Source organism: Pinus tabuliformis, chromosome 5_2 (assembly GCF_031772625.1).
Source record: "Pinus tabuliformis cultivar Carrire ecotype Pingquan chromosome 5_2, CPIR1, whole genome shotgun sequence".
Lineage (NCBI taxonomy): Eukaryota > Viridiplantae > Streptophyta > Pinopsida > Pinales > Pinaceae > Pinus > Pinus tabuliformis.
The window spans coordinates 461,688,203-461,760,291 of NC_142306.1; the positions used below are offsets into that span (position 1 = coordinate 461,688,203).

General features: G+C 34.3%; 1 long non-coding RNA gene across 1 annotated transcript; it reads right to left on the reverse strand.

The window, feature by feature from the left end:
- Positions 1-22,778: 22,778 nt before the first annotated feature.
- Positions 22,779-23,628, reverse strand: LOC149159669 (uncharacterized). The gene is made up of 3 exons (XR_016261148.1): positions 23,534-23,628; positions 23,232-23,411; positions 22,779-23,137 (listed from the first exon to the last, which is right to left on the reverse strand). It is a non-coding gene; the product is annotated as an uncharacterized LOC149159669 (long non-coding RNA).
- Positions 23,629-72,089: the final 48,461 nt, after the last annotated feature.

A 72,089-nucleotide genomic window follows, 5' to 3' on the forward strand; every position in this document is an offset into this window, starting at 1 on the left:
GGCTCAACAACCCCCTATCAACAAAACAAATAGGTGAGTGCAACTCTCCAACTCATACATGGTTAAATTATTGACATAATGATCTACAAGGAAAGGAATCCAAAATCCTTTCCTTCAATCATAAAAACACATATTAACATGTGAGAACTTGCCAATTCTTATATAGTATTAAAATATGCATGCAAACACAGGATTTCAAATATTTGCACACTATCCTCTTAACACTGTTGGGGATTCATTTCTACCAGTTCAACGAAGAACCATCATAATGGATTAGCCCATGCATTGAATATGTTAGTATGAATGCATGCAACTCATGCATTTCATGTATTAACATCATCATATACCCTCCCATTTATATACAAAAACATGCACAATGTTGTAATCAAAACAAATTTCATTTCCTGCAACAACAAAGATTGCATGTTGGTTATTGCATGAACATAACCACTATATCCTCCAACTATTCCAACATCTTTTACACAAGCACAACACAATATTGGTCAATCACCATTATAGTGAAATAATGAACAATACTATCAACACCCATCATTTTAGACCAGAAATGTAAATAGGCACACACACACACACACCTATATATATATATATATATATATATATATATATATATATATATATATATATATATATATATAGGTGTGTGTGTGTGTGTGTGTGTGTGTGTGTGTGTGTGTGTGTGTGTAAATAGTATATGTATATGTATATGATAGCTGACATAGTAAATATTCAATGTGCGCCAATAATAAAATGATAGTTGGAAGATAGGTGGTGATGACATAGAAAACATGAAGAGGCGGTGCCTCAATAAGATGACACATGGCAGGGGTATTTGGATATTTTTAGTGGACAACTAAGCTGAAAATTAGTGACATGTGGCACATCTAGAGGATTCCATGTGGCACAATGACATGATCATGATAGAAGTGTGACACCAACAAATGACATGGCATGTCACATGGCATAGCTTAGAGATTCGCACCAAGGGATTGTTTGGCATATTTTTTCCTGCATTAAAATATTTTTCATAAAAGGTTTGATAATGGGGTAGTGGGCTAAAAACCAAACTTTGGATATCCATGCACATCTGGGTCTAGAAAGTGAGGAGATCTAGGGTGTAAGAATCCTTTAAAGAATACCAGGATATGTGGGACCTGATTTGGATACTATGTATAGTTCAAAACTAATGCGGGACTAGGGTGCAGTGATGATGTGGAGAAGTGAGAGGTTGAAAAACACAGTTTTCTAGTAGATACAAGTAGGATGTTCTAGTGGTAGCATGTTCTGGCAAGGCCATATAGATATCCATAAATCCAGATCTCATGGAATTCAGTGAAATGCCATAACACAAAATCATGTTGATACTAGATTTTTTGTCAAAGCACCTTTGAGTTAAAGGAATGGTTTAATATTGAAGTCATATGGTGAAGAGGGCTAGAGACTAAGGTGTTATGCTATTGGATTTTGTCATTATGAGTGCCAAAATTTAGTGATGTGAAAGTTGAAGGAAATATCCTATTCTGTTACAATAACAGAGTCTCGATGATACAATAAAAAGAAGAATTTACCATGAGTGGAATTCATTATTCTCTTCCTATTGTATTGTAATACATGGTGTTACAAATGGTAAGGAATTTTATAGAGATTGTTTCTTGTCCTATTGAATATTAGAGATGAAGACAAAGCATTAAATTAGGCTCTAAGAAATTAAAGGAAGAATTGCATCTGATTGCATTCACCATGAGAAGTGCCTCCTTGATCTATGTAAGGAATTAATGAAGCTCATCTAAGCTGTGTGACAGTTATGGTAGTTTCTCTTCAAACCATGTGTAATTGACTAAAGAAAATGTTTTTGTGTTAAGAGTGAGCTATGGGGGAATTCAATTATACTAAACTGAAGTGTATGTGTCCAAGGAGTGCGCTATGTGACTCCACTGGAAAATAAAAGGAGGTTGTTCAAGGGGCAAGGAAGGCTGAGACTATGGGACACTGAGCATACCTGAAGAATAATTAAGAAGGTCGAGAATTGAAGAAGTTGAGCGTGTGAATGGGGTCGATCATTGTGGAGACTGAGTAAAATGAAAAATTGGTTCCTTTTGCAGATCTTAAGTTTCCTTAACAGTCTCCAAGCATTAATTGATCCTCAAGAGTGGGGATGCTTAACTATATTGTGTGATTTTAGGTTAGATGAGAGTTGAAGCACATAGAGAGGAGCAAGTTTAATTTGAACAAAATACCTGCGGATCTTAGTCTAACAAATAGATGAAATATAGGTATGGAAGTTTCTACAGTTTGGTTCGTACATAGTATGGAGTTGGTGTTTCCTTCATGTTGGTATCTGAGAAATAATTTTGGGGTTGGTGCCTCCTCCAAGTGGTCCTTACAAATCTGGGAGTTGGTGCTTCCTACTAGTTGGAGCTAGGAAAACGAATTAGGGAGTTGGTTCCTCCTACTAGTTGATGATAACAAAACAAATTTGTTGTTGGTTCCCCTTGTGAGTGGGTGCTCAAAAAATATGATGTAATCATAAGTGATGTCTTAATATTTACATGATAAAAACAAGATTGGTGGTTTTCTCTCTTTATGGGTTTCCACATATATCCAATGTATTTATGAGTTGGATATGTGTATATTGATTATGGTTTTGTTGTGTGGTTAATGTGTTAGATTTATGATTTTGCTTACATGATTGATTGATAAGTGAACTGAAATATTGTAAAGTGTTAATAATTGTTAAAACTGGCCATAATGTTGATTCGCCCCCCTCCTACTAATATCTTGGTTTCCAAAATGAATAAAAATAGAAAATGATCTACATCATCTATGCAAGTGATTGACATGCTAAATCGAAAGGAAACCAACTACATGGATGGATGTGGAGTGCTCCAAAAGAAATTAAATAGTCATTACCCTAAAATAGCAACTGAGTAATTGCCAACAAGGAAAATCCATGGAGACAAGGGAGAATAGGCTTTTTACCAAGCCAAACTCCATGAAATAATAAACCATACAGATCCAAGAATGATCGAATTTTTCCAAAATTTTACCCTCCAAGGACATTCCCAAATATAATAATATTACTAAGTAATTACATGCAATGTGCCCCATGTTTGGTCCTCTAAGTACAACCATCTTATGGGGTAGCTTGAGTGGTTGAGAATTTGGAGTTTCTTATGTCATGTCTTATTTTTGATACCTACAAATTAGTTCCATTTGTTGCATTCTCACTCAATTTCCCTACAAAAGAAACGGTTGTAAAAAACAACAACTAATTTAGAATACATACCATTCATTAAATTATCCAAAATTTTCCTCATAATTATTCTCGCTAGAAAAAAATTAACAAAACCTGATTTTTTCATTATTATATTATCATATATAACTATATCAACATTCATTTCCCAAATATAATGTACTTAGATTCTAATGGGTGTACCTTTCTTGTTTCCTTATTCTTGGAATGCATAGTGCAAAATGGGCCACTAGAAGTGGAATATGTAGTTCCTTTCATTAGTGATTTTATCTTAGTAGTGATATTTATTTGTTAGATTAACAAGTCATACATTTGGTGCGAAATTAAAGAATTCAAAGACACATGAAAACATTGATTCATGTTAAGAGGAGGGTTGGTCAAAGATTGGAAGATCATTCGGGGGTTTTAAGATTAAGCAATTAATACCCCAATATTCATATATCTAAAAGATTAATACATAGAAGATAATGATATTTTCCACAAATATCGCAAGGATTCCCAGATTTACACGCTTGTTTAAGTTGTATTTAAACCTATTTGAATATCCATGTCCCCTCTAGGTATGAAACACATATCACATGCGCAATACTATATGTATGTAACAGATATAAATATGCAACGTGAACCTTCCATTTCAAGAGTATCCCCCAACTCAAAAATATTATTTTCTTTAGAAACATCCCATAGGAGAAAAATGTTTTTAGTTAAGTACCTTTTGAACATGCAATGGAAAAAATTATTTTTCTCCCTTACCATTTTTATTTTCATGCCATTATAGTATCTACTTGCAAATATGTAGATACATAATGAAAATAATCAATTACATGAATGACACAAAAGGGTTTCAATGTGACCTTATGCCTAACGTTTTACATTTTAATCTGGAATAATTTGAAATTCCTGGAAAGAAAATAAGATTGGTAGGCTAAACATTAAATATTTACAATTTTATTCATTACTATTTAATGTTGTAACATTTGGAAAAATAATATTCTATTTAAAATGATTTTATTTTGAAATTTGAACTTACTTTACTCTTTTCAAATGAAACACATGGAATTTTGCATATTTTCACACCATTTGCTTTTTGAAGATTCAATGCCTTATGTTTTATTTTTTTATTTCATTAAGTATTTAATAGAAGCAAATTAAATTGTATTTACCCTTATTAAATTGTGAGACACTTGATTAATACAGATACGTGTAAGAACCCAAACCCAACATCACCTCACTTGGGTGCAACGAACGCAAAACCACAACCACCCAACACTAATACAAATTTTGATGATGTTTGAGTTCTCTAAAGACTATTATACATGAAATTTAATGTATCGCAAATACCTAAGGCTTTCTAACTAATATTTTTATTATAGAACTATAATATTTAAGTATTATATAATATGTCTAAAGAAACACATGTTACAGACTTCACCATTACAAAACTACAATTAATGATAGTGTTTATTTACCCAAAAATACAACTATATTAATCAGTTAACATGTAACACATTTTTATTAACTAGTGCAACTCCCAACTTTTTATAAATAATTGGATAGGTAGTTGACTTATCATATTTGATAAACCTCCATCATCACTAATTCCCATCAGAGAAGTTATCTGGTTTTAAGAGATATCGAGGTTGTGTAAGTGTTTGCAATTTAGAATTTACCAGGATCTGGACGTAACCATAATAGACCTCAAAGTTTATGCCAAAAGAGTATCCAGCTTAGACGTGTCTGGTCCATTACAATGTGCACCATCTCAGCGTCAACCCGATATTCGAATGTGGGAATTATATCCATGTGAAAAGTTATTCGGGTTGGAAATTGGGAAAGGTATCCATATTTGAGCATGGCCGAATTATAGTTGTCTACTCATAAAATCAACCACATGTTAATCTTGGATGCACTAGAATTTGGACTCACAATACAAGAAGTTTGACGGCTTTCGTGAAATTGGAGGTTTCGAATCTGTATTTCCATGGTTTCCTGAAATTGGAGGCTTCGAAGGCTAAAATTAGATTCGAACTTACTTAGGTATATTTCCATCATTTCCACATGAGTGATGGTAGTGAAGAGAGAGACTCATATCTCATGCATCGAGTGATGGTAGTGAAGGGAGAAACTCGTATCTCATACCAAGGTTAGAAAGAATCTATCTACCTAAAGAAGAGAAGTTTTAGTCAAAAGTGATACCTTGGAATCATAGCTTTAGATGTCAAGCAATGTAAAAAGTTCTAGATTTGAATATTTAACCAATATAAAATAAATAAATAAATAAAATATATCATATTAATAAAATTAAATAAATCAAAATATAAAAAAAAAAAATGAAATTAGAAAATACAATATCTAGGACACCTTGTATCAACTAAACAAGAAAAATCTTGCAATGTGTAAGGTTTAGTTCCAAATATCCAATAAACTTTTAAGTTAGCATGATAAATCATCTACTAGATCAACCACCATGTAAGCATGCTCGCTACAATCATTTGACAAAGATCGAGAGAACACCAATTTTTCCATGTCATGAGAACAAAATGATACTAGAAAATATTTGAGGGCCATAACTTTGTGTCCCGAACTTAAAATGAGGAAAAATTCTATCAACAAAAATATTTCAAAAGTAGAAGATGATGGTCACCTCAAAATTATGAATGTTGAATCCAAGAGAAGAAAAAATCTATAAACTATTTAGTGCAATAAAACTGAATTACACATAGATATATTTCCTTTCCCAAATAATGAATATAATAAAAGTCAAAATAAAATGAGATAAAATCTGAAATTAAAAATCTGAAATCAAAACAAGGAAAACTATAGAAAATTAAAATGCCGATAGTAATTACCTTAACAAAATAGTAAACTTATACGCATGAGGCATAAAGTAGCCAATGACAAGGTGTTTTATTAATGAAATCTAAGGTGAAATGGTCATCTTGACGACGTTGGATCCGCCACCATGTCAGGGGATCTCCCCGATAAGAAGTCCCAACTAAACCTCAAGCAATTTGGTGTAGGGTCCCAGCAATGGGTTGTACGGTATCACCTTGATCGTGGTTGTGCGTAGAGGCAAGTAAAATGTTCCTATTTGTAGCAAGGGTGTGACATACGCTGCAAGTAAAGGAAGGTGCATGAATAGTTCTAACACACGGAGGGTGACTTGAGTGTGCTCGTTGGAAACCTGTGAAAGTACAAAGTTAAGAAGGGAACACACGAGCAAAGATGTATGACAAACTGGAAGGAAAGTAAGCTAGCAATCCAAAGCGATGGTTAAACCAACAACACGATTTAGTAAGATTCATACATAGATATATAGAAAGAATATATACACATGCGTAAGCAAACATATACATATATCGTTTAGAGTAAATAAGATAGATGAAATACAATACGACATATGCATGAAACGTGTTGGCTCTGTTATATTAAGAAATTAAAGTTCCAGTCATACAATACAACCATGACCAACCACTAGTTCTGACAGCAGAATATTACAGTCACTACCACTTGCTCCTCCAAAGAGATATACTAGCTCTACATAGTGGAGAAGCTAAGGCTCGTTACTATACTCCCCAAGGTTTCTCTAAGATACTCCTATCAGAAGCTTGGATAAGAAAAAGCCTCTATAATGAGTTATGAGGTACTATATATAACAAAGGGTGGGGTGACCCTTGAAATTCCCCTTTGTGACATTCACCTACACTCATGACCCTTCAACTACTCTATGATTGTTACATTCAACTATTGACACCTGAACTTCCACTTGACAAGATGTTACATACAATCTAGAGATGTACCCATGTGAGAAAAAATAGGCTTGAGAAAGCCATGCAAGACATCACTAACACTCGGACAGTTGTGGTAAGACCAACTCTTTGAAATCCTTGCGTTGATCAATGGTGGCGAACTGATGCCAAGCTTGGTTGTCCTTGATGGTGTTCGTGTGCTCAATGGTGACATCCTGCTGAAAGCGAACTCTTGCATTTGTTGCATCCGAGTACAATGATATGGCTCCTCTTTCCAGCTCTTTTGATAATATGTGCATCATCGTTGTGAGTGCAGCTGGACCAGCAAAACGCTGATGCATAGTTTCTTTGATAATCTCAAAGTGTGTGCTAGCGACCATGCACATCAACTTGTCAAAATACATGTTCAGCTCTAGTCAAACTTGATTCTTGTATTCGCCTCAATGAGTTTTCCAAATAGGTGGGATCGGATGTGTGCATACAATGGCATCCATGCTCCTGAATACCCTTGCATGCAATTGACAACACTGCTAACCTTGTCTGCTCCATGCCGACTGCTGAATGGATCTCTAACTTGTACGGGTGCAGTTTCATTAGTATGTGCATGTTGCACTTCTTGCTATACCTGTTCCTATTGCAACTCCTTCTCTCGTCTGTGAAGCTCTTTTTCTTCCTTCATGCAATCCTCTTCTTTCACTGTTGCCTCATAGCCTCAGTCTCCAAAGATGCTTTCATCACAAGTGGATCTGCTTGAACTTGCAACTTTGTTCCGCCTCTACACTGTCAACAACCTTCCTCTCGCATGTGTCACATGCAGGTGTGCTACCTTTTGTTACTGCTGATGGTGCTGCTCGCTATGATGCCACTGCCATTTGATATTGATATCCTTGTCCATGAACAACTTGATGTCTTCATAGATAGGCAAGTTCATAGACACTTGATCGACTGCATCCCTAATTGTGCTTTGAACTGTGTCATCAACTCTGCTCTCCTAGAAGCCATTGTACCTGTGCTGCTAAGAGGCAGAAAAACACTTGTGATAACTTGAGACAAAACAACACTCATGACAAGCAATCTATCAGTCGAAAACCAAAATAAACCAGAGGACTAACATGCAAAATACATGTGTGATTCTCTATGAAGATTGTGCAATTTTCATCGGGAGGCTGGGAGACTGACTACCAAAACTGCACAAGGCACAATCCAGGATGTCAGGAGGCTAACTGACTACTGGAACTGAACAATTCATAGTCTATCCTGGCCTACTAAATATTGAAGCTGCGCAATGTGAAATTTCAGTTAGTAGTGACATGCAAACCAACAAACTGCATTGCACAGTTTCTGGAGCCGGCAAGGAATTGCTTCCAAGAATTGTGTAATGCAAGCCTGGAGGTCAGTGTTAGGCTAGATTTTCATAATTCTGGAGGGAAGGTAGAGCCTTCACTTCCAGAAATGCGTAATGCTAGCCGGGCAAGGGAAGGTCTAGGCCAAGGCAGCCCTGACCTGCCAACGGGTGACTAAAAACATGAGAAGTCTGAATGCATGGTGATACTGAGTGTAAGAAAGAATGAATGATCATTCATGCAAAAAACAAGTGCAGGATTTAGAAAATGGGAAAACATGCATGGGTGTGAAGCGAGTCACCGCAACAACGACCATTGGTGCAAAAAGAGTGTCATGCATGCAATAGCAATGAGATACAAATGAAAACTGAAACGATTCTTCTACAAAATAACATACATCAAAATGATAGCAAGACCTCACTGAAATCAAGCAGACAACAGTCACACAAGCCGAAACACAAAAAGTGACAAAAACACAGTGCAATACATGTAAAGCGGGCTCACCCCAAAACAACTGAGTTGAATGTGCCGATGACTCCTAGATGTAATGTGGGATGTCAGAGCTGCAAGATCGATGTGAGGGTTTAGCTTTGCAGCATCCAATTCATATTTTTTGATAAATTTGAGGTTATGACATGCATGCCACAAATATAGGAAAAGCGAGACTTGGCAGGAGGTTTCTAAAATGAACATTGCATGTAACCTCCAACTGCTAAACATATATGCCTAAATCAAGGGATTCCTTTGCATGCTGCCATGGGACAATCAGTCCATGTATGCAAATCAATTTTGCTCGGTCCCGGAGGGAACCGGTCAACCTGAAGGCACATGCATCAGTCTACAAGCCTGGGATGAAAATTTGCGCAGTTCCTGGGCTGAGCTAGGCTAGTTTTCCCAAAGGGATTGCACACTTTCTATGGTCATCAGGTGATTTCCTACCAAAATTGCGTAATTTGTGGGTTGAGTAGCAGTACTGGGTTAGATTACGTAGTTTTTTGGAGGAAAACAACCTAACTGCTCTACATAATTATGGAGCCCAGCAAGCTGCCACACTGATTTGCGCAACTTATGGGTCGAAGGCAACTTCCCTTCTCAAATTGCACAATTTACTGAGGGATGCCTAACAGATTGATTTGGCAATTATTGAGCTCAGTGGGTTGGCCAACTGACCTACATAATTTCTGAAGGGAAGGCTTGTTCCCCTGTAGAATTGCACAATTTTATGGGCGAGCTGCTTGGCAAGAACATGGTCTATGTCTTGGAAGACAGCTTGTGAGGGGAGTGAAGAAAACTCACATACACAGGCTAACAAGACACTGAGAAACAATTGAAGCCTATAAGCTTGATGGTGTAAGACATGCTGCTGAGGATGGTTGGTAGGGAGGCTACAAAACGAAGTGAAGGAAAAATTTTGGAGGGTGTTTGTAGCTGCTACAAGAGGTCACTAATTTGAAACTTTGTGAGCACAAATCCAACCATGAGTATGGGTTGATGTGGCCAAGCTCTCAGGAGATTTTGATGGATCACATGTCCATGGGTCACAGTTTCTCAAATCACAAGTTAGCCTCTCGAGTTTGCAGACAAAATAATAAAAAATGGAATATAATCATAAAATGTAAAATAAAAATAATGAGTAAAAGAAAAAAGTTAAATAAGAAGTACAAAATGTGAAATAAGAAATTAAGAATTGGGTGTCTTGTGACATTAAATTATGAAATGAATTTCCCAAAAATTTGATCAAGAAAATCAATATATGTTTATGATTGGACAATTAACTAACAATATTAGACATGAAAAATATATATTTTAGTTTGGAGGGTGGGTGGGAGTGTGCATTTATTTTACTTATCTAAGAAAAATAAAAACAGTAATTGTTGTGGCCTCGAAACATTTTGAGTGAAATACTAGATTAGCATCAATCACATTAATATTAGCATTCTCATGAAAAATATCACAATTACATATTTTGAATATCATTATCATGGTATCGTACAAACATGTAAACATGATAGAAATAAAACAAATCACATCAACACATTAAAATGCCATGAGGTAAACACACACACACACACACACACACATACACACAAAAAATCACATCATCACAGTAAAGTATCATGACATTAACACACACACACACACCAATATCAATGTACAAAGGAAAGATAGAATAACCATATTCCCTCACTGTGGCCATCTCCTCTAAAAATGATGTAAAAAATCTACCCTTCCCTAAATCCCCACCTTTTGTGTATCTCATTCGCAAACTTCCTAGGGATCTCACACACACTAGCCAATTTCAAAGTACAAGGAAAATATAAAATAGCCATATTCCCTCAGTATGGCCATCTCATCTAAAAATTATGTACAACATATACCCTTCCCTAAATCCCCACCTTTTGTACATATCATTCACAAACTTCCTAGGGCTTATGTGGGATCTAAAAATGTTTATTTTTCATGTCATTTGTGCCATTGAAATCCTTGAATTGCTAGCAAGATGACATATGATTTGTTTATTTTCACCAAAATTATAATATTCACACCATTCTCCCCATTAAATTTCAATGGATAGGTATTTGAGCTCATTGGCCACATCTTTTACATTATTTATACTGCTATATAAATTATCAAGTGTATTTTCTTGTCATGTATTCAATGTTATGTATGTGACTATTAGCTAATAGGTACTTTTTTTCTCATCACTACTAGAAATGAGGCCCTTCACACCATCACTTTAGGTATGCCTCTTCAAACTAGCATGTATGTACTCCCTCCATATATATTTCATTTCCTAATATTCCACCACACGAATATTCATTTAGGGTTTCTTTCTCAACTCAACAAGCAAATTCACCCATATGCATATGGCTTCAATTTATAATGGTAGGTGACACTCCACCTTCATGGATTTCTTTGGTTTAAGCACCACCTTCATTACTAATATATATGATACACTTTCCATTATATTAGTAGAATACATAGTTTCCATTTCAAAGAACAAACATGATAGCTCTTACTCCTTATAGTGATCAACCATACCCTTAGACTCTTAGCACTTATCATTTCTATGGTTGGTTATGATAAATGAATATCCACAGTTTCATTAGCCCCTGATTTCTTCAATCATTAGCAGACAATCTACATTCCAATTCATCATTCATTTTACCCATTTTTCATTATTTTATTCATTAATAATTGAAAACACATTCATTACTATGGAAATATCAATTTTCATACCATCTCTTTTCATAGAATATCCTTCAAACTTAACAATAGTCCTTTTAATCCTCGCTCAAAGAATTTTCACTAAGTCACCAATCCCTACAATGATTCCATTTTCTTGTAGCACCTCTTATTTCCTAATAACCGTCATTTCCCCTGTAGTTTCATTATTCAACTAACTATTCATTGTCTCGACTCATTTAGGTTAAATCTAGTTTGACATTCTTTTACCATTTCTAATTTCATCTTTGACATTAGATTATATAATATTGATTTTATTTCTTGACTACAACAATTACTAACCATATTTTATGTTCCAACAAAGCAAGGTGTTGAGTCTCATCCTCACTATCTATCTCATTGATAGTTATCAAAATCTCCCCCATTAAAGTTCAATACAAGGTTTATCTTATCTGATTTCTAGGATTTCCCATGTCTTCTCTTTGCATTTTAATTATTGTCCATACCAAAGTATCTCTTAGAAGGATGTTGTTATATATTCTTTTTCATTCCCATTATTGATGATGAGTGCCATATGTGAAAAACAAGTCATCATTGCTCTCTAATTTTGTTGGACCCATTTATTATTGACATCAAATTATCATCATTGTAGAATGGTTTGTATATTGTGGTAATTATAAATTTCAATCATAGTGGAAAACCCTAATTTTTCATGACTATCAATTCCTTCAATAAGAGGCACTCGTACCAATTTCTTCCCATATGTTCTAGGATCCCTTCTATAGGATCAATTCTCTATTGTAAAGACTAGCCTAAGGGAAATTACATTTTTTACATCAAGCACTCTCTCGTTTTACTATCTTTCAAATGGGTGATCATGTTGATACATGAACCCAAAGCACACATGTGTTCTAGCATAATGTGATTTTCTCATTTCATGAACATGGGAATTCCCACCTCATCTATATAAGGAGATTATTGACACAAGGATGTTTGGAGTTTTTTATAGGGCTTTCATCAATTCTTCATACATCATCCTTTCTTATTGGTAAAGCCCATTCCACTAAACGATATTTTATAGGATACAAGTGTGTCTGATAAAAACTTACGACGAATTTTACCTATATGGTAGCTCCTAAAATCACACATCATGGGGAAAATATTACCACCTAAATATTTCTCATAGAAAACATTCCAGGTATTTATATAATGCAATCATAAATGGAAAAGAATAAAACATAATAAGGCTATCTACATTACATGACCTCAAAAGGATTGATAAAAACCTCATTAAATGGGTGTTCATGATTTTACACTTCATTATTTCATTGATAGTCCCATGATGTGTGTGGATTTTCCTTTCAAAATTGTATAATTCTAGTCACATGACCATGCTCATCTTCCCTGACACGTTTAGCAAAGAAATAATAGCTCAGTTACCTTTAGATTTATGTACAAATTAAAGTTGATCTTTCCTCCCATTTCTAAGGAGTAATTTTTCTTTTAAATGTCCATTTTAACCATTAGGGTCTCCATTTGAATGAAGAGTTTTTCCATTGTAAGTAGTGAACCTTCACAATCAAGAAATTACATGTCAATAGCTTATTTATAAAAAAAGAAAATGAAAAATAATATTTTCACCCAATAAATAGATATTTATGTTGGAAACACTTAAATAGGAAAACCAACAAACATTTAAAGATAAATTTCTAACACTCACTGATATAATATATATGATCCTATGAAATCCAAAACCCTATTAGATTTATAGGAATGAGATTTCTTAGCTAGAATTAAATTAGAATGACATGAAATATCCCTCTTTAAAGAAAAACCAAGAAAAAACCAAAATGGTAACAAAAACAACCATCTTCTTTCGGGCATATCTCCTAATGTGACCCCCCTAGCATGTTTTTCACATCATACATCACATGCAACTCATAATGAAAAGTATTTAACACATACCCAACATTCACTCACTTGTAGGCTTATTTGAGTAAAAATTGGGCAAGTATGGTAAAATAAAAAATTTGAGGTAGAAAAGTCGATTGTTTCTCCACACCAAAAAATATTATCAATAGTGAGATACTTTGTCAATGAATACATAACATTCTTCCAAGTGTCAACCTTTACCACCAATCTTGTTGCATGCAACCATGTCCCTCACAAATTGATACTAAACATTGGTATGCTTTGTCTTCTAATGACAACTAGGGATCAAAATATATTGTCACAATATAAGGTTATAGATTACTATACAAACAAAATACCTAAAGCTAACATATCTAATCATTAAAATTCCTTAATTATGTGATTGACTACCATGTATTGATGTTATATTGTTGAAAGTGCAAATATAGATTGTCTCTTGCTCAACTAACTTGTTACTCAAAATAGATCAATCACATAACCACTTGTAGATCTTGTGCAATCTAGATGTCTAGCCCATTATACATCAACAAGGCCATGTATGTCCAACAATTAAGTTTCTTTACTATTTTCTTTGTAGCACACTTCATAAATTTTTATGCCATGCAATTACCAATATAGTATAAACCATTGTTTGCATTAAACTACTAGTATCACCAGCGTATAGGTCAAAATGCATATTGTCTAACTTCCCAATCCTTGCACCCTAGATAAATTTACACCTATCTTCTAGAATATTGCTTCAACTTATTTCCTCTAATTCAACTAGATTTTCTTTTTTCTTCAACTCTATTAATTTGCATAGCAATACCCAAATTAAAATTAATAGCACCCAAATATTTCATTTCAAATGTAGAGGATAGATAAGTTTGAAAACTTTGATATTTATTATTTCCAATCAACAACATGTCATCAATATACGAGACCACTGTAAAATCACCACCTACTAATTTGAAATACACATAGCCATAAAAATTACTCCTTTAGAAACTAGTTTTAATATATAAGAATCAAAATTTTGACATCACATCCTCAGAGATTATATTAAGCCATACATGGAAATTTTCAACTTGTAAACCATATCTTTCTTTCCCTTAACTTAAAACCTTATGGTTGTTTTATTTAGATTTATTATTCAACATATGCATGGAAGGATGTCATCATTACATCCATTTCCTCTAGTTTATGATGAAAATCAGCAACAATCAAAGAAAGTATTCTAATAGAGAATTTATCAATAAGGGAAAATAAATTTTTGATTTTTTTTTTTATTCTACTTAGGAATATCACTTTTTTACTAGGTATGATTTACACTTATTCACTTAAATGTGTGCACTTAACTTCTTATTAAATAATAATTCACTACCAATGATCTCCTTCCAACTGGAAACTCAACTAGATTGTAAGAATTTTTCTTATGTAAGGACATTATTTCTTCAAGGTGTTTTTATACAATTTTCCTTACTTTAAATCAACCCCATCCCTAATATTTTTTGGATCATAATCAATAATAGGTATAAAAAAAACAAAACAAAAACTAGGTGGAGCATACCTTTCCAGTTTCTTTCTTTCAAAAACCAATCAGCTTAACATTGTAGTATGAGATTCTTCTTCTCATAAATTGAATTCTTTTGTTTAATTATATTTTCCATGGTTTATTTCAAACTTTATTTTCTCTAATTATTTTAAACTTGGTAGAGCTTCCACTTCTGGGAAGACATTTAACCTATCTAAGCAAACCATCCTCGCTGTAAGTAGTCTTCCTTGGTATTTGGTTCCAAAGTTTATAACCTCGTACACCATATTTTTAACCAATGAACTTGCACTTTTTATCTTTATTATCTAGCTTACTCATACTTTCTTTGAAACATGTACATAAGCATCATAACCCAAAATTCTAAAATATACAACATAAATATTTATGCTAGTCTATGTCTCATACAAGGTTTTATCAACTAATGTTGAGGGTGATAAATTCACGAAGAAACATGCAATATCCATTCCTATGCTTAGAATTATTGTCTTGTAAAATCACTAAACATGCTATTTTCTTTTACTATTAATGTTCTATTCATCATTTTCTGTAACCCCGTTGTTTTGAGGTTTGTATGGAGTAGTATTTTTCCTTGCTATTCTACTTTTCTTATACAATTTCTCTTATTCATCCCTAAAAACTATCCACTATTATCTATTCCCAACACTTCTACTTTATTCTCTATTTGATTCTCCATAAAACCCTTAAATTCTTTCAATTTACTAAGGATTTTAGGTTTCCTTCGAAGAAAATAAATCCATTTTTTCCTCTTGAAATCACCTAAGGATGAAACATAAATGGGGTCAAACACATCATTGTATACGATCTTTAAGATTCCCTTTCCTCTTTAGCACCATATGAGAATATCATGCTTGATTCTATTTAGCACCATACCAGAAGATCATACTTCATTCTATTTACCATGTATGTAATATTTAATGAAATCAAAATCTAATATGTAATGTGACATACCTTGAACCACATACCTACCATGTAATACTTAAAGGACATTCCCTCTGATGCAGGAGCATCCAGCTCCGAGGAGACAGAAGGTGGGTGACTGTCTTATGGAGAGGTTACAAACAAGCAAGGGACACGTGCATGGCGGACAGGTTATCAAAAGTTATCGTTTCTTTTAATTTACCTTTAGTCTTTTTATTTTATTTTCCAAGAAGGTCACTTAGGGACCATGGTACTTAAACATTGTTCTATTTTAAATTTAGAAAATTAAAGTAGCAGTTAACAGAAACTTTATATGTATTACAAGAAATGAACAGACAGTTGAACAAATTCGAAGTAACAATCTAACTGCAAGCGGGAGCAGTTACGCTGCCCGGTGGTAAATACAAAGGGTGGTGAATAACGAAAATCTTCTTCTCCTCGAAAAAAAAAAACAAGAACGGAATTGTTCCTCTGACCATAGAAAATAAAGATTTTTACTTTCTGAACCACTGCTAAAGTGTATTGACATCTATCACATGTTCTGAGTTTCTTTACATTTATTGAATTCTGTATATCAAGAATAAATTGAACAGTACGCGACAAGGAAACGGTACCAGTGGAACCGCACAGCCACAACGACCAAAACATACAACAAGGAACGAGTATAACCAGAGAAAGCGCAACGGCTACAGAGCTTTCTAACAGTGAACTGAACGAAACATAAAGGAGGCCGCCAACGGCTACAGTTTCTACAGAGACCGGGAAGTTCCACTAAACCCTACGAAACGACCGAAGACTACATACAATAACTACAAAGAAAGGAGCGACGGCTAGCATAGCCATACCCGGTGATCAAACAACGGCGAAATTCTAAATAGAACAACGTGAAAGACCCTACCCAGTTAGGGTTTGACGGTTTTCGACTCAGCACCAGTTTGCAGAGGAAAAAACCCTCGATCGAAACCTCTGGAAGTGGCCTACGAGGACAAAGGAACAACACATTAGGGCACAGACGCGAGAAACCAACAAACAATGCAGAAGAAAATAAATGAAACAGAGAAAATGACTTACCTGTAACGGCAGAGGCCACGTTGGAGTAAACCACCAACTCACAACCTGGACTAGCAAGGAGCGAAGCTGTTAGAAACAAAGTGAAAAGGAACTAGAGAATCTAGCAGGGAACTGGAGCTTACCTTTTTATTTTGACACCATTGCGTGAACGAGCTGGCAGAACCTTGGAGCGAGTTATACCTGTAGCAGAGACCTTACCAGTTAAGGACGAGTGTTATAAAGGAGCTTTCAACATTAAACCTCCATGAAAATAGCTAAAGCATAACGCTACCAAATAGAGGACCATCGTTACCAACGAATACCAGTGTATTGGGGAACAGAACGACCGGGCATTCCCGCGAGCAGAGAAACCTCAGACTCCAAAACCCTCGGCAGAGCGGAGCAAGTTTCTTAACACCAAATGGCGAAAATGGGAAACGAAGGTAGTGTATAGTGAGTCAAAGGGCGGGAAGAATTGCCGGAGAGAACCCACATGTGCCGGTTAACAACCGGTGGAACCCGTGGTTGACCCTTGTGGAAACATCTGGATGTGTACAACTCTGTTTACGCAGGCTTTAAAACTCATTAATTACCGCCAACCACTCAGTACGGTGGGCTGGGCCATCAAAAGTGGTATCAGAGCAGGTTGACAAATAGGGAAAAATGGAGGTTGGTAGAGGAGGACGAGGAAGAGGGAGAGCGATCCGGAGAATAGCAGAAGAGGGACTACATGAGGAGATTCGTGTTTTGAGAGATGGATTAGCAGTGGTAGAAGCTGGGGGAAGGAGAAACCCAGCGGATGACAGTGATGAGGATGTGGCAGCACCCGAAGAGTAGTTCGAAGGAGTGACACCGGAACTCCGGTTACTAAAGTCAGTTTTGTTGTCTAATCACAAGCCGAAGCATGAGCTGCCCACTTATGACGGAAGTCTGTCTGCAGATGTATTATTAGACTGGTTAAGTGAAGTCAATAAATATTTTGAGTTCAAAGAGACCAGTGAGGATAAACAGGTGAAGTTCGCCGCCAGCAAGCTGAAGGGACATGCGTCCTTATCGTGGGACAACGTTCAGGCGGAGAGAAAGAGGCAGCACAAACAACCTATAAAGAAGTGGGCCCGAATGGAAGCAAAACTGAAGGACAAATTTTTACCAAAAGACTATCAGATAATGTTGTATAGACAGGTGCAGAATTTAAAACAAAGAGGGATGACTGTTAAGGAGTTTACAGAAGAATTTTATAAATTGAACCTACGAGCAGGATATGTGGAAGACACCCCAGAAAAGACAGCCCGGTTTGTGAATGGGTTGAGGGGGGAGATCCTGGATGAAATTGGAATCCTCTCGCCCGGAACCTTGGATGAAGCTTATCAGTTTGCCTTGAAGGCAGAGGAGAAAATAAATAGGAAACAGAACACCCGGAGAGGAGGTGGAACCGGCAGAGGAAAAGGCAAGGTTTATGGTAGAGGGAGAAGTACAGTTTCTAGTGAGGAAGGCAGCAGTTCCAAGTCTGCAGGCACGGCAGAAAAGGACAACAGCACTAGAGGAGGACGACCAGTTCAGCAAGGGCGAGGAAGTGGTCGGGGCAGGGGAACTGTCCAGTGCTATCGTTGTCATAAACTGGGACACAAATCATATGATTGTCCTGAAGGTGAACCGTTAGGCGGGAGAGGAACTTATGTTGCTCAGCCGGAGGATGCTGAGACAGCACCTCAGGAAGTGGAGAATACACCAGAGACAGGTGAATCTTTAGTGTTAAATAAAGCGCTGTTAAAACCAGCAAAGGAAAGTGCAGAACCTGATCAGCGAAAAGCTCTATTCCGGACTGTTTTCAAGTCACACGGAAAGTGCTGTAAACTGATCATTGATAGTGGGAGTACCGACAATTTGGTGGCAGTGGAAATGGTGGAGAAACTAGGATTGAAAAAGCTGAAACATCCTACTCCATATAAGGTGTCGTGGCTGCAGAAAGGACACCAACTGCTAGTGGATGAGCAGTGTGAGGTGGAGTTTCAGATAGGGCGGTACAAAGACAAAATTATTTGTGATGTTATGCCTATGGATGTCTGTCATATATTACTAGGACGACCCTGGCAGTTTGACAGAAGCGCAATTCATGACGGAAAGACGAACTGTTATAAATTTGTTAAGGATGGAATCAAGCACACACTTGTACCCATTAAGGAGGAAAGTACAGTTGAAAACAATGGGGTTAAAGCATTGTTGATGGCAGGTAAAGAATTTATAAAGCAGATTGGGGACAGTGATGTAAATTTCGCTGTCGTAAGAAGACCAACAGCAGTGATATTACATACACAGATTTCTGATTTGCCTGAGGAAATCCAAGAGTTTCTGCGGGAGTTTGGAGACATTGTGGTGGATGACCTTCCGGATGAACTTCCACCCAGAAGAGGTATTAGTCACTGCATTGACTTTATACCAGGGGCAAGTCTGCCAAACAAAGCAGCCTATCGAATGAGTCCCAAAGACCATGAGGAAATCAGAAAACAGGTCCAGGAGTTATTGGACAAAGGGTTAATTAGAGAGAGCATGAGCCCCTGTGCAATATCGACTGTTTTGGCTCCGAAGAAGGGAGGAGAGTGGCGAATGTGTACGAACTCTAGAGCCATAAACAAAATTATAGTTAGGTACAGGTTTCCCTTACCAAGAATGGACGATATGATGGAGTGTTTGAGTGGGGCAGCTTACTTCTCAAAAATTGACTTGAAAAGTGGATATCACCAGATCCAGATTCGGGAAGGAGATGAGTGGAAGACATCTTTCAAAACGAATGAAGGCTTATATGAATGGCTGGTGATGCCATTTGGGTTAAGCAATGCTCCCAGTACTTTCATGCGTTTGATGAATGAGGTACTGAAGGAATTTATTGGAAAATTTGTAATCGTTTACTTGGATGATATTTTGATTTTTAGCAAAACGAGAGAAGAACATTTTAGACATGTTCATAGTGTGTTGAGGAAACTGCAGCAAAATAAATTGTTGATCAATTTGAAGAAATGTACTTTTTTCCAGCGGGAGTTAGTGTATTTGGGCTTTGTCATTGCAGAAAATGAGTTAAAGATGGACCCAGAAAAGGTGGCAGCCATAGTTAGCTGGCCTTCTCCGGGAAGTTTGTTTGAAGTTCGCAGTTTCCATGGATTATCAAGCTTTTACAGGAAATTCATCAGGAATTTCAGCGAGATCTGCGCACCCATGCTGGATACGATTAAAAAGACAAATCAACCATTTCACTGGACTGAAGCAGCAGAGAGAGGTTTTCAGATTTTGAAAAGAAAGATTACTGAAAGACCGATATTGAGGCTGCCTGATTTCAACAAACCTTTTCAGGTTCGTTGTGATGCCAGTAACGCAGCTATTGGGGCAGTATTAAGTCAAGAGGATAGACCAGTCGCATTTTTCAGTGAGAAGCTGAACGAGAGTAGACAAAAATACTCAACCTATGACAAGGAATTTTATGCAATTGTACAGGCGTTAAAGCATTGGAGGCATTACCTGCTAGGTAATGAATTCGTTCTGTTTACAGACAACTCTGCGTTACAATATATTATGCAGCAACATAAATTGAATCATAAGCATGCAGCATGGGTAGAATATTTACAGAATTTTACATTTGTACTGAAACACATTAGTGGACAAGCAAACAAGGTGGCAGATGCTCTGAGTAGAAGAATCTTACTTTTACAGGAAGGTACGATGCAAGTTTTAGGCTTCGAGCACCTGAAAGAGCTGTATCAAACTGATGCTGATTTTAAAGAAGCCTATGAGGCTTGTCAAAACCCTCTGTTAAGAAACAACAGTCTATGGTTGGATTATAATTTACAGGAGGGATTGCTATTTAAGGGAGGACAGCTGTGTATTCCTAACTTCTCTATGCGCGAAAACATTATCCAGGAAAAGCACAGTGGAGGTTTAGCTGGACACTTCGGTATAGACAAAACGGTCGCACAGGTACGACATTTTTATTTTTTGCCAAAATTACAATGGGATGTACAAAGGCATGTGAGTAGGTGCAAGGTTTGCCAACTCGCAAAGGGACATAGTCAGAATATAGGGTTGTATTTACCATTACCCGTACCAAACCGACCATGGGACTCCGTCAGTTTAGACTTTGTTCTGGGCTTGCCCAAAATGCAACGGGGTTTCGATTCAGTCATGGTGGTGGTAGATCGTTTTTCCAAGATGACACACTTTGTACCTTGCAAAAAGACCAGTGATGCTACGTACATCGCACATCTGTTTTTTACTGAGATTGTTCGATTACATGGGCTTCCCAGATCCATTATTTCCGACAGGGATGTAAAGTTCACCGGTCATTTTTGGCGAACCCTGTGGAAAAAGTTGAACACTCAATTACAGTTCAGCTCCGCTTATCATCCGCAGACAGATGGCCAAACTGAAGTGGTCAACAGGAGCTTAGGAAACTTGCTTCAGAGCTTGGTAGGTGAAAATGCACGGACGTGGGACCGTGTACTAGCGCAGGCGGAATTCGCGTATAACGACTCCCCTAACCGCAGCACTAGTTATAGTCCTTTTCAGATTGTGTATGGCATGCATCCACGCGGAGTGCATGAATTACAGGATTTGGGGAAACTTGAAAAACGAAGTGCTGATGGGGAAGATTTCGCCCAAGCCATGAGCAATTTACATGAGCAAGTGAAGCTGAAACTACAGGACAACAGTCAAAAATACAAACAGCGAGCTGACTCAAGGCGCCGGGAGGTTCAGTTTAATGTTGGGGATGAAGTCCTTGCGCATTTACGAAAGGAGCGATTTCCGAAGCAGGAGTACAGCAAACTGAAGTACAAAAAAATTGGTCCCTGCAAAATCATTCGCAAATTTTCTGCAAATGCTTACGAGTTGCAGTTACCACCAGGGATCAGCATTTCTCCCATTTTCAACGTGGCAGACCGATTTCCTTATGTCGCTGATTCTAAAGATGATGCAGTAGTAAAGCCACCGCGGGACACCAATTGTGAGGAAAATTCATGGATGAGGCAGATGCCAGTAGCACCACCCCTCGAGATCGAAAAGATCCTTGACACCGAGGTAGCCAGGCGAACACGCCAGAAGGAATATCTGCGATATTTGGTCAAGTGGAAGAACCGTCCCATAGAGGACAGTTCGTGGCTTAACGCAACGCAGATCCAGAAAGCAGGCTATTCTGTCGATGACCTCATGGAACGGAGCCATGACTTTTTGCCACCCCGGGAGCCTGATGCAGGAGCATCCAGCTCTGAGGAGACAGAAGGTGGGTGACTGTCTTATGGAGAGGTTACAAACAAGCAAGGGACACGTGCATGGTGGACAGGTTATCAAAAGTTATCGTTTCTTTTAATTTACCTTTAGTCTTTTTATTTTATTTTCCAAGAAGGTCACTTAGGGACCATGGTACTTAAACATTGTTCTGTTTTAAATTTAGAAAATTAAAGTAGCAGTTAACATAAACTTTATATGTATTACAAGAAATGAACAGACAGTTGAACCAATTCGAAGTAACAGTCTAACTGCAAGCGGGAGCAGTTACGCTGCCCGGTGGTAAATACAAAGGGTGGTGAATAACGAAAATCTTCTTCTCCTCGAAAAAGAAAAACAAGAACATAATTGTTCCTCTGACCATAGAAAATAAAGATTTTTACTTTCTGAACCACTGCTAAAGTGTATTGACATCTGTCACATGTTCTGAGTTTCTTTACATTTATTGAATTCTGTATATCAAGAATAAATTGAACAGTACGCGACAAGGAAACGGTACCAGTGGAACCGCACAGCCACGACGACCAAAACATACAACAAGGAACGAGTATAACTAGAGAAAGCGCAACGGCTACAGAGCTTTCTAACAGTGAACTGAACGAAACATAAAGGAGGCCGCCAACGGCTACAGTTTCTACAGAGACCGGGAAGTTCCACTAAACCCTACGAAACGACCGAAGACTACATACAATAACTACAAAGAAAGGAGCGACGGCTAGCATAGCCATACCCGGTGATCAAACAATCGCGAAATTCTAAATAGGACAACGTGAAATACCCTACCCGGTTAGGGTTTGACGGTTTTCGACTCAGCACCAGTTTGCAGAGGAACAAACCCTCGATCGAAACCTCGGGAAGTGGCCTGCGAGGACAAAGGAACAACACATTAGGGCACAGAAGCGAGAAACCAACAAACAATGCAGAAGCAAATAAATGAAACAGAGAAAATGACTTACCTGTAACGGCAGAGGCCACGTTGGAGCAAACCACCAACTCACAACCTGGACTAGCAAGGAGCGAAGCTGTTAGAAACAGAGTGAAAAGGAACCAGAGAATCTAGCAGGGAACCGGAGCTTACCTTTTTATTTTGACACCATTGCGTGAACGAGCTGGCAGAACCTTGGAGCGAGTTATACCTGTAGCAGAGACCTTACCAGTTAAGGACGAGTGTTATAAAGGAGTGTTCAACATTAAACCTCCATGAAAACAGCTAAAGCATAACGCTACCAAACAGAGGACCATCGTTACCAACGAATACCAGTGTATTGGGGAACAGAACGACCGAGCATTCCCGCGAGCAGAGAAACCTCAGACTCCAAAACCCTCGGCAGAGCGGTGCAAGTTTCTTAACACCAAATGGCGAAAATGGGAAACGAAGGTAGTGTATAGTGAGTCAAAGGGCAGGAAGAATTGCCGGACATAACCCACATGTGCCGGTTAACAACCGGTGGAACCCGTGGTTGACCCTTGTGGAAACATCTGGACGTGTACAACTCTGTTTACGCAGGCTTTAAAACTCATTAATTACCGCCAACCACTCAGTACGGTGGGCTGGGCCATCACCCTCCAATATGTTCTAGTAGTTGGTTCCATTGAATTGTCTTTTCTTTACAGACAATAAGATTCTATCTTCTTCATTTCAACCATTAGTGACAATATAGGTATTATTCCCATTAGTGATAGTTATTCCCAATATCTTGTAAATAGTTCCTCTCCAAACTTCCAATTGGAAACATCGTAGTTCTTGAAAACATTTTGTAGATTTTGTTTTCATGCAAAAGTTACTTAACTTTAGAAAATGAAAAACCCAAGGTAGTTTTCTAATCCTTCAATCCTTGAGCAATGAGTCAAATTTTCCACATCGTATAATTTTGCATCTTAAGTAATATCATAAGAAAATGTCATCTTTCTTACACTTTTCATAGTAGAAAAAACTACTTATTATCTTCATGTGTGTTTGAAGAGAGTACACAATCCATCCTTTCTCTCATGAAATCCTACCGTCTATAGAAGGAAAAGCATAATATATGTTCTCTTTATCAACATGTTTATTTATATAATTATTCTTGTAATTCCTAGCTAAATGCCACATTTAAAACACTTTCATAGGATTTTATTATATTTTTGGATCTACCTCTAGATTTACATGTCCCACTCAAGTACATAATTTTAATTCTATGGACAAAACATCCTCTTATAGATAAATATTTAATGCTCTAACTATATATTATTTTCTACCTTGTTGATTACTTTGGATATATATTACTATATTATCCCATGAATCAAGCAAAGAACATACTAAACTATTGCCTAAAATTTTAATATAAAACCATAATAATTATTTCATCACAATATTAATGGGATTTAAATACTCTATCATTGAGTTTCTATTATTTTTCCTTAGGAGATGTAGCTTCTATTGAAGGAAAGTTTTGTTCACCAAAAACTTAGAATGGTATAAAGTCCTAAGCTTATCACATATTTCCTTGTTATAGATATTCAATAACACTAAATCTAAAAGACACAATCATATTGCACTCTTTTCTTTGGCATCCAACTTCTTCTAACCTTCTACTAACATATGCAGAGCAATAGTACTAGGATTAGAAAAATCTATTATCCGTTGTATATAATATTTTCTTCCATATTAAACTTCAATAGCTCAAACCTTGACTTATTAAATTTCCTTATCTCAATTTCAAAACTCCTCACCATTCTATAATTATTATGGTAAAGATTCCACTTAAACTAGGTTGATTACAAACCAAGATAATTTATCCCTTAGCACAAAGATGTTAATCATTTTCTAGTACCAATTGTAATTTGTAAATCTTTATATAAAACAATTCACACAAAAATTGTTATAAAATTAAGAAACAGATAAAGAAATTCACACATAAAACCTGGAAATTTAATTTAAAAACAATTAACTAGAAAAACCAACAAATATTTAAAACTACACCTATAATACTCGTTGTATTAACTTTACTATTTACAATATAATATATATTACTTTATGACATCCAAATACCCAATCCTTTCACATAATTTAAATTAAATAAAAAAATAAAATTACAATATCACAAATTTACATTTTAAAAAAACCATGATTTTTATTAAAAACTCCATTAGCAAACCCTTCACTAAAGAACTCACTTAATGTTCCTGACACAATATACCATGTATGAAACTAATCATACAAAATCATATAATATATGAGTCATGTTATTATTTCAAATTTAATTTTCACCATTTCACATTTAATTTCACCATCCTCATGCTATATGATTCAAATTACTATTTCACATTTATTTTTCATCATTATTTTTCCCATCCCCATCCCATCCCCACCCTTATTAATATTCTTTCCTCACCCAAAAAAATTTATCCATTCGAAGATTTCAGGAGTGTTAGAGGTCATTTCCATCCAACCATTTTCCATGATTTTTCACACTCACTGATCCAATATGTAAGTATAATGGTTTCGTTTCGACTCCAATTTTTTATTAAAAAAGTTATATATAGTTTACTTGGTAGATTAATTTTATAAATTAATATTATTTCCTCATCCAAAAAATATCCATTGGAAGATTTCAAGAGGAGTGTTAGAGGTCATTTCCATCCAACCATTTTCCATTATTTTTCACACTCACTAATCCAATAGGTAAGTATAATGGTTTCGTTTCGATTCCAATTTTTTATTAAAAAAGTTATATATATAGTTTACTTGGTAGATTAATTTTATAATATTTTTTTAATTTTTACTATTTCAAATTTATTTTTCATCCTTATTTTTCCATCGCACCCATCCCCATCCCCATCCCCATCCTTCTTAATATTCTTTTCTCACCAAAAAAATTATCCATTCGAAGATTTAAAGAGGTGTTAGAGGTCATTTCCATCGCACCATTTTCCATGATTTTTCGCACTCACTGATCCAATATGTAAGTATAATGGTTTCGTTTGGACTCCAATTTTTAATAAAAATGTTTTTTATATATATAGTTTACTTGGTAGATTAATTTTATAGATGCTTATTTTCTTAGTTTTTAATCTAGCATTTATGTTATATTTATCTTAACCATGGTTAAATATTTAAATTTATAATTAAAAAAAAAAACTACTTAAATCGAGCTTGAATTAAATATTTTAAATCTTTCAAAAAGTATGTCTATATTTCTTTTAGTCATTTTAGATGTTTATGAGATTTAGAATTAAAATGATTAATGTTAGGTGTATTCAGAGTAGCGCCCACATATATAAATATAAAAAGATATACCATACAACAATATTAAATTAAATTTAAAATAAAATAAAACTTATAAAATGAAAATAGAAAAATAATTGAGGATAATAATATACCATTACAACCATTTATAAAATGAAAATAGAAAAATAATTGAGGATAATAATATACCATTACAACCATTTAAAATTTTATAAGAAAAATATAAATTTTATAATAAAAAAATATATGATAAATCAATTTTAAAAGTTAACCATTATTAAATCAAATCTTCATTTATTTTGTTAGGTTATTTATTTATTAAATTTAAGATTGAGATTGATTTAATATAGTTTAGGTATATTTACAGGCATATGTCTTTATACCACTAATAGATTAAATTTAGAATAAATATATATTAATAGAAAAAAAAATAACGACAATCCATCATAATAATCAAAATCATTTAAATGTATAAACAAATATAAATCTATTATTTATGTTTTTGAATATTTGTTACTTTGAATCTTGAAGTTATAAAAAATCTATCTTAATTATAATGTAGCTTATTTTCTATTTACAAATTTATCAATAAAATTTTTTATTAGTTAACCATTATCCAGTCAATATCTATCTTAACTTCCTATCAGGGAATCACTGATAATTCTTTCGCAAATCAGATAATTACAAATAAATATTATTTTTTTTTATCAGAAATTATTAATTATCCATTATCCGGACCATATATATCTTAACTTTCTTTAGGGAATTCCCGGATAATTCTCTGGTAGTTTCCAACTTGCAAATAAGCATAATCCCTTATAATCAGAAATTAATTATCCTGCAAATATATATTAAAACTTTTCTTCAGGGATTCTCTTATAATTCTATCACAATTCAGATAGTTCCAAATAATGATTATCCCCCTAATCTCCGGAAGGACTCAGTCAACATTATGCTAACGGAGAAAAATGTTTTTTGCAATTTCGTGAGCTTTTAGGGTATATCCAAACAAGATAAAGTTAAACGAAGTCACATATATGATAAAAAAGGGTGTGAATAAGAGAACCCAATTTTTTTCTTAGGTTTTGCGACGTTGATCTCTTTCCAGATTTTCTCAGGCTGCAATCCATAATATATTACAACAAAGGCATGGATTCAATATTTAAAAGAAACAGCCTATATCCAAAAAGTTCCCAGACGCTTGCCTGGGCATGTGAGAAATGGAGGCATAATTTCTTATAAAATACTACCCATCCTGAGGAGAGTTAAAGGCAGTTGTTGTAAACATCGAAGCTAAAAAAGGAAAACAAACACCATATACGAAAACACAATAGATTAGAGGACGCAGTAAAATATTATACCAAAATTCAAACAAAGAGGAATACGAATTTTGTTTTTGATATTTGCAGTAGACAGATTCCTTCTGGTATTTAATGCTTGTATTTTGTTGTCTTCTATTTGGATGAACGTTCGATCCGCATCTTCCGCAAGTGGAATAAACGTAGACCTGATAATAGTGACGTCACTGAGGGGTACTGATTCATTAGGTGCAGTCCACATTGCATTTTTAAAACCTAAACGTTGAATTATTCACTTGCACGCGTGACTGGAACCAAAACTTAGTTACAGTCTTTTCAAATATCAGACACATAATGAATGACAGTCTGTCCTTTTGCTGTCAGTTATAATAATAATATTGTTGCAGGTGGTCAAATATTGCAGAAGATGCCCTTATTCTACTCAAACAAGACCTCAGTCTTTATAAAAAGATATCTGTAAAATTCACTTTCCAGACGCATGATGAGCTGATCATTTTCAGCACCAAATTTGCTGCTGTCCTATCATCAAAGTACTTTTTATTGTTTAATTTTAGTGTCAGTGAACACCTCCTCCATATCAAACATGACCATAAATTTATACTTAGAGTGGAGATGGCCGGGCCATATCTTATTATTTTCTGTTAGATCATATTCAAGCTTTGTGCACTGTCCTTTGTTGACTCTTTAGTGATATTTTATTTAGTTTAATGTAATATCACTGTGAATAAGCCACTAGACTCAATTAACGAGACATTAAATAAATCATATATCATATATTCAAGGTGCGCATGTATGCAAACTCCAATTATATCTGAATGTTGTCTTCACATTTAACGTTCAGAAAATATAATAGTATCCTACAAGTGTTCAAAATCCATCTAACATAAACTTTAAGTTCTCCCCTATGAAGCAGTTCAAATGTCAATGTTAATTAGACAAGGTTGATGTTTCTCTTTCTCAATTTTTTTTGCAAATCTGATCAATCTTTTTCAGAAATACATATCTAATCTATTTTTTTGAAAAATAAAAAATATATTTAATCTAATGTTATATATATATATATAATATATAATATCTTTATTAATAATTTTTGAAATGGCCATGTTATCAGATATTTTGAAATTTATAAAAAAATTAATAATTTATGCTATATATTTTACTCAATTTGAATGTGGAAAAATGGAATTCCCAATAAATTTGTAATATTATTTTTTATATATATTCCATATGATGTATGTGATGATTAGTTTATATAATTAGTTAATTATAATTTATTTTTTAAATAAAAATATTTGAAGAATAAAAAAAGTTTAAAGACTTAATTTAAACATAACAATAATAAAATTTATATAAAAAAATATTTTAATAACATATAAATATAATTAACTTAATTTATAATTTATTTCCTTAAATTTTATACGATCAAGAAGAGCTAAAAGATATGTGGAAGTACCTTATATAATAAGTTGGTTGATATTCATTCTTGATTACATGCATTCATCTAATTTCAATATTCAATTGAAAAGAAATGATATATTTGTTAGACAAGATCAATAATATTATTGAAAAATAAAATAAATATGTGACAAGGTAATTAAATTAACAAAAGGGACTAGCACATTAGATATTAATGATTGAGTTCATTGTTAGCTAACATTGTCATTGCTAAAGAAAATGATTATGCACAAATGTAGGTTGTTAAGGTACTTACTAGTGGTTTTTTATTATTTAATTCTCTAATTGTGAGAATTGAGGAAAAGCTAGATACTCATAAGTATAATGTGTTCATGACAAATACCTATTTATATGACTTTTTTTTCTCTACCTTAGTTTTCTTGGTTGGATTTTTATATGTGATTTGGATTATCCCCAAGATTCTTTATTAGAAGTGTTCCTTAGGGTTATCCCCAAGATTATTTATTTAGTTACATGCATTTGCATACTTGGTTTTAGCTACTATGTTTATTTTTTATTTTTTTCTCTTTTTCTGATTAATTGGATTTTTTTAATTATGGTTTTAAATATCTTCATCATTTTAATTTTGTTTTTAAATAAATTTTGATCATTGTGATAAGGTTGAACCATGTTTACATTAATAGTGAATGAATGATGGTTAGTGTTTTATATTGTCATATTCAATTGATGACTACCTTAGAAGTACATAGGAGGAAAAGATAGTATCTGTCATAAAATTGAGGTTCTCTAGAAGAAAAAATATTTTCTTTAGAGGGATGAACCTCTATTAAATAGAAAATTACCAAATAAATTAGAAAAAAAAACACAGATTGAGTGATCCCTATAAAGTTATAAACAAATTTAACTCAATTGAAGTTGAAAAATGATTGGCAAGTGAGGCTTTCTGAATATTACAAAACATGATATAAGAAATTTATTTGATAATAAACCAGTTTAAATTTTTGAACCTAACAATTATTTCTTAGTATCTTTCAAAAAATTTTAAAATTGAAACTTTTTAATAAAAAAATAAAAAACCAATTTGAAATATATATCAATGAAATTGCATAAATATTTTTATATTTTCATATATATAATATAAATAAGATTACTTTATTTCAAATAAGTCAGCATCTTAATTGCCTTTCTTGTTTCATTGTTAAATAAAATGTTTCTCAAATTTCTAATTAAAATAAACACTTTTTAATTTCACTATAAGACATTCAAAGGAATATTTTAAAAAGCCTCACTGTAATGTTAAGCCATGTTTAATTATCATGAGTGTAATCATTTGCTAATTCTTAACAAGTTAAAATAAATTATTATAAATATGTCTTCACTATCATAGGAAAAAAATTTATTATTATTATTATTTTTATTAAAAAAAACTATAAATATATTTAAAATTTTATAAAACTATAAAATATATTATTAAAAAAACCAATGATATCTAATGTCTTTTATCTACCCTGTGTGGTAAATCACTTATTGTCCCCTGACATAAATTCTAATAAGACATACATTACCTTGATACCATCACTAAATCTCCTTAATATACTTAGATAGTTACAGTTTTTTCAAATATCAGACACATAAAGAATGACACTCTGTCCTTTTGCTGTCGATAATAATAATAATATTGTTGCAGGTGGTCAAATATTGCAGAAGATGCCCTGATATTATACACAGAATTGTTACAATATTCTACTCAAACAAGACCTCAGTCTGTATAAAAAGATATCTGTAAGATTCACTTTCCAGATGCATAATGAGCTGATCATTTTCAGTCACCAAATTTGCTGTTGTCCTATCGTCAAAGTACTTTTTACTATTTTAGTGTCAGTGAACACCTCTTCCATATCATGAATGGCTATAAATTGAATATAAAGAGTTTTAAACAAATGAATTTAATAGGAAGAGTTTTAAACGAATAAAAGAACTTTGAAATCTCTGTTGAGTTTCTGTTCCCGAGTATTTATTTATATTTAGATTGGATATGGCGGGGCCATATCCTATTATTTTCTGCTAGATCATATTCAAGCTTTGTGCACTGTCCTTTGTTGACCGCCTAGTGATATCTAATTTAGTTTAACGTAATACCACTGTGAATAACCCACTGGACTCAATTAACGATACATGAAATAAATCATATATTCAAGGTGCGCATGCATACAAACTCCATTTATATATTAATGTTGTCTTCACATTTATCGTTCAGAAAATATAATATTATCCTACCAAGTGTTCAAAATCTACCTAACATAAACTTTAAGTTCTCCAATATGAAACAGTTTAAATGTCAATGCTAATTAGACAATATCCATGTTTCTCTTTCTCATTATTTTTTTGCAGATCTGATGAATCTTTTTCGTCAGAAATAGAAATACATATCTAATTTATTCGTTTTAAAAACCAAATATATATATTTAATCTATTGTTTTTAAGAATTTAAGAATTATAATAATTTAATAATTATAGAAAGAATTTAAGAATTATAATAATTTAATAATTATAGAAAAAAATATATATTAAATTTAATGTTTATAATAATCGAATAGTTTTGGAAATGGCCCTGGTATCAAGTATTATGAAAGTCAAAGTTTAAATTTTCAATAAACTAAAAAATAATTTATGATATATATTTTAGTTAAATTGAATAAGGAAAAATGGAATTTCAATTAAATTTATAATATGGTTAATTTATGATATATATTTTAGTTAAATTGAATTGGAAAAAATGGAATTTCAATTAAATTTATAATATAGTTTTTATATAGATTGATATGATCTATGTGGTGATTAGTTTATATGATTAGATATGGAGGGTTTGATGATTAATTTATATTATATTGTAATAATTTGTTTATATAATTGTTTAATTGTAATTTATTTTTTAAAATAAAAATATTAAGAATTTAAAATTTAAAAAGTAATTTAAATATAATAATAACAATAATAAAATTTAAATAAAAATAATTATTTTAATAATATATAAATATAATTAATTTCATTTATATTTTATTTTTTTAAATTTTATAGTATCAGAAGAGATATAAAATATCTAAAAAGTTGTGTATGAGTACCTTTTATAATAAGTTGGTTGACATTCATTGTGTCTTACATGCATTCATTGAATTTAGATATTTAAGAGAAGGGAAATGCATTAATGTAGGTTAAGGCATTTGTTTGGTTTTTTACTTTTCAACTTTTTAATTATAAGAGTTGTGGGAAAGCTAAATACTAATAAGTATAATGTATTCATGACAGATACTTATAAGTTTTGTTTCTCTAAAATATTAATTTTTTTTGTTGGATTTTTCTATGTGGTTGAATTATCCACAAGATTCTTTAATTATACGGGTGTTCCTTTGGATTACCCCCAAGATTATTTATTTAGTTAGTTATATTTTTATACTTGGTTTTAACTACTATGCTTATTTTTTTGTTTTCCTTCTTCTTTTGATTAATTGACTTTTTTTAGTTATGGTTTTAATTATGTTCATTATTTTAATTTTGTTTTTGAATAAATTTTATTATTGTGATAAGATTGAATCGTTTTTACATTAATAGTGAATGAATGATAGTTAGTGTTTGAGGTTGTCATATTCAATTGATGGCTACTTTAAAAGTACTTAAGAGGAAAAGATAGTATCTATCTTAAAATTGAGGTTCTCTAGAAGAAAAACAATTTCTTTACATGGATGGATCTCTATTAAATAGAAATTGACTAAATAGGCTAGAAAACAAAGATAGAGATTGAATGATTCCTATAAAGTTATGAATTTTTTTTATTGAATTGAAGTTGAAAAATGATTATGAAGTCAGAATTTATGACTATTAGGAAATATAATATAAGAACTTTGTTTGAAAATAATCCAATTTCAGTTTGAAAACTTAACAATTATTTCTTAATATGTTAAAGAAAAAATAGAAATCCAAGCCTTTTGATGAAGGAAAAAAAAAACAATTTGAAAAAAAAATATACCATTCAATAAAATATTTCATAAATATTACTTATAATATTTATATTTATATATATTTATATGGTCTATAATATAAATAACATTACTTAAACATTACTTTATTTCAAATAAGTGAGGATCTCACTCACCTTTTATCTTTCATCGTTAAATAAAACACTTCTAAAAAGTTTAGTTAACTTAAACACTTTGGAATTTCATTTCATCTTAAATTACTCAAGATATGTAGGAAATACTATAAGAAGCCTCACTATAGTGCTTTTCCATGTTGGATTATCATCAGTGTAATCATTTGTTAATTCTCGATAGGTTCAAATAAATTATAGATAATAAAACATTATAAATATTTATTTTTTCCATGTGAAAGTGGGAGAGAGAAAAAATTTCCAGATAGATGAAGTGAATTCATCTTCCATATAAAAAAGAGAAAAAATAAATTTATATTGATTATTATTTTTCGGGATACAATATCCATTATTTTTTAACAAAAACTATAAAATATATTTAAAATAACACTTTACAAATAAAATCATAAAATCATATCTAATTTATTTCATCTCAGGAAAAACAATTATTCTCCCTTAACATTAATGCTAATAAGCCCTACATTGCCTTGTTACCATCACTTAAACTCCTTAATATTAAATATTATAGTCATCATAAAAGTGTTGAAAATTTATAAAATATAATCATAAGTACGAATGTTGAAGTTTTCAATTTTAATGATGAAGCCTTAACGGTGTCCTAATTCAATATTTGACAATGAGACATGATATATAATAGGGCAAGTATTGTGCTCACCAATATATGATTAATATATGATTACGTTGAGTTGTTAATTAAACAAACTATCATAAAATGGTTAATGATGGAATCAATTAATATTGACATCATCGTACATAGATTGTTACTAAAATATTTTAATTAGTGAATGGTCAATGATGTCACAAAGGTAGTTATAAATTTTATTGAAATTTAGAAATGTTTAAATAAAATATCAAATAAAAATTATTTATTTAAAATTATTGATATATTAATAGAAAATTATAGAGAAATCAAGCTAAATAATAACTAAATAGAAATAAAATAGAATTAAAATCATATATTTTTATATTTAAATGAAGAAAATTATAGAGAGGAAGACATAAACCCAGGCGTTTATAATTTTATGGGGATAATGACAGGTTTAAAAAAAAGTTTAGAGGTTTATGGAAAGGAGAACATGTTTACTAAAAATATTAAAAGTCATGGAGAGGAGGATAGAGATTCTTAAGTTCCATTAAAAATAAATAAATAATAAAAACAAAAATGGTTAATTATATAATACATGATAATATTCTTTTTAATAAATTAATAAAAAATAATAAATAACGATAATAAAATATAAACTAATTATTAAATTATATTATATTTTAATAATATATAATATTAATCATTTATAAACAAATAGTATTAAAAAAATATTGAAAAATAATTTTAAAAAATATGATGGTAGTTGTTAATGAAAGGTCACTATAAATTTAATAATAATATATAAAATAATATAATATTATAGAATTACAATGAGGAAAGAAAATTGATAATACAATTAAATAGAAAAATACAAATTAATAGAAAAAAATAAGAGAAAATGGTTTATTATTAAAATTAATGAAAAATTTAAGGTTTTAGTTAAATAGCATACAAGGTAATGATAATTATGGAAAGAAGATAAAATTATTATGAATAATGTCACAATAATATTTATTTTTGTATTTTTTTAAATAATAGAAGGTATGAGGTGAGTATTATTTATTAAAACAATAAAGAGGGTTTAATGGAAATTATAAATTATAGGACTTTAAGAGTGAATAAATATGTAACCATGTTATTTTTTAAAGATGTGTTTCAGATATAAAGATTTAGCTAATCATGCATAATTAATAGAAGGGTTTAGATGCTAAAATTTTGGTTTAATTAAAGAAAATAATGTATTCAAATATTATGGAAATGATTAACCATTACATATATATTAGTATATGTATATATATTATTGCATTTATGAAATTAGTTGGAATATATTCATTGATATGAATTTGAATAGATATATAAATTTGGACAATATACAATTTTCTAAAAAAAATGTAATTTTATAAACATATTTAGAAAATATAGTCCAATATTTTTTTTGCTAAAGCAAGAGTCGTACCTTCTATTTCATTAAATCAGACAACAAATTACATAAAATACAAGTCCCAAAGGAACTGTGGGCCAAAGAAGTAACTATCCACTTAAAGCCTAGGGCACCGAGCTAAAGGCTTAAAAACCGAGCCAAGGTCCCGCAAACAAAACTACAATACCCACGAAATACAAACAAAGCTGAGACCGTTCGATCCCCCCTTAGAGATCTGACGGACGAGGCTCAAATTGGGGCGGAAACAAGCAAACACTTTAAAATTAGAATCGAACCCAATGAGGAAATAGGGACCAATCTAAAAGGATTTCGGGTCAGAATGGGGGGATAACCCTCGAGCATGTAGTTCGCCTGAAATCCACTGATTCCCACCATGAAGCGAAACAAGAATAGAAGATATCCCTCAGCTGGACCTGCATACTTTTCCTTAACTGTTGCTTCTCCTCGCCAGATCCAACGGGTTAGGATAATATCGCAAAACCTAGAAGTACAGTGATTTACCTTGTGATAAACAACTTGGACCCACCAACGTGCTCGCTTATTCTTGACCATAGATTCATCTTGCTTGATCCGATGGCTAAGGATCATATCGCATGAGACAAAAGAATTGAGAATTATGCGTGATGAGGGCGGTATTCCTTCCCCTCCCTTGGCCACGTTTTGCTTGGTGAGTGGAATCGCTCCCAACTACGAAATATCACTTCCAGCTTTAAGGGCATGCGAAAAACCTTAAACCACCCCAAGAGCGATATTGCCATTACAGACAGAAAAACGGGGGTTTTAAGTCTACCGAGAAAGCCTGGACTCTGGCCCCTTGCACCATCCCATCTCCTCGGGTGCATTAACCAATGTAAGATGAAAATCCATCCGTCCAGCCGTCAATCCGAGAAACAGCGTCTGCCAAGCAAATTCCACTTGAAATTCTGTGTTTGTACTTACCAGGTTTGAGGAGGTCGACAGTGACCTGCATCGTAAATATGAACTCACTTTGGAAATAACACTTCATAATGAAACCAAATCAACTAGACCCCGTCTCTATGGCTCTGTTTCGAAACACCATTCTATCCTCATCCACCTGATTGTGACAATGCACCTTTAATCTATTCTGAGGCATCTCTTGCCAACTCAGCGTGACCCTGCTTTTGGTGCAGAGCACCCCTTGATTGGCTAGAATGTCCACCAATTTATTCGTTGTCCTTCGCACATGGGTAAAACTCATTATACATAAGCACAGGAGGTGAAGCTGAATCCGTTGAAAGACCTGGAGCAGCCTCCAATGTTTTGAGACTTTTTTTGGCTTCATGCCATAACTGATTCTCTTAATCGAGTTAATGATTAACTTAGAATCAGCTTTGAATATTATATTATAGAGATTATCCTACTTCAGGAATTCTAAACATTGCTAAAGAGCCATTAATTTTTCCATATTGTTAGTGACTCTTCCCAAATGGTAATGGAAAATGAAAAGGATACAACCATTTTCATCCCTTAATACCCCTCCAAAGCCAGCAATACCTCGGTTGCCTTTTGAAGCCCCATCAATGTTGTATTTCAAAAAACCCTGAGGGGGAGGATGCCAGTACTCCTACTTAGTATCCAATTTCAGTACCTTCCTATCCAAGCCCTATGGTATAAGCCCCTACATACCCAACTGAAGAAGTATCTGCATTTCAGCTTCTGAAGGTGGATTCTTTGGCGAAGTCAGCACTATAGTACCTACAGTCTCCTTAAGCTGTCTTAAGATCTTCTCAAAAATGCGTTGGGAGGAACTTTTTTCATTTTTGAAGATTCTGTTGCTCCTTTCTTTCCAGACATTCCATATTATGAAGCTTGGTGTTAAAGCCTAAGCTAAGCCAAAATATTCATAATTAAAGAAGTTTTGTCTCCAGTTATTTAGGGTGTTGATAACGCTTCCTTTGTCCCTGTCTGTCTGTTGGAAAATAGTGGCAAAAGTATCCCACAACCTGGAGGTGAAAATGCAATTATTGAGAATGTGATCCACTGTTTCCTCTTGGGCTTCACAGAGTTGGCATCTGGAAGGACCTAGAACACCCCTCTTCTGAATATTTTCCCAAGTCAGAATTTTCTTATGATGTACCAACCGCATGAAGAGTTTAATCTTCATCCATCGTTGATGCCTCCATAGGTTCTGCCAAACCCTGTCTGGTATGTTGGAGTCTAGCTCAAGGAGTATGCATTTTTCCTCCTTAAGATTGAAGGTACCTTCATTATTGTTGCCCCATCTAAGTTGGTCATGCCCCCCTGTCACTAAAATTTTCCTTTGGTCCAACATTTTCAGAAGTGCCTTAGCTTTTTCTTTCAAGGGGCTATCATCCCTGTAATCAATATTCTTCCAGGTTCTCCATTTTCCTTCACTATTGGTTTGATCCAAAAAATATTTTACCCTAAATAACCCTTTGGTATCTGTTTCTTTCTTGAGGTCCAGAAAGTCCTCTCTTAACAGTGTAGGTTCTTGTTGCCATTTGTCCTCCCAAAACAAAGCAAGATCTCCCTCTCTGATTTCCCAGAAGCTATTATTTTGTACTAAGCCTCTATTCTCCTAGGCCTTATTCCAGATGTGTGAGCCCTTTATGATGCCAAACATCCTTATGTGATCATTATCTTTCCAAGTACTGGCATATTTTTCTTTCTAGATACTAGCCCACTGAGCCTTTGGGTCTTTTACCCAACGCCACCATAATTGTGCCCCTAAAACTTTGCTTAGTACTTCCATATCATCCAATCCAAGACCCCCATGGGTTTTAGGATTTACAAATCTTATCCCAGGCTTCCAAGGCCCATTTCTTTCTCCCCTCCCCCTTACCCCAAAGAAAGTATCTTTGAATGGTTCTAAATTGTTGCAAAACTTATTTTGGAGCTGGAAGGGCTGATAGCATGAAGATGGGGATTGACTAAAGAACAACTTTTGTAAGCACTAATCGACCAGCCAAGTTTAAAGATCTAATAGTCCATTTCCTGATTTTATCCTACATGTTATTAATCACCGGCTCCCAAATTCTCTTGTGCAAAGGTTTATCAGTTAGAGGAACTCCCGAATATTTGGAAGGAAGGACATCCCTTTGAAAGCCCAGAATTCTGGAGATATTTCTCTGAATAGCAATATTGGTATTAAAGAAAAAAATCTTAGATTTGGAGAGATTAACTTCCATACATGTAGCCATGGCAAAATCACACAGGATTTGTTTATATGCTAGTGCTTTTTTGACTGTGGGGATTCCCTGCAGCATATTATCATCAACAAATTGTTGATGTGTCAAAGCCTGTCCAGTCTTAGAAAGTTGGAGACCCTTGATATTACCAACTTCTTTTGAATGCTTGATAGACCAACCAAGTCCTTCCATCATGAGGATGAAGAGAAAGGGAGAGATCGGATCTCCCTGCCTGAAGCCTCTTGAAGGAGTAAAAGTCTTGGAAGGAGAACCATTAACAAGAATTGAAAAGCTAGAAGAAGTTACTAGGGCCATGACCCATCTAACTCAGTTATGATCAAACAAAAAGGCTATAAGTACCTTCCTAATATAGGTCCAATTCAACTTATCATAAGCTTTGGCTAGGTCCAATTGCATTATCATTCCATCCTTCCTATTGCTTGCCAATGAGTGCACCACCTCATGCGCTTGAATGATGTTATTGAGAATTTGTATGCCTTTCACATAACGAGATTGCTCCACAAAAACTAGAGTAGGAAGAAGTGGTTTGAGTCTATTGGCAACAACCTTGGATGTTATCTTGTATACCACATTGCACAAAGCTGCGGGTCTAAACTGGTCTGGAGTCTGAGAATTGTCCTATTTTGGGATCAGGGAGATGAAGGAAGTCTTGAGCACCTTCAAAATGGTTCCATTCATCCCGGAATCTTCCACTACATTTAGGATATCTTTTTTAATAATGTTCTAGGAAGCTTTAAAGAAATCCACATTGAAACCATCAGGGCCTGGCACTTTACCATTCTGCATTTCTTTGATGACCTCACTAACCTCCTCTTCAGTCACTGGCCTATTAATATTGAAATTATCCTCTCTACTTACCAGCCTAGGTATAAGCCTTGTTAAGTCCCTGATAAAATGATCTTTGTCTGAAATGGTTTCCTTTGTTATACCTCGAAAGTGTTCAACTAACACAACTTCTATATCTTCATGGGAATTAAGTAAATGGCCTCCCTCATCCTTGATCGAAGAGATCCTATTATGAGATCTGTTCGCCATGGTGGAACTGTGGAAAAATCTAGTGTTTCGCTCCCCTTCTTTTAACCATTGAACTCTAGATTTTTGTCTCCAAAATATTTCCTCTTGTTTACATAAATTCTCCCAGTCTTGATGATTTTTCGTGACTTGATCATTTCTATTTATCAAAGCCATCCATGATAAGGGCTTGATTAAGTTCCTACATTTTATCTTAAACAACTTTTTTCGCTTCAAAAATATTGCCAAATTCATTCTTGTTCCAGTCTTTAAGTCTGAGCTTGATGTGATTTAGTCTTTTGTGTAGCAAGAACATTCTTGTACCTTGAATATGCAGATCTTTTGTTCACCATTTTGCAATGTTGTTGATGAAATCTGGGTGGGTGAGCTAGATATTCTCAAATCTAAAAGGTTTATTCCTGGGGGTACCAATGCCATGAACCTCAAGTTGAACATGCCAATGGTTCGAGCATCGAAAGGGGAGAATTCTCGTTGTCATTTCCTTGTCGGTGAGCATAAGATTATGAATCTGTCTATCTTTGAGGCTACTTGAGACTCTCCTCCTCTTTTATTGTTCCAAGTAAATAGACCATTACTCATATCACTGTCAACTAGGTTCATATTATCTATAAAAGTTTGAAATGCTTAAGAGTCTTTGCTTAAAGTTCTGGCTCCCCCTTTTTCTCCGAAAATGATTTGATCATGTTGATGTCCCCACCCATGATCCATGGTACTCCAACATGTTTGTCTCTTAGATCCACAAGAGAATCTAGAAACCTGAGTTTATCATCCATTCTTTGAGGGCCATAAACATTCGTGACCAGATAAGTCTCCCTATCTCCCACAGGCTAAATAACCACTGATAAATAATTCCTAGATGCCTCAGCATCTATTATGCCAATATTTTGGGGGTTCCAAAGAGTGAGTATGCCTCCTGCTGTATTATCTTCTTTGACTTCTAGAAACTCAAATCTATTGAGCCATTTGCTATCAATTTCTTTTATTTTTTGAATGGAACATTTAGTTTCCTGGATAAAGATCATATCCAAAGCTTCTTGTTTCATTCTATTGCTAAGTATTCTTTGTTTTCTTTTACTACCTAGACCTCTGATATTCCAAGATGTGAACTTCATTATTAAATATTTGTAAAGGAGTAGCTGGTTAGGTCTTTCATCTTACCTAAATCTATCATTAGCTTTCCACATTCCATCAATAACTTGTTCTTCTTTTTTCTGCCTCTTTTCTTTCTTGGGTTTCTAGGTGCTAATCCTGGTGTGGTTTTCATAGTTTTCACACCTTCGTTTCCCTGCCATTCATTGTTTCTTTGCCTTTCCATCCATTTAGCTTGAGTTTTCCATAAGAAAAGCTATTGTACTCCGTTTAAATCTTCTTGAGGTAATGAGTCTACCCCTCCCATGGTCCCGTGTTTCAAGAACCCTTCCAGATCTAGGTGTTCTCTATCAAGAATCTCTTGCAGTTCATGATCCTCGATTTCCATCTCACTCTAGGTCATTTCATGGTCCATCTCCAGTACTCGATTGCTCGACATAGTCGCTTTCTGTTTATTAGTATCCTATGTTTTTCACTATCTTTTTCTTTCTCCTTCTCCATTGGCCTTCCTTCCATTACTTGATCTACTTTTGTTATCTCTTCTTCTTCTTAAAGTACTTGGAACCTGTTCAGACTGGTCTGTTTCCATTCTTTTTGATGTTGCTTTGGCCCCCTTTTGCCCCCATTTCCTCTATATCCCACTTTGTGAAAGCTTTCAGTATCTTTCATTGTGGTAGCTTTGCTTCTGTTCTCTATTTTACTGAGAGGGTAGTCTCTAAATAGGTGCCCATGCTCATGGCACCTGCAACATCTGAAAGGAATATGTTCATAATCTACTATTTGCACCCATTCTTCATCAAAAACTTCCAAGATGACCTCATCGTGTAGAGCTCCATAGAGATCCATCTCTACACATATTCATGTGAAGGAAGTGTATTTTCCCCTTCCGGTGGCCTCAGAAGCTTTGACAAAATGCCATAATTTGTTTCCTATGGCAAATAACGATTTTGTTTTCTATTAATCAAGAGGTAGGCAGTAGAGTCTTACGCAGACCAAGACCAAAGTGAAATTCTCTCATTCCGGGACAAAATTCATCGTCCATAGCCACATGTAGAGGACTGTTGCTACATAGAAGTAGGGACCTCCTTCAAACACCCTGTCTTTGTCCTCAATATTTGTAAAGACTACAGTGAAGACACCTTTTGACCCAAGATGTAGGTCTATGCTTCCTTTTGGTTTCTAGTGGTATTTAATCCACTTTTGTCATGCCTTTTCAGTGGGCCATAATCCCATGAATTTACAAATGATAGCATAGGTCCGCATGTGGTCCCTGTGCGCCTGCAGAGCAGGATCATTTAAAACTACTCTGGGTATGTCCTCAGCCTTGTGTTTACATGGCCCCTTTTTTGCTTTGTTTGTTTTTTGCTCCCTATTCCTTGTCTTCTTCCTCTCTTTTTTTTGTGGTATTGTTCTCCCTTGATTTGGTTAATCTTGCTCCTCTTCCATGTCCCTTTTTCCTTCTCCTGAAGGACCTCTGACAGTTTCTAATGGTTTCTTACCTCGACTGGCCATGGCCTGCCTATAGGAGGGAGTGGAGCTTCCCCCTTTGCACCCTTCCATGGAGTTCAACACTTGCAGAACCCTAAAACCCTAGCTCTTCATCCGCATCCACCCGTTCCAAATTAGGTCCAAAATTTAATTATCAACCTCGGGTTTGTCATATAGTCCAATATTAATCCTTGAAACTTTTTTTAATACGACTAAGATCTTATAACTTGATTAATAATTTGATACATGCAATGAAAAGAGATTACACTTTTGTCCATGGAAACAAAACCATAATTTCATTAAAAAGATAAGTGAATTTGTTTTTTAACTTCTACAATGGCATTGAAGATGAGGACCTTTCATAAGATAATCTTTACAATTTTCTTCCTCTAACGAGGAAAATAAGAGGAAATACCTCCCCATTAATAGCATCATAAGGGAGGTAATCAGTTCCAAAAAAATCTATGATATTTACACTTTCAAAAACATCATGTCTGAAACCATATGTAATATGGAAAAAATGAAGAGGAAATACCTCCCCACTAATACAATAATAGCATCATAAGGGAGGTAATCAGTTCAAAAAACATGTATGATATTTACACTTCCAAAAACATCTTGTGTGAAACCACACGCAATATGGAAAAAATGAGCAATATGCATTGCCAATCTCGACGAGGATTGAAGCGCTATCGCATACCTATTGAAAAAAGAGTTATTACCGAGAAACATTCTTTTGTCATGTAATAAATATCTATATAGAGCTCTAATCATGAACTATCAATGGATATGAACATGTGAATAATTACTAAAAATCCATTTGTTGTAGCTCATGCCAAAAACATAACATGCGTTGGAAATTGGTATAAATAAATATATGCACTGAAGCTAGTACATAGTGAACAAAAACATATAGAAACTAAATCCTCGTGGCTAGACTCTAAACAATTGCATAAACTCGAAACCTGTCCCCGTAATGTAGATGGTAAAGTAGATGGTAGAATTTGAATGAGTAGTCGTTTTCCATTTTGCTAATAGCCCAAGAATCTTTCTCCATAACTAGACCATGTTTGGACATGACATATGCAAGTGGTTTCTTTCCTTGTAAATATGGGAACATTAGAAAGAATAGTAAGTGGCGATGATATGCTTTATGCCCTCAAGAATGGGCATTAGTAGTAGGATGTTCCCGCATAAAATAGAATTGTTAAGCCAGCTTATAGAATGCATAGAGGCTTTGAAGATATGGATCTACATACATCCATTTTCAAGAGCAAAGAGAAGAAATAATTTGCATTTAATGGTTTTTGTTTTATTATTTTTCCAAACACCTACATTTATTTTGGTTTTGAAATAGTGATCTTTTGAAAAGTATAAAATGAACCCCCACCACTTTGTAAATTGTTATTAACAGAAGCTTTCTCAAAATAGGCTCATGGATTTTAGGTTTCTATGCATTTTCTAGTAATTACTTTCGAAGAAAATATGTAATTTCCCTATGGGTAATGACCAAGGATAGCAAGAACATCATCTACTATGCGAACAAGATCTAAATACTTGTCCTATATGGTCACCTTATTCTTAGCGAAGCATACCCCAAAAATATTATGAGAGGATTTGAAAGGTCGATAGATGGGACTAGAGTCCCATGTGAGCCAAGCTGCATCCAGGTCCCTCCCTTTCTAAGGAGAAGAGTTACAAAGGATATCTTTACAGATATTCCACACATGTTCAAAAAAGGACATGCCATGAACAAAGACACTACATTTTTCTCCTTTTTTTGACATAAAGGGCACCAACTCGGTCCAATCATGAACCTTTTTGGGAGAATGTCCTAGGTAGGGATCTTATTCATCATAAGATAGCACATGAATAACTTTTATTTTGGTGGAATTTTTCTTTCGCCACTTCCTTCTGCCACCTTCCCCCCCTCCCACCTCAACTCTATCTACCAACAGGAAAATATAGCCCAACTTCAAGATGGAGGAACCAAAGGGGGAGAAGCTTCAAAAGAGTTCATCATGTCTATCAAAAAAATTAATGTGAGCACCAAATAGGGCTTGTATACACACCTCCCATAAAACCCTATACTCCCCTTCTAGTCCTAGAGCCTCTATAGAAAGTCATTTTTGCTATAATATGGAAGTAGATACAATATCAAAAATGTGAAAATTTCTATTGAACCCTTTGACCCTGATAAAATTGGCAAGGGTTGGTGGTAGCAGATGACTCATACCACAACCAGGGCATAAGTAAATGATATGTCTTATTCTCTCACCACTACCCATCCTCCAAGAAAGACCAATAGCAATGATATCGAAAGTATAAATAACTTCCTTCCAAATGACAAAAAAAAAATTATTTGGATTTGTCCATCCTTTCAATCCAGTAGTCAAGAGAATAAGGAGCAATGTACATTTGGATGACATCGATTTCTAGAGGTTGTGCGAATATATCAGTTTCCAACCACATTTTGTAGCCAAAGAGTTTGAAAAAGGACATAATTTCTTTAGACCCTTGCCATGCCAGGATTTTGGAATAGAGATATAATCCCACTTTACCCAAGGCATCACCTACGGTTCATTTTTTCCTTCCAAAAGAAATTAAGCGCATAACTTCCATATTTTCCCCATAACACATTTAGGTATCCAAGCTAAGGCTAGATGAAAAACTTGAATTGGTTCAAGCATAGATTTTATAAGAACCAGATGACCTACTCTTGACAACCATCTATGCCACCAAAAATTTAACTATTTTTTGACCTTGGAAACAAGCCATGTCTAGTCTGTTTTGCTACAAATTATCAGTTTCAGCTAGAAACCCAAACATTTCAGACCAACCTCCATCGGTTGGAAGTCATAGGGAAGAAGCTGGGAGATGATATGAATTTTTACTTCAAATAGATTATAGTGAAAAATAGAAGATTTTAATCCATTTATGGACATACCTATGGTCTCAAGAAAAAAAAGAAATAGTTTCCATGAGCACATAAATCTCCCAAGCATCTTTGTTGTAGAAGATAATAGTGTCATCCAAAAAAAGAATGTGGGTAATAGAAAGAGAACTCGCGATTAGAGAAGCCTAAAAATTCCCATGCAATTTTTCCTCAATCAAGAGACGACTGAGACCTTCAACCACCAGAAGGAAAGGGAGAGGTGATAGAGGGAATCCCTAATGCAACCCCCTTTGTGCATGGAAGAAAGGGGAAAAACAATTTATTAGGACCGCAAATGAGACCAATTGTAAGCAACTCATAACCAAATTAACAAAGTCAAGAAAGAACCTCAAATGGGTGTAGAGAATTTTGATGTAAATGTAGTTAATTGTATACAAAAATTTGGATGAACCAATTTTGATTATTGTCCCTTTCATATTTTAAGCTTTTATGTTTTGGATACCCTCTTGGCCACCTGAAAAGCTTCATCTATTTATATCGCTTCCAAGAAAGTAAACTATTTTTGGGATATATATCTTGAAATAATGGGTTTGATCCCGGACACAATAATTTTGATAATAATATTTTAAATGGAATTACACAGAGAGATGGAGTGTTTTTAAACATTTTAAAATCTAACTAGATTTCTTTCTTCCTTCTCTCGAATGTGTCAACATCCTCCCAATTTGCATCAAACCTAAAAGTAATTAAACATAATACAAAAGATTGGGATAAAAGGAAGAAATTGTTGGAAGTACAAGAGTTAAAGGAGGTTGAAAGAAAAATCTTCCACATATCAAACTCAGTGGGGAAAGGATTCTCTATAATGGAATCCAACGTGATTTGCAAGAACTTTGAAAAGAGGAGAATAGTCCTCATTTTTGTTATGGAAGAGGAATGGCACCAAAAAGGTAGAACCATTTGGATAAAAAGTGGTGATGAAAACTCAATTTTTTTTATAGGAATTTGCAAAGGGTAGGAAAATGATGAATACCATTTGGTTCTTACAAGATGAACATCGAAATGATGTTTCATATTTTGAGGGGTTAGAAAACAGGGGTAAAAGACACTCCAAATAATTTGTGAGCTAGTATGGATACATATATAGCTAAAGTTATTCAAATTTCTCAATAATTCCCTATAGTTGTGGATAAAGGGGAAAAAATAAAATCATGGAGGATATTTCAATGGAGGAGCTCAAATCAATGATGCATGATTTCTAGAGAGTTAAGAGTCTAGGGTTGGATGGTTGGGGAGTGGATTTTTTCTTGGATATTTTTGACTCATTGGGCCTTAATATTTTTGTTGTCATTGATGAATCATGGAGGGAGGGATTCTATTTTTGTATTTTAAGTCTACTTTCATTTCTCCTATCCATAAATTGAGCTATCTTGAGCTCGTCAAGGCTTTTCATTCCTTCATAACTATTCACAACTAAATCTTGATCATCATGCTTATTTTGGAGTCATATTTGACTTCATAACGACCTAAAAACCATACAAAACCAAAAAATAAATTATATTTTTGACTAAATATCACAATATGGTGTGCTCTACTAAATGGATAAAAGTCAGACAAGATTTCTATAGAAATTATATATCTAATTGGCTTAATCATTCGACAAAATTTAATTCCATTATAAAGTTAAAAATAATAAAATCATCCACTGGTTCAAACCCCTAACCTCATAGAATAAAAAAAAATATGCTAACGAAGTACGTTATAGAATAGCTCATGCAAGGGTGGATTTTCCAGTTTTATATGAGCCAATTCAGAAAGGAAATATCATGTATCATGTCATGGATTGTGAGTCAATCCTCGAGCTAAGATTGTCAAAAATGTGCCAAGTTCTATGTGCAAATTCATAACTATATGAGCTAATCAAAAGTGCTAAGTCATTGAGCCAACAATATCAAAAACTATGCCAACTTTGAGCCTATATGATCCAACTACAGTTCCAAGTCATCAAGCCAACTATGCCAATTCAAAGTTATACAGGTCAACATCAGTGACAAGTCATTGAGATATAAGGACAAGGAAATAGTGCCAAAAAATATGCCAAGTATGAGTGAATCAATAGTTCCAAATCGTGACACAATAATGCCAAAAGGTGTGCCACTTCTAAGGAAATCAATAATACCAATTCATCGTGCTAGAAAAATGAGCCAACAATGACAAAGCCCATGCCAATATTGAGCGAATGAAGAGTGCTAGGTCATCATACCAAAACAATGAGCCAACAATGTAATGAAACATGCCAAGTATGAGTTTATATGGGCCAACAATAGTACCAATTCATCACTAGTTCTTTTGCAGTTTCCATGCTTTTCCTTTGCCAACAATATTTCCCTTTTCCCTAAATGACAAAATATATATCAATGCATTTGCAGTTTCCATTGATTTCCGTTAAAAATATTTTCCATTGATTTTACCTTTACATTTTCCATCAGTGACAACATATTTATAATAGACATGACTACCTATTCGTGCTAATTGACAAGTTCAACAAGATGTGTTTTTTGATTCTTTGTAAAAAGACCATCAATGGGAATGAAGATCACACTTGTTCTTTGGATAGGTTTGGGTGAAATTTGGGATACCAAGGAGCATAATTTTAGACAGGGAAACTAGATTTATTACTGAATTTTGGACTACACTATGGGATAAGATGGACAGAAAGTTGAAGTGATCTACAACATTCCATCCATAGACAGATGGGTAGATAGAAGTACTCAACAAGACTATCATGTAGCTACCAAGGCAATATAATCCAAATAATTTGAAGACCTGGGATAGATATATATATATATATATATATATATATATATATATATATATATATATGTATGTATGTATGTATGTATGTATGTATGTATGTATGTATGTATGTATGTATGTATGTATGTATGTATGTATGTATGTATGTATGTATGTATGTATGTATGTATGTATGTATGTATCTACAATAGAGCAATCAACACTTCTACTACAAAATCCCCATTTAAAACTTGTTTTGGATATTTACCACCTTCACCTTTGGATATTTCATATGGACAACAAAGATGTGAGGGAATATCTTATAGGGGATACCTTGAGGGCTGAAAAATTTATAGAGGAGATCAGGCGGATCCATATATACATAAAAGAGACACTGCAAAAGTCATACGAAAAATATAAGTCTAGGCATGATCAACATAGAACAGAGAAATCCTTAAATGTAGGAGACAAATTATGGTTACAGTTGAATAAGGAGAGGCTACATGGGCCTAGTAAGAAAATCAAAGCTCTATGGTATGGTCCCTTTGAGATACTGGAAAAGGTGGGTGATAATTCCTATTGAATTATTTTACCATCATAAATGTGCATTCACTCAGTTGTGAATGTCGAGAATCTAAAACTCTATGATCCTTCGATGCTATATGAGGGAGAGGAATAGGTCCTACCTTCTATGAAGAATTTGGAAACAGATGCTCAGGCGGAATTGGTAGAACATACATTTTTCCAAAGAGGTCTAGAATTAAAATATAAGGGCAACATAACCTTTGGAAGATTGGGTTGAAACAAAAACTTCGAGGAAAAGCTAAATGGTACACTTGAGAGAAGGTAGAGGAAAAATTTCCTCACCTCATTCAATAGAAGATTTTTGGGATGAAAATCCTCCAAAAATGGGGAGGTTTAATGTATATTAGATCATTATATTATTTGACATCCATCTTGATGCTTTTAGAGTGGAGAAGTGGAATTATCAGCTCAAGGACCCTTTCTACTGACAGGACCTAATTTGGAAAATTAGAGTCTGAAACCTTCTCGGAGCCTTTTGAGGCATCAAAAAATGTTTTATGATGGTAAATTATTGTCACTTTAGCGCCAAACCCTTTTTTCCTATTCTATAGATAAATACCTTTCCAACAACACTAGAATTGGATAATCAACATTCGTATGAAAAAATTATCCACTAAGAAGTTGACCTTCCTATTTTCACCACCATAATTCGAGAGGATGTTGCATCATCCCCCATTATTCATAAAAAATGGGATAGCCACATGATTATGATTAAGATCACTATAAAGGAGTCCATATTGTAACTTTGGTTAAGATTTGATGTAGTGAAACCTAACCACTAGTAGGTTGCCTGACTATGTTATAACCAAGTCACTAGGAGGAAAATGGGTTCCCTTCTTTTGAGTGCATTTGTTCCATGGACCACAATTGATAAAAATAGCCAAGAGGGATAGGAGATATAGCACATAGAGATGATTTGTGCACCATGGTAGCCCATTTCCCATAGGCCATAGTTATTTGAACTCATAGCCATATTTCCATTCAGAGAAAGAGAGTGGAGTGGCCTCACATTCCTTCTAGGTTTTTCTCCCAAAAGGGTTTCCAAAGTCACGTCATGTGTCAAATGTGTTTATGAGTTTTTATTTCACCATTCTATATTGTAATGCACAATTCTAATTTGCATGCATACACTATTAATATTAATCTATATATCTATAAATCTAAAGAGATATATAACTATAATAATGCATATTTTAACATTTTTTAGTACAATTTTATCATATTTTCGGTGATGAATTGTGCAATGGAATATCCATGATAGTTTATGAATCAACCAATATTCTCCAATAGGCATTTCACTCAATGAATCTCTGACATATCACATGCATTCGCAACATACTAAAAAATACCCCTAATTTGACTACATATTGGAAACTACGTCTAAAAATCACAATATTTAACCCCCTACCAATACGAACCCAATACACCTTCCGAATTTAGAAATCCCCTATTTTCACTAGATATTGTAGGTTTCCATTGTTTTATTAACATTTTTTATACCCATTTATATTTTTTGATCAAATTTTTGCTCCATTTTTTATACCTACCAATATAAAAACCCTTTACCACCTATTATATGTGTAATATATTATGTCATTTTTTCCTCAATATATATCTCCCAATATGAACACACATGGTATGGTATTTCTCCCCTTGTGAATCACCCATGCCTTTATAGCTTGGACACCTCAGTCCAATTAATCTAGTGCATTAATTATGGGGATCTTAACCTAAACATTTCTAAAATGAAATTATTAATTGTAGTTCACTAGTGTTTTCAAGCAATTCCTATGCTGTCCTTCATCCAATAGTCCCTTCCTCTTCTTTTCCGGGATTCTTTTATCTTCCTTTCAAGTTGCAGAATGAATAGGAAGAATGGAGATGTCTCATTGACCCCATCATTTTGTTTCTAATTGTTTGGTGGTGGGGTGTTCCATCACACCAGCCCACCCACTCACTACTCTCTCCCATACCATAGATCTATCAATCCAAGTCCTCAGTCCAACCAATCAAAATTTATTATATTTTTCAATTACATAATATCTCAATCAACCATGATCCTCCATGACGCCATTGGATAGTCTTCATTTATCTTTACAAAAGTACGGGTAAACATAAGGGGTGTTATAGTAATGTATTTATGGGAGGGAGAGGAACTCCTAGATTAGATATCAATAGTGAAGGATAGTAGGTACAATGAAAAATAGGGAACAAAATTTGTAGGGAAAATGTTGAAAGTTGTTGCTAATGATCATTTATATGGTTTGTCCAATGGGACATCAAAAATAAGAATTGTTTTTTTAAGTTTGCAAAAGAATATCCACCTCTTAAGGAAATATATTTTGGATTGTCAGACATCATGAAATTATGAAAACAGATTCGGACATTGTAAGTAGTGCGTATTATGTTGCATCAAAAGTCTTAAAATAGATGTCTAGGCCTCGATCTAATGTCAAGATTATTGGTGTCATAACATACATTTTACTTTGTGTGAGGCATCTATTTTGCGACAAGAAAAAGGATAGCATATTTAAATAGTTTCTAAGGATGAAACCAAAATTGTGTTATATGCCATGGAAAAAAATAGCAACAATGCTAAATGTTTTGTCAAAAAATTGTTGGTAAAGGATCCCCATGCTAGGCTTATTGAAGCTCAATCACTATCACATCCATGGGTGAGAGGAGGAGATGCTACAAAAATCCAATTTTATATATCTTTGTTGTGTCAAATTATTTATTCTATTAAATATAGCCACCTATAGAAATTTGCAGTCAATGCACTGACATCTACACTAGCCTAAGTAGAGCTCAAAGGCCTTTAGGATAATTTTGATGTGATTGATATAGAGAAGAGTGGATAAATAACTCTAGAAGAGTCCATAATGATACCTGTAAAAGATTGGCTTTCGACCTTAAAGGAATCAGGTGTCCTTGAGATTATTCAAGTGATGGAACACAACAAAGACGGAGTTGTCAATCTTAATGAATTTGTAACTACAACACTTCATGTGTATGAACTTGAGGAACATGATTATGAAAAATGGCAAGAACTATCTCAAGCTAATTTTGAGAAATTTGATTTTAACAAGGATGGATATATCTCTCTATTTAATGACAACAATGTGTAGGTCCTGCATTCTTCTCAAATAGAGGCAAATAATACATGTAATTTCCATAGTGACCCCTTTTTAGGGAATAAACTCCTTCATATGAGTCATCGAATTTGGATTTAAGTGTTTCTTCAATATTTTTGTGTTTTTTTATATTTTTCCAAAATTGTAATTAGCTTTAGATTTTTTGAGTTAGCTTTAAATTTTTGGATTTTTTTCCGAAAAAAGGGTGATTTTTGTATTGTAGGTAAAAAGTGCTTATTTTTCATCATAAAGCAGGATGGAGAAAGGTGATGTTAGAGGAGGAAGATGATGGGAACAAGCGAGGGCCATCAATGTTTAATAAGGTGAAGTAGAAAGGTGGGTTATTGAAATGTATACATATAAAGTTCAATTAATATAATTTGTTACAGTACATTTAATCTAAAACATTGTGTACTCTTGTTTATTTTGGTTACATGAGTGAGTCAAGGAAGGAGGAAGGTAAAACTATTATAGTGGAATGCCTAATTATAAATGTATAATGTTTTCATTATGAGATTGAGTTATGTAAATAACTAATTTACTTTCCCTCGCTATAAGTTGTTACATGAGACATGGGTTTTCTCTTATCGTTAGTTCTTGTTGCATGCTAATTTTCCTTTCTTCGACCAAAGGAATAATATTTTTTTGTTTGTGAATATGTATAGGTGATAGGATCCTAAGTCTAGAGAAGGATCTCTAAGTGAGGAGTGGGGTCTTCATCTTCTAGATCAGATCTAGAATTTGTACCAACATGTTGGGATAACCAAGTTCATTCTCTTGTTTGTCTTGTCCATGTCATGAATGAAATTGCATGCAATAGATCATAGGGAAATTTATTATATTATCTATCCATTGTCTATTATATCTTACGGTGGGATCGATGGGAAAATATCATCCTCTTTCCCCTTATCCTTTTTTAACAATGCAGATTGGATGCCACTCTTTTCTAAAACATCACAACATTTACCCAACTTTTCTCTATTACTCTAGTATAGACTAACTATGGAATATATACAACTTGGAAATAACGAAATTTAGTTGTAAATTATTTCACCTTTATCTTAGCAATTGCCCATAAATTTAGTCAATGTTTTTCTCAATCACATGGAAGGAAAAGATGTATCCTCCATCAAAAAGGGAGAAAATGATGGAATAATGGAAACCAACATTATTGCATGTCCTATATGATAGATTATGTTTCCATTCCTTGTATTTCTAATATGAGCAAGTACATAAGACAAATATAGGAAAGGATGTTGAATCAAGTGAAGAGATTGGTGAAAATCAAAGGTTGTGGGAATGCACTTCATCATAGTTAATCCTAAGGATCAATTTTGATGTTAAATTTCATTTCCACAATAGACTAAAGGATAAGGATGAAGTTGAAGAATGAAGAGAAGATAAAATTTCGAAGTTTTGATATAACCTATAAATGGAGATATCATTATATAAATTTCATAACAAATTTCACATATAGTCATGACTTTTTCACACATACAATGCACCTATCCACATTTGAGCTCCAACTGAGGTGATAAGGAACTCCAAAATCTATTCCAATTACACCTGCCATATATTCTAATAAGGAAATCCTATAATAAAATAAATAGGATTCATATTATGGACCTATAAATGTAAATGTAGATTTTCTAATGCAAATTTTCTTCCATTTATAGAATAAAATGAATTTAGGGATAAGAAAACTAGAAAATAAGTAGTAATATATACACATGTAAAATGAATAATGTTTGTATACTATTAAACAATGAAGTGTTGGAAAAAATAACTATGTTCGGTCTTCAATAATCTACTTCATTTACTATGTAATGTACTTATCAAAATAATAAAGAAAATAATTTTTATTATTATCATTGTGACTTATTAAAGCATGGGTTTCATGCTTGGGTCACAATGTTTTAGGTAAAATTCCCCATTGAGGATTTCTATGATTTATTATGGGTATATATAATTATTGTACATTTAAAGAGACCCTTCTTGGGATTTTGAATCATGTAAATTGTTTAAGTATTGATTCAAATATGAATTGTGGAACCTCCACACCATGTTCGCCCAAGAGAAGATCAAGTCGGCTTAAGGACCCATTCTACCCCACAAGAATCCTATAAAAGGAAGGACTATGAATTCATTTGGGGGATCACTCCTCATTCTCTCTCTTCTAGATAGAAGTGTGAAACATTGTTTGTCAGGAAGAAGTGCAAAGTAGGAGGCTGGGAATGTCTCTTTCAGGGAAGCCGAAGAGAATGTGAGTTTGGGGAAATCTAAGGAGTCAAGTAAAATCAAAACATTGGTGGTTGTCTCTGTTTGTTTTGTGTTCTATATTTAGAGAACGAAGTCTCCCAAGTTGGAATATTGCAGGAAATTGTGAGCTACCACAAGTTGCTTCATAGTCGAAGTTGCTGGAAGGAGATGTGTCTTCTGGAGGTTGACTTTGTGTGGAGGGAAGGTCTGGTCAATGTCTATGTTTAGTCAATTTAATGTTCTTAAATTGTAGGCATAAATTATCGACCAGGGCAGGTAAACTGATGAAGTACAAGTGCAGTGTATGTGCTAGAAGTTACTTATTTTGTTAAGGTGTTTATGTTATGGTTAATTTCTAAATCTAGTATCAGTATGGAAATGATGTTACTGTCTATATTAGAGTATTATCCTTGAGATCTATTAGATGGTCATTCTAAAATTAATCTTAATTGAATCAAACATTTTGGGATGGTTGAATAGTGATCCTAACTCTACTCGATTAGATGCTTTTTATTATGTTTGGATTTTTATGGTGCAGCCAAACTAGACTAATACGAAAGCATGGAATTATGTAAAGGAGATCTACTTTATCTAATTGGAAAATGAATGATTCTTGAATTCAGTTGGTAAGAAGACATTATCACTCTTAACTATTGCAACTTCACTCAATGCAAAAGTAAAAACAAGAGCGAGATTGACAAGCTATGAAATAACCAAACTGTGAATGAAATGACTGAATTTACTGGGTAGAAATCAAATCAAATGATCAAGTTATGCAATGTATGAAGAAAATGAAATTAATGATGTAGATGTCAATTTAATCCTGAAATCCATTGGATGACATCCTAAAACATAAAACAGAGCATCCATAATTTAATTTTTAGAAACCTAAGAGAAATTATTTGCAGAGAGTCAAAGACCTAATCTGCATGCAACGGCCCTCCACAAGGTAGTTAACAACTTTAATCAACAAAACAAGAAATTTATGAACCAATATTTATTAATAAGAAAATATTTTAACAGGATGCTTTTAAAATTACTTATGGTGGCGAACAACAAAACATAGAGCGCCATTGTTCTTATAACATTTTCTTAATTAACAACATGAGAAATTCAAGCCTAATTATCTTCATTACAATCTATTGTGGCCAGCAACACCCCCCGCCTTGTTCATTAGGTATTGTCCAAAATACTAAATGAATGGGGACCCTTAGTTAAATTTTAGGAAAAAAGTAAGAGTTTCCTTTCTTAAAAATAAGGTTACCATCGTAAGCTTAGAAAGGTCCTTTGAACATTTTTTTAACCTAAGTCTATGATAAGGGAAATATCTTTAAAGCCGTGCTGCAAAAAAGATAGGAGATGCCTCCATTTCTCTATAATATCGGTATGCGCAAGACTCTCGTGTTAAACATAATATCGCATCGCAATATAAGTAATTCTCATAAAGAAAAACTTCAAGATTTACCGATCTGCGATAATGCTGATCACAAGATCGCATATCGTAGAAATAAGCTAACAAGATTCAACCAACATTAAACTTCTGCGACCTACGATGTTGCGATCGCTGCGATATTATGTTCGTGCGATCTGCGATGGTGTGATTTGCGATGGCGCGATCTGCGATGTTACGTAAGCAAATCATCACGAATCCTTCGGGCATGCCATTCAAGGAAAAGCCACTTACCATAATCTGACTCAAGATCATGCGTTTTTAATGATAGTAAATGAATTAGTTGTCAGTTATTAATTGAAATGAGGACGTGTGCTTTTGTAAAGGATTACTTCACGTAAGGTGGCATATTTGATATATCTGTTGCATTTAAAACTCTCCCATCACCTTTATTGATCAGTCATTTCCGTTTCACTCGTAATCTGCAGGAACGAAGAGCTAAGACGATTCAAAGCCAAACGCAGGAAGAAATGGGAAAGAAAAATAAAGCCCAAGGCTCTTAGAAGAAGGAAAAGACGAAGGAGATGGCGCCCTTGTATACAGACACAACCTGTAACAGAGACGCAGGGATATCGAAATGGGAAAGCATGTACAGGCTGCTTGAAGAAACAAATCCGAGAATAATGAAGGTTGATGCTGTCGCGGGCTCACAACGCTCTTCCGAGGCGTCCTTAGAGGAGCTAGCATGTTCATTTCTTCACCGGATAGCAGCAAGGCCAAAAATTCTACCATATACGGATATGATCAAGTGGATACTTGACAATGCAGAGATGAACAATAGACAATTCAAGGTTCAAGGACATGGGCTCATCGGATCATTCGCGGCGCAAGATTTAAAGCTTATTTATCGTCTTCCTGAACCGCAGGCGACTTACAATGCACAATTCGTTAAGAAATTTGCGGCAGAAAACCCAAGCTTAACAGAGACCACCAAAGATTGGTCCAGAAAAGAGGAACCGCTCAAAAAAGATAAAAACGGTATGTACAGCACTGGTTCCCTCACCTCTCCGTATTGTTTTGCTGTGGCCATGCTTTGTAGATTGTTTGGGATGCCGGATATCAATAAGTTTTCGTTTGAATGGATATCATTGATAGATGTTGCCACAGATGCCGATATTATGGATTGGGCTAAGATCTTTTCTGATAATCTATACACGGCTATTATCAATTACCGGTCTAAAAGATCCTTGTCTCAAAGGATCTATCCTCCTTTTTATCTGTCTGCTTATGTTATGGATTCTATTTGTTATGTGTCTAAATTTCCCACTATGGGGTGGAAATGGACTACCCAGGACCCATTACCTATCCATGTTTATCATAAGGTGTTATGGGATTCTCAGTTCGTCCCACACTTCTACCAGATTTGTCACGGGCTTATCTTACCCTTGTATATAATGATGTATGAAGAGACCACCCCGAGGTATCTACCAAATAAGCTACGACTGGAAGCATAATGGAAGCAGAAAGCACAGGAAAAGGGAAAAGTGATCCAAGCATTAAATAGGTTGAATTGGGAGTATTACTGGGCATACTTGGTCAAGCCGCATAGTCAATGGATGACTGTGAAATGCATCACAAACGCGGCCGAAAAAGTAGTGCCAGCTCTCATAGATTCTGCTTTCGCAGCCCATCTCAGCGCAGGAGTCAGCCAGCTGACTCTCCTCAAGCCCATGATGAACACTTACAGCTTTAAAGACCAAGTTCAGAAGTAGCCTTATTTTAGAATGTTGTTTTTTCTTTTAAATTAGATTAGAAAAAGGACGGTCACTTGAAAACCGCATCCTAAATTTTGTAAAAACACTATTATTAGAATTAGGAAGTAGTATTTTAACCCTTCTCATTGCATTTGGAGAAGGGTCCAGAAATTTGTCAAAAACTTGTCCTCGGAACATGCACTTCTGCACCCTCAGAGGAGGTTTTGATGAATGGATGGTTCGAGATTTATTAATGTTTGCATTTTAATGTCTGCTACTGATGTTGCACTTCTGTACTCTTAGTAAATGTTAGAACAAGTAGAGATAAATCGTTTTTGCTTGAAGCTTATGGGTAGGATTAGTCATAAATGGTACTTTTATCTCTTGGCCATTTCTACTTATATTCTTAAAGTGATATACAGTTTTTAGTTGTTTATATGTTACTGCATGAATGTATGAGTTACCATTTGGAACTTTTGTACGGTGGAGCCATTTATTTATGTCTGATATATGAATAACTTATTATGCGATATGCTGTTCACAACTGTTTTGCCTAACTTTTTATGCAAAGTGGTTTATCTTAATTGATTTATATTCTTATGATAGTTGAATGATCTTTATTACCAGTTATTCTTTGAAATCTCTTTAGATCGCATAATAGAAGAAATTTACCCCGGGTTAGCTTAGATTAGATGTGTTGTTTCTCATTAGATTACAATAGCATAGAGTTAGTTTAAAAGTTTGAATTAAATTAGCTTTAAGTACTCTTAAATCAGCATCATCCAACTCTAAACACACACACACACCCTTAGATTGGGAAATTGGTCCCATTATCCCCAATCGGACCCGCTATACCAAATGGATAAGGAGCTGCCAACCAAGGTCCAGACCGGCTGGGTATCCCCCTTGTTGTCGACCCGATTTTTGGGGCTTCAACATATTTGGCGCTAGAAGGAGGGCCTGAACATAGTGTCTGTTGGAATGATTTTCAATTGTAACATCTGAATCAGGATGGCTACTCACAAACTTCCCATTTGGAGTTGCATCCATGTTCCTACCTCTTCCAACACTCCACCTGAAGTGGTAAGACTCTTGTCTCAGGTAAAATTCAATGGTAAGAATAATTCTTCTGCTTTTAATCATGCTCTTCAATTTATTCAAACAGTTCCAAGTTCTGATGTTCAAAGAATTGATGAAGGCGTTTTATGCAGAATTTTTACTCTTACATTCACGGCGGAAGCTAGAAAATGGTGCAGAACCCTGCCAGTTGCATCAATTCACAGCTGGGACCAATTCATCAAGATTTTCATTTTTGAATTTGATTGTTATGACTATGACTAGGTATATGATGAAATTGATTATCTACGGAAACAAGATGAATCTGTTAGGGATTTTAATATGCGATTTCATCTTAATTGTCTAAAATATGATCTTGAAAGTGAACTCATGGATGAAGAATCTTCGGATTATGCTGAGTATTCCCTGCCTCCTATGTCTGATCAAGCAGAAATTAGTTCAAGCTTTGTCTCATTTTCTTCTAACGTGAATGAGGATTCCAATTTGAATATACAAATCATCCATGATGAAGAAAGTCCCCAAAGCCTAGGAGACATGCATGCTCTAATGCAAGAAGACAAAAGCGAGAATGTTGGAGGAAAGCCTGCCTTGGAACCTGGAGATGACTTCGATACAAGGTCAGATAATATCATTTCAAACCAACAAATGCAGATGCCAATGTTAGAACAGCAAACTATTTCTCTTTCAAAAAGTATCAGTACACAAAGGTATGATCTAAATCCCGATGTCTATGATGAATATGATGAACAAAGATTTTTCCATGATGATATTTTCAAATGCATTGTTCTAGAATCACATTTTTCTCTTTATCATGATGTTTTTAGTGATGATAATTTTTCCCCTCTCAATATTAAAGATATCTCAAAAAGTACAGAGGATTATTCAAATGAATCATCATTAGGTTTTCAAGATAATAAGACAACTATAGAACATCCTTTGATCATTTTCAAACAAGAACCACTTGACCTTTCTTGTCTGAAAATATATGACGAAAAAGAGAAATCTAGGAAAACCTGTAAAATCATTTACGATAGCTACTTTGACAACGATGATGTTGTTGATTTATCCCAAGTAACTCAACAAAACTCAGATATTGAGAGATATTCTAATGCAGAAATCATATCATTCAATCCTCATTTCAAAGTAAAAGATCATTTGCATGATTTTACTATCCAAGACAATACCCCGATCTATGATTCATATCATGAGGAAACCTCCATGCCTGTTCACAATCATAACTTGTCTTTTGATTCACAAGACAGAATTTGAAATTGCTCGGATCCCATAATTCTGGCCAGTTCTTGTGAAAAACAAGATATTTCAAGTCAATCCCAGTTGTGTTGTAACACTATTTGCACAGATAATCATTTCTTTCTTTCTCACTTACACTCATTTTGTACAAAATCGGATTGTGTTTTAAATTTTCAGACTTTTGATAGATTACTGTGGTATAATGAGCAACTTATCAAAGAACATTCGAAAGATGTGCTACCATTTTGGAAAGCTAAACTGTGTCAAGGAAGTATATAACTTTTTCTATTCCAAGATCAATCAATATCAGACTTCCTTAGAAAACTTATTTTGCATCCAAAACACTATCAACGAAGGAAAGTACCTTTCGAAACTTGCCGGAAATTCGTGCCAATTGATAAATCTCTTTCCAAGAATTTCCATCTATTCTTCATTGATTTATTTAGTAATTCATATATGGAAACTTTCCTTTTACAAGAAATTGCTAAAAGCTCAACTTCAACTCACAGTAGGTTACAGGCCATTAAAACTAAAGAATCATATTCGCAACCTACCTTGTCATCTTTCCTATTATGAGATCATCAATCCATAACAGAAATTCATCCTGATTTTTATGATCCAATAGGTATCCAGTTGGAAAGAAGTTTTCGTGAGAAAGAGATTTTAGACAGAATTCCAACTGAAGTTACACATTCTTATTCCACATCCAACATCAACAGTCTAAGAAAAATTTTGTCCTTAACACTGATGTTTGAAAGTTACATACGTGTAGGAATAAAAATGAAAAGATGGCTCCACTGGAAATATCATTTCACCTAGTTAATTTTCTGTATATAGTTAGAATAGGAGTAGGAGTAATTTAGTTAGGTTATTAGGTTTACTTTTAATAGTTGGTAGGAAAAATAAGAGAAGAGATTATCCCTATTCTGTACATACCCTAGGGAATGTCTACCTCTCATTTCGTTAAATATTTTTCTCCATAATAAAATTTGCTATGGTTAACAGCATTTGACATTTACTAAAGACACCTTTTCTCTATCAAAGATTTTGAACTTCTGCTTCTATGAACAACAAATCTTTTGGAAACTTGATCTTTATTATCAATAGAACTTTAACCCAGATATGATACTAGTTTCAACTCCAAGAAATTTGAAGAAAGCTATCTTAGTGAAGAAATTGTTTTATGTCAGTACAATGAAAGGTATCAATACCGAAATAAAGATTCCCTGTAGAAACAGCCATTTCCAAAAACTTTATTATTGTCGTCCAGAACTTTCTTAAGGAAAGAAAATTTGACTTCCTCCCTGCTAAAGGAAATCGCAACATTCAGAGGAACAATCCAAAAAAAAAAAAAAACACTATCTCTCAAAGAATAAGAGGTCTCATCACGAGCCGGCTTATCATGATCACAGATATTATAACTTGTTGACTTTGCCAATACTGTCCACCAAAACAGGGCAACGACTCAAGATTGTTGCAATCAAAAGATAAGGGGTCTCATCAGGAGCCAGCTTGTTCAGCAAAAGTGTAAATCAAGTGAATGACTGTGTCATAATTTGGCCACCAAACCAAGACATTGTTCTTTAGAGAATAAAAAGGAAAAAAGTGTCAAAATGGGTTTTTCTCTGAAAAGTTGTAAATAGCCTTAAGCAGGATAAAGGATCATTACTGGGTAATAGGTAACCCTGTCGAGGCTATGGACGCCTACTGGCAGCAGAGGCTCTACCTACGACAAAGAAGCATATTTAAAAGGCTGCTACACAGGGGAAACTTTATTTTATGTTTTACAAGACCAAGTAATGGCTGATGTAAATGCAAAGACAAGCTAAGGATACAAGTAATTAAAATAGAAAGAGGTTGAAACGAAATATCATTGACAGTTTGAAGTATAATATGCTTTATCTTTTTAGAATAAAGTTTAAGTTCTCTGAGAAATTTCTTTTTCGGAAGTTTGAAAATGTCAATAGAAGATCAGAGATAATTGGTTCTCCCAAGTGAATCGCCAATTGTTGTGGCCAGCAACACCCCCCGCTTGTTCATTTAGGTATTGTCTAAAATACTAAATGAATGGGGACCCTTAGTTAAATTTTAGGAAAAAAGTAAGAGTTTCCTTTCTTCAAAATAAGGTTACCATCGTAAGCTTAGAAAGGTCCTTTGAACATTTTTTTAACCTAAGTCTATGATAAGGGAAATATCTTTAAAGCCGTGCTGCAAAAAAGATAGGAGATGCCTCCATTTCTCTATAATATCGGTATGCGCAAGACTCTCGTGTTAAACATAATATCGCATCGCAATATAAGTAATTCTCATAAAGAAAAACTTCAAGATTTACCGATCTGCGATAACACCGATCGCAAGATCGCATATCGCAGAAATAAGCTGACAAGATTCAACCAACATTAAACTTCTGTGACCTGCGATGTTGCGATCGCTGCGATATTATGTTCGAGCGATCTGCGATGGTGCGATTTCCGATGGCACAATCTGCGATGTTACGTAAGCAAATCATCACTTCATCACGAATCCTTCGGGCACGCCATTCAAAGAAAAGCCACTTACCATAATCTGACTCAAGATCATGCATTTTTAATGATAGTAAATGAATTAGTTGTCAGCTATTAATTGAAATGAGGACGCGTGCTTTTGTAAAGGATTACTTCACGTAAGGTGGCATATTTGATATATCTGTTGCATTTAAAACTCTCCCATCACCTTTATTGATCAGTCATTTCCATTTCACTCATAATCTGCAGGAACGAAGAGCTAAGACGATTCAAAGCCAAAGGCAGGAAGAAATGGGAAAGAAAAATAAAGCTCAAGGCTCTGAGGCGAAGGTAAAGACGAAGGAGATGGCGCCCTTGTATACAGACACAGCCTATAACAGAGACACAGGGATATCAACATGGGAAAGCATGTACAGGCTGCTTGAAGAAGAAAATCCGAGAATAATGAAGGTTGATGCTGTCGTGGGCTCACAACGCTCTTCCGAGGCGTCCTTAGAGGAGCTAGCATGTTCATTTCTTCACCGGATAGCAGCAAGGCCCAAAATTCTACCATATACGGATATGATCAAGTGGATACTTGACAATGCAGAGATGAACAACAGACAATTCAAGGTTCAAGGACATGGGCTCATCGGATCATTCGCAGCGCAAGATTTAAAGCTTATGTATCATCTTCCTGAACCTTAGGCGACTTACAATGCACAATTTGTTAAGAAATTTGCGGCAGAAAACCCAAGCCTAACAGAGACCACCAAAGATTGGTCCAGAAAAGAGCAGCCGCTCAAAAAAGATAAAAACGGTATGTACATCACTGGTTCCCTCACCTCTCCGTATTGTTTTGCTGCGGCCATGCTTTGTAGATTGTTTGGGATGCCGGATATCAACAAGTTTTTGTCTGAATGGCTACCACTGATAGACACTGCCACAAATTCCGATATTATGGATTGGGCTAAGATCTTTTCTGATAATCTATACACGGCTATTATCAATTACCGGTATAAAAGATCCTTGTCTCAAAGGATCTATCCTCCTTTTTATCTGTCTGCTTATGTTATGGATTCTATTTGTTATGTGTCTAAATTTCCCACTATCGGGTGGAAATGGACTACCCAGGACCCATTACCTATCCATGTTTATCATAAGGTGTTATGGGATTCTCAGTTCGTCGCACACTTCTACCAGATTTGTCATGGGATTATATTACCCTTGTATATAATGATGTATGAAGAGACCACCCCGGGGTATCTACCAAATAAGCTATGACTGGAAGCAGAATGGAAGCAGAAAGCATAGGAAAAGGGAAAAGCGATCCAAGCATTAAACAGGTTGAATTGGGAGTATTACTGGGCATATTTGGTCAATCCGCATAGTCAATGTATGATTGTGAAATGCATCACAAACGCGGCCGAAAAAGTAGTGCCAGCTCTCATAGACTCTGCTTTCGCAGCCCAGCTCAGCGCAGAAGTCAGCCAGCCGACTCTCCTCAAGCCCATGATGAACACTTGTAGCTTTAAAGACCAAGTTCAGAAGTAGCCTTATTTTAGAATGTTGTTTTTTCTTTTAAATTAGATTAGAAAAAGGACGGTCATTTGAAAACCGCATCCTAAATTTTGTAAAAACACTATTATTAGAATTAGGAAGTAGTATTTTAACCCTTCTCATTGCATTTGGAGAAGGGTCCAGAAATTTGTCAAAAACTTGTCCTCGGAACATGCACTTCTGCACCCTCAGAGGAGGTTTTGATGAATGGATGGATCGAGATTTATTAATGTTTGCATTTTAATGTCTGCTACTGATTTTGCACTTCTGTACTCTTAGTAGATGTTAGAACAAGTAGAGATAAATCGTTTTTGCTTGAAGCTTATGGGTAGGATTAGTCATAAATGGTACTTTTACCTCTTGGCCATTTCTGATTATATTCTTAAAGTGATATACAGTTTTTAGTTGTCTATATGTTACTGCATGAATGTATGAGTTACCATTTGGCACTTTTTTACGGTGGAGCCATTTATTTATGTCTGATATATGAATAACTTATTATGCGATATGCTGTTCACAACTGTTTTGCCTAACTTTTTATGCAAATTGGTTTATCTTAATTGATTTCTATTCTTATGATAGCTGAATGATCTTTATTACCAGTTATTGTTTGAAATCTCTTTAGATCGCATAATAGAAGAAATTTACCCCGGGTTAGCGTAGATTAGATGTGTTGTTTCTCATTAAATTACAATAGCATAGAGTTAGTTTAAAATTTTGAATTGAATTAGCTTTATGTACTCTTAGATCAGCATCATCCAACTCTACACACACACACACACACCCTTAGATTGGGAAACTGGTCCCATTATCCCCAGTCGGACCCGCTATACCAAATGGATAAGGAGCTGCCAACCAAGGTCCGGACCGGGAGGGTATCCCCCTTGTTGTCGACCCGATTTTCGGGGCTTCAACACAATCCTTATCAAACCAAGTCATATCACTTAGTCATCAATTTGCTATTTGAAAAAAAAAATCGATAATATTTCGTGAAACTCGGAGTCTGTTCCAGCACATTATCTTGAAGTTGACTTTCATGGTTGACCGCATTGTAGTATGATTTTCTTGATGGATTGGTTCAAGTAAACAGGAAGAAATCCATGAGGGGATCATTCTTCATCTACCAGTATACTCCTTTGCTGAGTTGGCGCACTCGAACCCTGTCAACAATGGAAGTAGTTGTAGATTTGTTAATTAGCTATAGAATCAAGTCAACTCCATAGTTGAATGCGAACTTTAATAAAACAATAAGATATATGGAAAAATATTAAAAAGAGGACATATAAGTGCTTACCTTAACAAAACCTTATATTTATTGCATTTATTTGGATGATAGGAATACGAAAAAGGAAGAAATATGGGAAAAATGGGGTGTCAAGGTAAATTTGTTCTTGGAATCTACATTCCCCCACACTTGAGGTTTTGCATGTCCTCATACAACTCAACATTGTCATTCACCTCTACATTCTTGCTATCACATCCAGGATTCACTTTCTTCTTATTTTTGGCAGCCACTCCCATTATTGATTTCTTCATGAGTATCTTATACTTTAGGTTGACGATTTCTCTTTGCATTTCCATGTTTCTTTCTTGAACTTCTTGTTATTTTTGTACCATAGACATAAGTTAAGAATAAGGTTGTCACTCTTGGCAATTTGAATTCCATTATGTGCCTTCAGTGCTCGATTTTCATTTTTGAGGTATCTGTTTAATGTCTCCAACTCAAAGATTTCTTGCTTTAAAATAGTATATGCTGAAGGGTCTTGTGGATCATTAAACTAATTACTTCCTTCTCCTCGAATTTGGATTGACACTTTGGTTCCTGCTTCCTTTCTCTCTAATGATTCTATGTAATCATAAATTTCTTGCTGAACATGATCAACACCTGGACTATGTACTCGACTTCTTGGAGGTGAACTAAAGGAGTGTGGTGACACCCTTGGTGATAGTCTCAGTGACTCTCCAGAAGAGTCGTCGAGGTTTTCAACTTGGTCTTTAGACTCAAGATCGATATATTTTGCAGCTCCTAAAGCTATTTTTTGTATTGTGTTCAATCGGGTACTTGTTCATAAAACTGTAGTTGGAAATCCCTGAGTTTTATTCTCTTCAGCATTTGGATTTTCTTTCTGAGGAAGGATCTTGGTTTGGGATAAAAATTATGTTTTCTTGTCGACTTTCATTCTTCTAAGATTCCTTTTTTTCATTTTCAGCAAAATAACTACAATGGGTAATTCATCGTCTGATAATTCTTATTGGGACTGGGGTTCTATTCTTTTACTACTTCTATTTTCCTCTTCCTTCCTCTGAGGGTTTTACTACCACTTAAATGCTCAAGAATTTTGTCTTCAAAATTACTTCTTACTAGAAATATTTCCCAATTGTCACGTGTATACTCTATTTTGAAGATGTTAGTTTCCATGTTTGGAATTTTCAAGAAGATTTTCCAATCTTCCCCTTCAATTCCTCTATTTTTGAACTATTTTTCTCCACTTCTAGGCATTTCGGAAGCTTCTGCAATCAGGGACTCTATTATGGTGAACTCGACATCACCTATTTCAACCTTCATTCAATCAAAAGAACGTGAAAAAGCCTTCGTTACCTCCATGTGGAAACCATTAAATTTTTCTATGAATTTTAGCCATTGTACTTTCTGCAACTTCCCTGGTCTGAGGGTATCCTTCCAAGAAATTATTTCCTGTTAGTTCTATTTGGACAGTAACACCCATGGTGAAAGATTCGTTGTCTCAAGAACTGTTCACTTGAAAAGGAAAAATTGTGTCAATAGGGTTTCGTTCAGCGAGGGGGAGAGATGGAGAGGTTGTATGAATTTGGACAAATGAGAGAACGAGTGAATTATAATGAAGGCTTGTGGAAATTACTTAGTCATTGGAACACATTCAATTCAATGATATATTGATTAAATTGATGGATTCTAAATGAGGACGAGACAGGAATTAAAAATGTTGGACTATAATGGATTTGACAAGCGGCTATCACCCATGATTTGCAATGATTTCATTTTATTTTGGTAGTACTATGTCCACATAATTCATATATGAAATATATTAATCCTTATTGTAAAATTATAGTATTACATATTTTCAAGTGATTTTATAACCTTTATTTGTCGTTTGATATCTTCTGCAGGAACTTTGCACTTAAAAGGAGTCATTTATTCTTCAATTTGAGCCACCAAGTGTTCTTGTCAAATTGGCTACATAAATCTTATTAGAGCTATAGAAACTTGTCCGAGCTGCAGAAAGTCACTAATTCTGTAGCTGAGAGATTTTTTTTCTTTTAAAAGAAAGGGAGACTTAGGAAAAAGGAATACATATTTTTTATAGGAAGAAATGGTAAAGAGAGAAAATTTAAGGTGCCAACAAGAGTTGGTTTTCACTTTAAATTTTCTGTATAAGCATGCCAACAACATGTTGGTTTTCATGTTTATATATATATATATATATATATATATATATATATATATAGAGAGAGAGAGAGAGAGAGAGAGAGAGAGAGAGAGAGAGAGAGAGAATTTCTAAGGTGGAAAAGAAGAAGAATTCTTCTCAACCATCTTCAATTCTAAATTGTCTTAGAAAATTTTGACAAATTCTTCTTTTTTCAATGGCTTCTAATAAAGTCTAAGTCGATGTCCATTCACTAAAAGAGGAATTTTCTCTTCATCAATAGTCCTGATTCTAACTGCACCATTGTCAAAGACATTTTCAACTTCATAAGGTCTAAGCCAGTGAGTTTGGAATTTTCCTTGGAAATTTTTGAACTTTGAGTCAAAGAGTAATGCCCAATCTCCTAGATGAAATTTCCTTTCTTTAATGTACTTATCATGCCATCTGGATCTCTATTGTTGAACTAGGTTGGTCTTCTGGAGGGCTTCTTGTCTTATTTCATCAAGCTCATTGAGTTGTCCCATCCTTTGCTTTTGTGCTTCTGATAAGTCAAGATCCAACTGGACTGTTTTTTTATAGGTCTGGATCTGGAACTCTATTGGAAGTAAGACCTGCTTCCCATAAACAAGTTCATAGGGAGTATGTCCTATAGTACTTCTCCATATAGTTTTATAATCCCACAAAACTTCTAGAAGCTTTTATGCCCAGTCCTTCCTATGTAAGTGTCTAGTCTTGGTAAGAATTGATTCAATCACCTTGTTTGTTGACTCAACTTGTCCATTGGCTTGAGGATGGTATGGAGTGGATTTCTGATGCTTGATTTTGTAATGCTCCACAAGTTTCTGCACTAATATGGATGTAAATTGTGTTCCTTGATCTATTACAATTTCTCTTGGAACACCAAAATGAGTAAAAATATCCTCAAAAAGAAATGAAACTACAACAATTTGAGTAGCAAAAGGAAGTGCTTTAGCTTCTACCCATTTAGTAAGATAATGAGTAAATACCAAGATATACCGTTTTCGCTTTGATGGTGGATTGATTGGACCAAAAAAATCTAGTGCCCATTTTTCAAATGGTTCAATGAGTACATACGGCTCTAATGGAATTTCATTTGAAAGGGTAGGTTTTTCCATTCTCTGAAATCTATCACATATTTTAACATATTCCTTGGTATCCTTGAAAATCGAAGGCCAATAATATCCTAAAAATAGGACCTTATAAGCAGTTCTTTTGTCAGAAAAATGTCCTCCACATGGTTCACCATGGCATGCTTTAAGTATTTACAATATTTCATCTTATCGAACACATCTTTTGATGATGAGATCTGGTCTTGTTTTGTATAATTCATTGTTTATCCATGAATAATATGTGCTATTGTGAAATATCTTACTCTTTTCTCTAGGAGACAAATGAAATGGTATTTTCCATGTAGTTAAATAGTTAGCAATATCTACATACCAATGTGATTTTGTAGATACTACAGAAAGATATTCATCACGAAATTTATCCTCCATAAGTTGATCATTATTATAATTCTGAATTCTAGATAAAATGTCAACAATTGTATTTTGTTTTCTGGGTCTATCTAGAATGGTGATGTTGAATTCTTGTAACAATAAGAGCCATCTGGTTATTCTTCCATTAGTGATCGGTTTATTCCTCAGGTAATTAATAGCAAAGTCATCTGTGCGACTGAAACTTTCATAGCCAGTTATATTATGTCCAAATTTGTTAATGGCATGAACTACAACTAAAAACTCCTTCTCAGTTATAGTATAATTTAGCTCAGTTCGAGTTAAAATTTTACTAGTGTAATAGATTGCATGAGTAAGGCATTTTTTCCCTAAAACAACTCCTAAGGTTGTATCAAAGGATCAATTGATATATGGAAAGGAAATTTCCAATTAGGTCCTTTTAGGATAGGTGATTCAGAAATTTTCTTTTTCAAAGTTTCAAAGGAAGCTTGACAATCAGAATTCCAACTGAATTAACAATCTTTGATAACTATTTTAAAGAGTGGAGATGAAATTTTTGTGAATTTTTCTATAAATATTCTATAATATCCAATAAAACAAAGAAAACTCCTAACATCTCATTGATAGTTTGGCACTGGTAATTTAGATATGACCTCAAATTCAGATGAGCCTACCTTAATTCCATCTCCTCAAATATGGTGACCTAAAATGATTCCTTCATTAAACAACATAAAACATTTCTCATGACTTAACAAAACATTTGTTTCTTTACATCTTATTAAAACTTTTTCTAAATTTCAAGTGCTTCATTAAAAGAATCTCCATAAACTATGAAACCATCCATATACACTTCCACACAATCATGAATAAGATCAGAGAAAATTTTGAGGAATGCTCTTTGGAATGTTGTTGGAGCATTTCATAATCCAAAGGGAAGTACTTGGTAGGCATAAGTAGGTAAATATGGTTTTATCTTGATCTTTAGGTGCTACTTGAATATGATTATATCCACTAAAACAGTCCAAAAGTGAAAAATACTTTTTCCCTGCTAATGTGTCCAAGACTTGATCTATGAACGGAAATGGAAAGTGGTATTTTAATGTTGCTTTATTCAATTCCCTATGATCGATATATACTCTCCATTTCCAATTTTTCTTTGGAAGAATTACTAGGGGTGAAACCCACTGACTGTCTAATATTGGATGGATGAAATTTACATTTAGCAGCCTTTGTAATTCCTCCTTAACAATTTCTTTTAGATTTGGGTTCATTCTTCATTGTTTCTGTCTAACTGGTCATACACTTTGTTCAATGTAGATATGATGTATGCATGTTTTGGGATCAATTCCTCTCATATCAGTGTATTACCATGCATAATAAGAAGAATGTTATTTGTAAAACTTCTACAAGTTTATTCTTTTGTAATTCTTCTAGATTTTCATTAATATTCAAAGTTTCTCTTGGAAAAACTTCTATTGAAGAATTCATAAATTTCTCGATAGAGAGCAATGATACTTGTCTAGATGAGAGATATTCATTTCAACTATGATCATAGTGTGAGGAAGATTCATTATTTTCCAATAGATTAAAAATTTGGTCCTCCTCTCTTACTTATTTAGTAGTGAAAATAGGTTGTATATCATCTTCATCATCTATCCATTCCTCATTCTCTATTTCTATTGTTGTTTTTGCAGGTGGGTATAATGTAAATTTCTTTATAGAATTTCCATAAACATGCCACCTATTCTACAATAGATGAAAGCATCAGTTGTAGCTAACTAAGGTCTTCCTGGGATTAATGGATGCCCTCCTAGATTATTCTTGGGTGTTAAGACCATGAAATTAACAGGATATTCCTAGGAATATAAGGATACACAAACATCTTCCAATGTACCATCAGGTTTAATTATAGACCTATCTACTAATTATAATAGTTTTGGTGTTTATTGAAGGTTAGGAAGCTTAAGTGAATCCATTACTTGTTTACTCATTATGTTTATGGCTGCTCCTAGATCAATCGTTGTGTTTGGTATTTCAATTCCATTGATGTGAATTTTCACAATGGGGCCCCCTGGACCCAAATATTTTTGGATTTTTGTTTCCTCATCATGATGTCTGCAATTTTCCCAACTAATTGAATTAGTTTTATGTCTCTTCTTTTTCTTCCGCATTTTTGAGTACTTAATTCCTTAATTGTTTTTGCAAATATTGGAATTTCTTTTATGGCTTGTAATAAAGGAATTTTTATACAAACATTTCTAAATTCATCCATCATATTATAATCAGGAAATGTGATTTGTTTTTCTACTCCATCAATTTTCAACCGTTTAGGAAAAGATGGTCTAATGGATACCAGGGGTTGTTCTATAACAGGAGTATTTATTGGAACATTTTCTGTTTGATTATTCTCTTTTTGAGGGAGATAAATTTCTCCTTCTTCATATTTTTATGTTTTTGAAGATTTTTCCTTGCTTCCTAAATAACAATAGGGGGTTTTATTTGCAATACTCTTCCAGACGTTAATTCAACATTATTTAGACCTAGTGGAGTTATTAGATAGGTTTGAGGATTTGTCCCTTCCATATTGTAAACAAGTTGTTGTTGTGACATCTTATTATTGGGATTCAGAAGTGGTTGAGAGGGTAGTTGATTTGAATTTTGTGCAAATGATAGGGAGAGTTGTGGATTTTGATTCTGAACTTGGACTTGAGGTAATTGATTGGCTTGAGGAATTTGACTAGATTGGGGTAGGAATTGTGGTGGAAGATTAGAATAGGATGGTGAATATTGTTGATATTGAGGATAAGCCCCATAAGGATTTTGCCATCCTTGATTCCAAGATTTTGATTATGGATGAACCCAAGGCTCCCAAGATGAATTCGAATTAATTTATGAAGACTAAGAAAATTGTCGTGATCTAAATCCTTGTGGTTGATTTGTTTGAGAGTTCTGGCATGGTCTCTTGGAAATAAAGTAAAGGGTGTCTACTTGTTCTGGTATCCCTTCATCATTAAATATAGTCTTGAGACTTGGTAAAGAAGGACACACCTTACTATCATGGTTATCTGCACATATGGCACACGTTTCTATAGTTTTTGATTCTAGAGGACACTCTCTTAGGGCATGTTTCTTTCGACATCTAGGGCAGAAAATGGATAATGCAGCATTTTCAACTTTTTGCTTGTTCTGTATTTTAATGGTGTCTAATTTTTCGCTTAGACTGCCTAAAATATATGTCTGGAAAGTATCAAGAAAGTTTATTAATTCTTCCCTACTGATTGTCCCATCTGCAGATTTATTGATTCTTGATAAGAGAGGGTCTCTAGGATTTTTTCCAACTCGTGCTTTACCCCTTGAGATATGTACACATAAATCATAGATATATGCAAATAATAATTGAGAAATATCTCTTTTTCCTATTAAGTTAAGGAGATCGATCCATTCATCTTTGATACCTTTGAGTAGAAGGGCTTTCAAATTTTCCTCAACCAAATTATCCATTTTTTCTCTTTTAATATTACAGACAAATCTCTCTACTAAGTCTTCAAGATTTTCATCTTCCTTTTATGTCATTTTTAAGACTTCATCTTTAATGTTATGAGGCATACAGTAATATCTATATTTCTCTAAGAAATATTCATTCATTTGTGCCCATGTTCTTATAGAATTCATCCGTAAACTCATGAACCATTTTGACGTTGAATCCTTTAAGGTAGCAGGGAACAATTTCAGTTTTTGAGCATCATGTAGATAATCATATGATCTGCATAATAATTCAAATTCGAAGAGAAA